Source organism: Cheilinus undulatus, linkage group 14, assembly GCF_018320785.1.
Source record: "Cheilinus undulatus linkage group 14, ASM1832078v1, whole genome shotgun sequence".
In the NCBI taxonomy this organism is placed as follows: Eukaryota; Metazoa; Chordata; class Actinopteri; order Labriformes; family Labridae; genus Cheilinus; species Cheilinus undulatus.
Genome location: NC_054878.1, coordinates 43463428 through 43533775, shown reverse-complemented (window position 1 = coordinate 43533775; position 70348 = coordinate 43463428). Strand labels below are relative to the sequence as shown.

The 70348-nt window shown below is 39.6% G+C and overlaps 5 protein-coding genes across 8 annotated transcripts; 2 read left to right on the top strand and 3 right to left on the bottom strand.

Moving 5' to 3' along the window:
- The first annotated feature begins 12149 nt into the window (after nucleotides 1-12149).
- On the top strand, nucleotides 12150-22119 carry LOC121521661. Its single transcript, XM_041805788.1, has 7 exons — nucleotides 12150-12275; nucleotides 12432-12740; nucleotides 15035-15325; nucleotides 15834-16007; nucleotides 18112-18137; nucleotides 18272-18343; nucleotides 21275-22119. The coding sequence occupies exons 1-7, from the start codon at nucleotides 12230-12232 to the stop codon at nucleotides 21377-21379; spliced, it is 1023 nt and encodes a 340-aa protein (XP_041661722.1). The 5' UTR covers nucleotides 12150-12229; the 3' UTR covers nucleotides 21380-22119.
- Nucleotides 22120-26903: 4784 nt separating this feature from the next.
- On the bottom strand, nucleotides 26904-36456 carry LOC121521387 (cytochrome P450 2K1-like). Its single transcript, XM_041805339.1, has 9 exons — nucleotides 36250-36456; nucleotides 34494-34656; nucleotides 32903-33052; nucleotides 32663-32823; nucleotides 30159-30338; nucleotides 28816-28957; nucleotides 28353-28537; nucleotides 27175-27316; nucleotides 26904-27091 (listed from the first exon to the last, which is right to left on the bottom strand). The coding sequence occupies exons 1-9, from the start codon at nucleotides 36454-36456 to the stop codon at nucleotides 26904-26906; spliced, it is 1518 nt and encodes a 505-aa protein (XP_041661273.1).
- A 2790-nt stretch (nucleotides 36457-39246) lies between these two features.
- Nucleotides 39247-43811, bottom strand: LOC121521407 (cytochrome P450 2K1-like). 2 transcript variants are annotated; one of them, XM_041805368.1, is made up of 9 exons: nucleotides 43605-43811; nucleotides 43184-43346; nucleotides 42928-43080; nucleotides 42694-42851; nucleotides 42443-42622; nucleotides 39997-40138; nucleotides 39732-39916; nucleotides 39520-39661; nucleotides 39247-39434 (listed from the first exon to the last, which is right to left on the bottom strand). In XM_041805368.1, exons 1-9 carry the CDS (start codon nucleotides 43809-43811, stop codon nucleotides 39247-39249), a joined length of 1518 nt encoding a protein of 505 aa, XP_041661302.1. The 2 variants fall into 2 exon arrangements, with proteins under 2 accessions (XP_041661302.1, XP_041661303.1); XM_041805369.1 differs by having other exon boundaries at nucleotides 42694-42854; nucleotides 42931-43080.
- A 3009-nt stretch (nucleotides 43812-46820) lies between these two features.
- LOC121521408 (cytochrome P450 2K1-like) lies at nucleotides 46821-53503 on the bottom strand. Its single transcript, XM_041805371.1, has 9 exons — nucleotides 53297-53503; nucleotides 52857-53019; nucleotides 48597-48746; nucleotides 48356-48516; nucleotides 48082-48261; nucleotides 47615-47756; nucleotides 47352-47536; nucleotides 47092-47233; nucleotides 46821-47008 (listed from the first exon to the last, which is right to left on the bottom strand). Exons 1-9 carry the CDS (start codon nucleotides 53501-53503, stop codon nucleotides 46821-46823), a joined length of 1518 nt encoding a protein of 505 aa, XP_041661305.1.
- A 2439-nt stretch (nucleotides 53504-55942) lies between these two features.
- Nucleotides 55943-67736, top strand: LOC121521409. 3 transcript variants are annotated; one of them, XM_041805373.1, is made up of 9 exons: nucleotides 55944-56026; nucleotides 59166-59474; nucleotides 59562-59819; nucleotides 59952-60047; nucleotides 60956-61045; nucleotides 61128-61156; nucleotides 63154-63216; nucleotides 66639-66811; nucleotides 67249-67736. In XM_041805373.1, the coding sequence occupies exons 1-8, from the start codon at nucleotides 55966-55968 to the stop codon at nucleotides 66768-66770; spliced, it is 1038 nt and encodes a 345-aa protein (XP_041661307.1). In that variant the 5' UTR covers nucleotides 55944-55965; the 3' UTR covers nucleotides 66771-66811; nucleotides 67249-67736. The 3 variants fall into 3 exon arrangements, with proteins under 3 accessions (XP_041661308.1, XP_041661307.1, XP_041661306.1); XM_041805374.1 differs by having other exon boundaries at nucleotides 55943-56026; nucleotides 59169-59474; nucleotides 66639-67736; XM_041805372.1 differs by having other exon boundaries at nucleotides 66639-67736.
- The last annotated feature ends 2612 nt before the right edge of the window (nucleotides 67737-70348 follow it).

Below are 70348 nucleotides of genomic sequence, written 5' to 3'. Positions count from 1 at the left end.
TAGCATTCTGGTTGACAGTTATCTGTCAATCGCGCCAATCAGCTTTCATCCTAAATATAATCCAAATAATCGTGGAACAAAAAATTCACCCCCTGTACAGTGGGAGCACAATAAGACACTAGCTAATGAGACACGTTTGGTGTTTTGAACCAGGCTCTAAACCAGTTTATTTCTAGTGTCAAAACCGGCTGTTTAACATGTGTCCAGACAGGACTTCCGGTGTTCCTGCAGCCACCCTCAAGTGGACACTAACGGTATAACAATTTTTTACACTTCTGCATCGGCTTCATTTTTCAGGACCAGAGGCTGGCGCTTGTTTGTGGTGTTGGTGTTTTTCTGGGTCTGTAGGAGTACATGTGAAGTCTGCGTACATAAAAGGAAATTAAGTAATGTAAGTCTGATTATGTGGGACTTGCGATAAGCCGGGGAGGAAACGCTGATTCTCAAGTTATTTTCATACTAATTCAACCACAGAGAAGAAGCTGCTCCACTTGTGTGACTTTCATGAGTATAAAGAGTCAGAAGACGTTTCAGTGCCGACAGAGAATGAACACAGAATGGCTCTACTGGAAGTCATCTTTGTTGTTGGACTCCTGTTTGAAGGTAAAGCTGATTTCTATTTCAAACAGGTGTCATAATTTAGGCTACCTACCTAAATATTACTGCTGCATATACAGTCGTCTTGCTTAGCAGACCTTGTTGATTGGCTTTAATGACCCGATGAACCTCTAAAAGTTAGGCAGCAGTTTTGTTCACTTTTTTCTCCACAGATCTACTTTCATGTTTGCTTCTTGTCATTTCAGTGGGTAACTGTCAGGAAGAGATTGATCTCTACTCCCAACCTGGTAAAGATGTCACCCTGCCCTGTGGCAGTCAGAATCAACCTCGACAATGCTCCGACGTTTTCTGGCTTTATAACAGAGATTTAACAGGGAGTCCTTATGAGGCAGAGAAAGGAGAGATTAATTGGAGGTCACCCAGAGCTGATCGGATGAGTTTGGGCATCAACTGTTCTTTGGCCATTAAAAATGTCACTGCTGAGGATATTGGTCGCTTCACATGTCGACAGGAAGGTCAACAAGATTTCAGCGTGCACCTAAGTCTTCTTAGCAGTAAGTCTTTATCTTTAATTTCTCAGATTTGTGCTTTGTCTCTGTTAGTACCCGTCCTTTGAACCTGCTGGTTTCACTGGTGATTGGGGAAGATCTTAATGGCGGAGACCCTTTCTGTTTGCAAGCAGAGATGTAACAGCAAGAGGGGCAAGTAAAATTGACAGCCGTGACATATTTCCTCAGTGATCAGTAATCATCCCCATCCCCATGTTGCACATCAAAGGGTTAATAAAGCTGAAAAATCTCATCAAAACACTGCAAAATTGCAATCTTAGCTAATTCATTTGTTTGATATAACACCATAATCCCTTAGTATTACAAGGTAAACATCTAATTTTAAAATATGTAAAAGCCTTAGTTGTGATCATCAAAAGGATTTGCCAATGCAGAAAACGTTACTTACTAGTCTATAAATGAGATGTACAAACTAAAGGTTCCCTGTTTCATGATACATATCCAGCAATTCAGGACTTATTGTCAGCCTTCAATAGCTTTAAATAAGGTATTTAGTTGAACTTCTGAGTGAAAGTGTCTTTTTGAGTATAATGAGATGATACTGAAAAAAAATTAGAAAAATTAACAAACAAGATTTCAGTTCTTCCCATGTCATTGCAGTTTAAAGTTCACTGAGATTGAAAAAAAATTCACTCCTGCCATGTTTAAATGTTGGTAAAGCATGGCTTGCATTTATTTTTCTGCACTGATATGTTTATAATACACAAAGCGATGTTTCTTCTGAGATGATGACTCTCTTTTACCGAAGTTTTATTGAATCTCTTTTAACCTTTTGTCGTGTTGCATGGTTTGGAAACCTGAACTTGTCCAATAAGAATCGTCTTGGTAGTCTTGTAAAACCTGCTGGAAAAATCTCAGGAAGTCAGCAGGCCGGGGTAATGTCTATGTATAACAGACAGGTCCTGAGGAAGGCTAATGCTATTCTGGATTGTCCTAATCATCCACTTCAGAGTGAGTTTGAGCTTTTGCCCTCGGGCTGTTGTTTTAGGGCTCCTATGAAGAGGACTAAAAGACTTCAGGTCTCATTTATCCCATCACAATTTATTTACATGATGGCAATTAGCCCTTGGGTTGCTCCTGTTCTTCTTGCTCTATTATTGCTCATTTGTCTTAATTGATTTAAAGTAGCCATGTTTAGGATGAATTGTGACGTGTCGGGATATCGAATCGAAACATGAGACGAGTCAAGATGCACAGATCTATCAACACCCCAACACAGATCTTAGATAGAACAAGGCTGAGTACCACTGGTATAGTTAGTATCTTGAAGATAAATAGAAGCTTTTCTTTATGGAAAGTCACCAAGTTTTCATCAGAATGCATTTTATTAACTGAGCTGGCTTGTTTTCTTTCAGTCTCTCCAGGACCGGCAGACTTTGATCCAAAGAGGGGCGATGAACTGAGCTTGGAGTGCTCTTTGATGAGATACAGAGGTCTCCACTCCTGTAGATCGAACCCTCTCCGCTGGGTGGATGAGACAGGAGCTGTGATGACTGAAGGTGTTGAAAAGAGCTCCAACCATTCAGAGTGTTTGTCTTATCTGAAAGTGAAGCGTCAAAGTGGAAACAACAGGACGTTCACCTGCCAGGTCCTTAACAACAACAAGGTGGAGATACAGGCCGACTACACACCTTCCTTCAGAGACAACAGAGGTGGGATTATTATTCATGCATTCATAAAATAAATGTGGTTTCCCGTTTTTAAAGGAACCCTGAATTTTCAGACATGTTGACTTTTAGATTAACATTAGTGTATATAAACACTAGTGCTGTCAGCAGGGCTTGACATGAACTTTTTTGGTCACCAGCCATGGTGGATAGTGGTTTTGCAAACTTACTAGCCACTCAGTATTTCCACTAGCCATTTTGGTATTTGGAAACTCAGAGCTATATGCCAAATTTGGTACAAAGTGTACGATATGACACACATGCTCTACTTTCCCTCTTTAATATGATCAATATCAGCTCTCCTTTAAATACATTTTGCTTGTTAAGATGTTATTGATTGAAATAGCTTTTGATTTCAGTAAGTATGACCTCCTAATGCTGTAAATTTTCAGTTCTAAACAACCTAAAAAAATCTTTTAAAATGCTGTTTTGCATAATAATGTGGAACCGTGCATTTGAGGTTTTGATTTTTAAAAAATAATGGTTATCGTTATGAAGTTTGTTCAAAAACATTTGACTTATGCTCTAACGGCTGATAACTGTCATTTGCATCAATATTTAGGAAAATAAGAGAAAAATGTTGTTTTCATAATAATGTGGAAAGCGGTGTAAAGCACCTCTGCCTGTACACAGCACACTACAGAGATATGTCGTAGTTCACTGTTAGAGACAGTCATCTAAGAGTCAAGACTCTTTGATTTTTATTTTCTTCAATGCATATTAAGTTTACGCTAATATTAAAATACTGTTAAATGGCTGTTTATTAGGAAAAAACTACAGCAGATAATAACAACATCTCTAATTTTCACTCTGACAAATCACCATAGGATGTTGAGTGTCAAACTTCTCCTGTCCTCTGCTCTATTCTCTTTTAAACTGTATGGTGGAAATGTCTTCATATGCTTGTCTAACTTAATTAAAAAATCTGTTTAAATAATAGATGACTTACATTTGGTGCATGAAGCTCACGTTTGGAGAACATTAAACAACTGGACTGTCTGTTGTCTAATAATAGAAGCAACAAAAATCCCTGTTTAGTTGAATTCTGTTTCCTAAGTGAACATTTACAGACTTTTATCCTTCTGCCTCTGTTTCTCTCTGCCTCAGTGAACTGATTTAAAGTTTCAGAGTTTCTGTCGTCTTTTATATCCGTTAATTAGCGATATATGGCAAATCATTATACATTCGTATCAAAGGTTTTAATAACCTTTAAATTGTCCTCACATTTGCAGAGGTTTTATCATTTTGATCGTCCAATAAAGAAAGAATAAAGATGGAGTATTAATCAAACAATGTTCAGACACACTGAACACCCTGGCCTGCACAAGCGACAGAGATGCACAGCTGGAGCGCACACACACAAACGGTGCTGATGCACTGATCCTCCATGGACAGAGAAAAGCTTTAAAGCAGAAGGCGAAAGTTCAGGTCTGAGTTTATCCTCCAACATTCTGAAACATTTTCCCTTAACAGAAAGAAGCCTTCAGTCTACATTACCAACATATCAGTGTGAGTGTGTATTAGTATATGTGTGTGAATGTCGCGTTTATGTTTGTCATGCAGCAACAAAGCCCTTGGGGCTGCATAAAAATGCACAAATCAATGAAGAGACCAGCCCTTCAAGTTATTTTATAGGGAAATTTGAGCCTTTATGTGCCGAATGGCCTCTCTGTAACCAGCCTAAATCATAAGGGCTAACAGATAAGCACGGTCAGAGTGAAGCATTAGTTGTGACACTGATAAACTCAACCCGACATCGTGGCTAGTTAGAGTCACACTGCTACCCACCACGGTCGAAATCCACCCACATTTGGCTAGTTGGCGGGTGTAAATGTCAAGCCCTGGCTATCAGGCACTTAAAAAATAATTAGAAACTGCATTTTGTATTTACTTGGGTTATCTTTGTGAGATTTTAAAACTGGTTTGATGATGCAAAACATTTAAGTGTGATAAATATGCAAAAACATCAAGAATCAGAAAGGGGGCAAATACTTTTTCACAGCACTGTAGATTAAAATAATCAGCCTGAACGAGAGGAGAATGGTTTGAGCATGAGCAGGAAATTTAAGCGAGCAGCTAAAGTTTAAATCTCAGCACAAGGAGGCAGTTTAGAGCACAAAGGCAGGTTTGAATGGAAAGTTTGAAGACCATCTGAGTAAGTCATGCTCTTCAGATGTTACAATGAGCTCTTGGGTTTTCCAACAAAAAGACTCTTAAGGCCGCTCTCAAAAGTGTCAAGGGGTAAAAAAGCTCTATGGTGCTTGATCTATGATATATTTGAACCAAAACACAGAGCAGACATTTCATTTAGACCTCAGGGGACTGAACTCAAAAGGAAAGAGGGTATGATCTTTGACCTCTAATACTTCCAGAACCAGAAACAAGTTATTCAACAACCATAAAATACATTTATATACAAAGAATTTAAATATAGTCTGCAGTGTTGTTCAGTAGAATGAGCAGATGATCTATCATCATTTTCTCTAAACTAACTTTGAAATCACACTAATAATATTTCTCCTTTGTGGCTCGGTATTTTAAAAAATGATCCTGAGCCTCATGGTGACCAGAATGCTCGGGTTTATAATTCTGTCTTCACTGACACATATCCTGATACGTTCAGTTACAGTTATTCATTTATTCATGTGTTTTTTTCTTTAAGCTTCAACAGACTCCACAGGCTGGTCTCCTCTGAGCTCCATCATGCTCGCTCTGCGTATTTCAGCTCTTGTCTTGATGATCGTGAGCTCTGTTTTGGTCTTCACCCTCAGAGGTGAGGATATAAACACCATCAATGTGGCAGAGATAGTTCAGACTGATCAGACATAGAACATTAATGCTGCTTTTTTGTTATTGTACTTCCAGGGATCATCAAACCATCGAGTAAAGTGAGTTTAAAACATAAGAATATGATCAGAAAAATGTAATGTGAAATTCCCTCTGTCTTCTGAGATGATGGCCTCTGCAGAGTTTGACACATTTACTTGTTGTTTTGAATCTCATTGGTTGTGTTGAATTTCACAGGTGCATGAAGATGTCACTGAAGTCGACTATGAAAATGAAAGATATCATACTGCTGCTTCTATGGAGCTTCAACAACTTCCAGACCAAGATTAGCTCAGGAGAAAGTCAAATATCAGCAGAGATCAGTGTAAACCATCAGTAAACCCCTGTGTTAGAGGAGGTGGCCTGGACCAGTGGTTGTGGGGATGTGGGTATTATCATTATTGTTATTATTATTATTTGTAGTAGTAGTATTTTATTAATTTTTTTATTAAGAAAAATTATTTCCTCAATATAGCAATTGAAATCAAATTTGCTGTATGAGCCAAATCCCGCATCATCACCCAGACACTGTCCCAGTTCTCCCCAATATCCCCAACAGACCTGGCCACCATCACTGCTGGAATGAAAAACTCAACTCACGTCCTGGACCCCATCCCATCCAACCTGATCAAAGACTGTCTCCCAGCCATCTCCCCTCTCATTACCACCATCATCAACTCCTCCCTCAGTTCCCCAATCCCTCAAACTGGCAGCCATTACCCCCATCCTCAAAAAGCCTGGACTCAACCCAGACAACCTGTGCAACTTCCAGCCCATCTCCAACCTCCCCTTTCTGTCTAAAATTCTGAAATGAGTCTTCGCATCTCAACTGACATCCCACCACTCCTGTAACAACCTTTCTGAACCCTTTCAATCTGGCTTCCGTCCCCAACACAGCACCAAAACAGCTCTCCTCAAAGTCACCAATGACCTCCTCCTCTCCTCAGACTCTGGCCACATGATTATCCTCATCCTCCTGGACCTTACAGCTGGATTTGACAATATCAACCACTCCATCCTGCTCTCTCTCTTGAAACATTCATTTAACATCACCGGTACCGCACTATCCTGGATCCGATCATACTTCATGGACAGACAACAATTCATTCACATCAACAACTGCTCCTCCTCCACTGCCCCCCTGACACAAGGTGTCCCCCAAGGTTCGGTGCTTGGACCCCTCCTATTCATCATCTACTTGCTCCCCCTCGGTCATATCATCCACCACCATGGACTCAGTTTTCACTGCTGACATCCAGCTGTACATCTCCACCACCTCCATCACCTCAGACACAAACTCCACACTAACCAACTGCCTCTGAAATAAATACCTGGATGAACAACAATTTCTTTTCTCTAAATTACAATAAATCTGAACTTATGATCACTGGCCCCAAATCCATAACTTCAGCCTCCAGTTAGACTCTTTCACCCTATCCCCCTCCCCTCACACCTGCAACCTTGGTATCATTTTTGACAGTTACCTCTCCTTTCATCAGCGTCACCCAGCTCACTAAAACTGCCTCCTTCCACCTAAAAAACAGCCCGCATCCGTCCACTACTCTCCTTCCCTGCAGCTGAAACTCTTATCCATGCTTTCATCACATATAGACTAGATTCCTGCAACAGCATCCTCTATGGCACATCCTCAACAGTCCTCAATAAACTCCAGTACATCCAGAACTCTGCAGCACGTCTCCTGACCCACACCCGCTCTCCCATCACCCCCGTCCTCCAAAACCTCCACTGGCTCCCTGTCCCCTTCCGCATCCAATTCAAAATCCTCCTCCTCACCCATAAAGCCCTAAACCAACAGGCCCATCGTAAACTTACTGACCTCTTACACCATCACACTCCCTCCCGTAACCTCCACTCTTCAAACCTCAATCTCCTCTCTCCACCAATAAGAACCAAGCACCGAACCTGGGGGGACAAAGCCTTCTCCATAGCCGCCCCCTCCCTCTGGAACTCACTCCCTAAACATATCCAAGACTGTGCGGACTCATCCACGTTCAAACCCCTGCTCAAAACTCACCTTTTTAAACTAACTTTTAATGTTTGATTCTGTTGTCTTGTCTTTTTCTGCCTGATAATCTGTTTGTTGTCTGTTTAGCTGTTTTGGGGTCTTTTGATTTCTTTGGTATGTAATGTCTTTTAACTTTTGTACAGTGTCTTTGAGTTTTGAAAATCGCTATATAAATAAAAATGTATTATTATTACTATCATCATCATCAAAATCATTATTATTGTTTTTATCATTATTATTATTATTATTATTATTACCTCCGCCAAGGAGGTTGTGTTATCGGCAGGGTTTGTTAGTTAGTTAGTTTTTTTGTTTGTTAGCAACATAACTCGAAAAGTTATGGACGGATTTTGATGAAATTTTCAGGAAATGTCAGAAATGGCATGAGGAAGAACTGATTCGAGTTTGGGACTGATCTGGATCCAGGAATTTTTAAAAGGATTCTTTACTAATGGGAGATAGGGCAAATAGCAGAGGTCTGCACTCTCCAAGTGCTTTTCTAGTTACTATTATTTTAACCGGGTCAATAAGAGACAGGAACACACAAAATATTTTTTTGTGTGGGTCTTTATTCCCCGACTGTACTTACAGTAAGCATAAGAAACAGCATACATTTTTTCTATAACTGAGAACAGAAGGATTTCACAGTATTCACTGTATGGAACAGTTTTTTTGCATTTCTGTTTCAAATAAATTCTTGAAGTTTGTAATCTGAATTCTTGACTTACAATGGTGTAACTTTATCTGGCCAGATTCACATGAAAAGTACCATGAAACTGTTGTGAAATACTAGTATCAAAAATAAACAAAAGTAAATAATAGTAAATAGACAATAGTAAACAACGGTAAATAGACAACAGTAGTTAATAGACAACAGTAGATAATACACAATAGTAGATAACTGCTGCCACTCTTGTTTTAAATGACATTATTTCAGGCCTGGATAACTAAAAACACTGTGCAGCTTTATTTATTGACCTTTCCAAAGCCTTTAACAATCATGCAGTGCTTTTAAGTAAGCTTGATACTATTGGCTCCGATAAGAATGCTTACTGTTGGTTCAAGAGCTATCTCATGGTTAGACAGCAGTGTGTAGCACTTGGAAATGCAAAATCAGATTTTATTATTCTTACAAATGGTATTCCACATGGTTCTGTTCTTGGTCCAGTGCTTTTTACTATTTATATAAATGATATTGTGTCAACGGTTTCAAATTGTAAAATTCGTCTTTATGCAGATGACACAGTTTTGTATTGCACTGCTGATAATGTTCAGTCTGCTGTGGGTTCTCTTCAGAGCTGCTTTAATGGTTTGGAGGTTGCTCTGACCAATCACATTAGTGCATAGAAAACCAAATTTATGCTCTTTTCTAGAGCTAAAAACATCGATTTTGGGAGTGTCATTATGACTACTCATAGTGGCACCAATATTGAAAGAGTGTCAGAATATAAATATCTTGGCATTTGGATTGACGAGAAGACTACTTCAAAAAAATATGTTTCTAATTTGGTAGGTAAACTTTGTCAAAAAATTGGCTTTTTCTATAGAAACAAAACTCTGGTTGAGGCAACTTTTCTATCAGTGTTGGATTATAGGAATATTTTGTATAGGCATACCTCGGCTGCAACTTTAAAACCCCTGGATGCAGTTTTCCACTCTGCACTTAGGTTTATCACAGGAGATGCCTATAACACTCACCACCGCATCCTTTACAGTAAAGTTGGGTGGTCGTCGCTCTCAGAGAGATGTGACCTGCACACACACGTTTACTTACAAAGCTCTACTTAGCAGCTGGTTTTGACACTGGAAATAAACTGGTTTACAGCCTGGTTTAAAACACCAAACGTGTCTCATTAGTTAGTGTCTTATTGTGCTCCCACTGTACAGGGGGTGAATTTTTTGTTCCATGATTATTTGGATTATATTAAGGATGAAAGCTGATTGGCCTGTCTCATTTGATTGACAGATAGCTCGGCAGGCAGAGGCTCCGTTTCTGTCAACCAGGATGCTAGCTAGCAGGCTGACAGGAAGTCGCAGTTAGTGGGCGGGCCGTTAGGTTGATCCAAAGTTTGGTTGAGACCATGATTTCAATATGGAAGCATCCACGGATTGGCTTCAAGAGCCAAGCAGACGACTGATGTCACACGGGGTTTGTCCAATTCTTTCTACAGTCTATGGTCGAGCCCTGCTTGGCTTTTAAAGGGACAGTGCAACCTCGATGAGGAGCAGCAGCTCTTACAGTGATAATGACTAGAATCTAACATTTAGATTATTGTAACAGTACTTTGAACAGTCTCTAGTTCACCCAGCTACATTATTTAGATTATTATTGTTGTTATTGGTATTAATTATTAATGTTGTTATTATCAGAATTATTATTACAATTAAAACAATTTAATTGTTTTCAGTACACATTGTCATAAATATATCCATCCATATGGGGGTTTCTAGCTTTGCGCTCCCTGGAAAGTCAAAGCAAAACCTTCTCTACCAAGTAAAACTGTAAATACAAATAAAATGGTTAAAGTATGATGAAAGTGTTGCTGACTAAAAAAGGAAGTTAATCAGTCCCTTAAATAATCTATCTATCTATCTATCTATCTATCTATCTATCTATCTATCTATCTGATGCTTTATTTAACATTTCTCTGCTACAACTGGTCGACACCACATGCAACAGTTGTGAGCAACTGGAAGTGGATACTAAGGCTGGGAAATAAATCGCAAATTAGCTCAAATTATTTTGGCCTGCTGCACTTTTCAAATCGCAGACAGTGCAATATTTTTTTATCCTGAAATGTGGAAAAATACCAATTTGATACAATTTTTTTTGTGGCAGAAATTTCATGCGCTACACATTGTGCACATGTACAAGTGTCACCTTTTCAGAATAGTTTACTAAAATCCTGCTTTTCCTATCAGTGTTTATGATTTTCTTAATCAAAATGAGAATAACATAAAGAAAAATTATCCCCTCAGTACAGCAATTGATATCAAATTTGCTACATGAGCCAAATCCCAATGAGATATGTTGTCTAATTTTTGTTGCTTATAATCTAGAATGATTTATTGCTTATTTTTATGGAATAATTCATAAGATGAAAACCCTAAAAATTAATTGCATATTAGATTGCTATCACAATATTGGGGGAAAAAAAACTGCAATTCAATTACTATCCAATCGTTCAGCTCTAGTAGACACTAGTAGAGTCACACTGACTCTGAGTCCAGTAGGATTACTGTGATTTCTTTGTCCACATGGTTCTTCTGCTTCTCCCAGCGTCTTCTGCAGCTTCACCATCCTGTTGTTATGACAGTGCAGTTACACTTAGAGACCTTTGGGGTCCAGCAGAGGACACCAAACTGAATATGGATGATGATGTGAGAAGGCTTTATGGTTCTGAGTGTCAAACTGAAAAAAAAAAAAAAAATAGCTTATCAGAAAGTGTTTTAAAGTGAACAGAACATGCTGCTTTATGTGAAAATATTTCACTCTTATTTAGAATTTTTACCAAACAAATAGCTCATGTGGTGAATATCCCAAGCAAGGTTTCTGTGTTTGCCATTCAGAAATCGATTTTTGATTCTTGGACAGTTTTTTGTCTTATTGCAGTCTTCTTGTTTTAGTTGGAATGTGTCTGACTGTTGGAGGCTGTTTGACCTTCCAGGCCACCGTATACAATAGCTTGTGATCCCCTAAGATCCCTAGACTGTCAGCTGGCTGGAGTGGCTGAGGCAATGAAGGAGCAGGTGGAAAACACTTTTCATTTATTTAAGGGCACCATGTTAACACCATCAAAGACAGTTCAACACAGAATATCTCCCTTTTAAACCATCTATAGCGGCCGATCCATCCAAAATTAAAGCCGCTGCAGGCTAAACACGGGAGTCAAAGTGATGACAGGCACTCGCTACTTTATCTCACCAAACCCAGCTTATTTACATAACGCTGCATCATACCATTGAACAACTTTACTGAACAAAAACCCAATAATAGGTCAAATTCTAACCTAAAACAACAGAAAATGTCCTCCCTGTGCTCACCACACTCCAACTGCCAGCAGAAGCACACCACATGTGCACAGGTGAAGTAAATTAACTGATCACCGCCGTGCCACTAAAAACCACGCCCACTAATCCGTGCATAAACCAAAACCCACCTACCCCAAAGGCATCTCCAAAACTTACATGTTTGGCTCCTACACCATCCCACTGCTAATCATCCACTGGTATAAACCATCCCCCCAAGCATTCACCAGAATCATCAACTTATATACACAATAGATCTTCACATTAAACCATTGCCAATTTCTTTGTCATTTTTTCAACCGTCAAACTGCTCTTTGTGGCGTTGGTGTTTTTCCTAGTAGGAGTGCATGTGAAGTCTGTGTACGGTAAAGGGAAATGAAGTAATGTAAGTCTGAGTATGTGGGACTTGTGACAAGCTGGCTGGGAGGAAAGGCTGTTTCTCAAGTCATTTTCATACCAATTCAACCACAAAGAGGAAGCTGCTCCACTTGCGTGACTTTCATGAGTATAAAGAGTCAGAAAATGTTTTAGTGCCGACAGAGAATGAACACAGAATGACTCCACTGGAAGTCATCTTTGTTGTTGGACTCCTGTTTGAAGGTAAAGCTGATTTCTTTTCAAAACAGATTCCTCTTTAATGATCTAGTGGACCTCTGAAAGTTAGGCAACAGTTTAGTTCACATTTTAATTAAAACTAATGTTATCTCCACAGATCTGCCTTTATGTTTGCTTTTCTTTTTCTTCTTTTCATCGTAGTGAGCACTTGTCAAAAAGAGATTTACAGCCACTTCCATCAAGATGTCACCTTACACTGTGACAGTCAGTATCAACCTCTACAATGCTCCAGGATTTCATGGCTTTATAACAGAGATTCATCAGAGACTTTAGGTGAGGCAATTAAAGGAACGGTGAAGAAGACGTCACGCCGAGCTAACCGGCTGAGATTGGGCACCGACTGTTCTTTGGTCATTAAAAATTTCTCTGCTGAGGATGTTGGACTCTACACATGTCGACTTGATGATACTACTACTTTTGATGTCCGCATGTATTTAAGTCTTTTTAAAGGTAAGTCCTATCTCTTGTCTTTAAATTTGTATTTGGGCTCTAATAGTTTGTGTGCTCAATGCTTAAATTTTGCAGCGGCCAATTTTCCAATGTGCTCCATGGCATCCTGAATCAGATGCACCGCACGTATATATGCCAGCCGCTTTATTAGGTACACCTTGCTAGTACCAGGCTGGACCCCCTTTAGAATGATTAGAATGATTTATGGCTTCAAATTGTGGAAAAACACACACGATGACAACAATAATCACATTTTAAATTGTAATCACAATATTGGGGGGAAAAATTTGCAATTAAATTACTTTTGCGAAATTGTTCAGCCCTAGTTTCAGTACTTTCTGTGTTTTTTCAGCTTTCTTTTCATTGAGATTTGAAAAAGTCTTATTCCAGCCATGTTTAAATGTTAGTAAAGCATGGCTTGCATGGAGTTATTTATTTTTCTGCACAGATATGTTTATATGTAATGTGCTTGCAAAGAAATCTACATTTTAAAATAAGGATTACAAATACATAAAAATGTAAATGAGACCTAAAATGGGGCCTTGAGGGATGCCTGGGGACTTTGTCTAAGGTCATTTTTACACCTGATAGTCCAGGAGGCTCGATCCGTTTTGGAACAGAAATTGCAACATTGCTGCACCTTCTTTTGGTTTGGTTCGCATTCACATTGCTCTTGGTCAGGTTTGCATTCACACTGCCCTTGGTCAAATGGACTAAACCGTCTGAACACCAACAACCTCTGCCCATTAGAGGGGCTGTGGTTACAAACAAACAGCAAACAAGAAGAAAAGACGGCATAGAAGAAGATGAAACCGGAAATCCATCTCCTTCCGCTGGTCTTTTCTTCCACATAAACAAAAAAAAAAAAAAAAAAAAAAAACAGAATTTACGCTGTCTTGGGGCTTCTGCTTTGCATTGAGGCATTACCAGCAGCCAATGAGGCGGTGAGCTGTCCAGCATGTCGTTCTTTACATGAGACAAATAAATCAGCACCAATTATGATGTGTTGCTATGGCTACACGGACGCCAAGCAAGGTACCGACATAAATTTGAATGTTTCCATAGCTCACAGACTCTCTGGTGGAGGAAAAGACCACATGGGGTGAAAAAGTCTGACAGTTTGGCTCAGCCTCCCACTGCTCTCCACTTGACTTATAAAATCATTTAAAAACACTCACACATTCAATTATCTCTGAAAATTTGTAGAATTTACTTAGAATTTCTAAATAGTGCTATAAAACTTGGGGAATGTAGTTCACTGCAGTAGAAAAAAAAGAAAGAAAGAAAGAAAGAAAAGCCTTCATGCCATATTTTGATGGATGTTATTTGCAAATAGAAACTGCATTTTAAAGAAAATAAAGTAACAAAAAAAATTTAAACAAATTTTCTGAGATCAAAGCAAGAAAAGATGCAAAAACCTGAATTAAACTAACTCACTGACTAACTTTTTAAGCAGAAATGTTTGTAGCCCTAAATCGATGAGCTCCATCTTGTAGAAGTCCTCAGGTCGTCTGGAAGCTTCTCTCTTGCAGCTGGACCTGCTGTAAATATGCTTTGGTAGTCTGTTTTAATTGATGCGGTTTTATGGTAGTAGTAGTCACATGTGACGCTGCTCAACCAATCAGCTCCTTCCTTAAAGCTGCATTAGCCTGAGTCAGTATAAAAATCCTTTGAGTGAATAAAAGAATATGAAAGGAGGAAACTTAGTCTTATTTTCAGCTCAGTTTGAAATCCTAACAGGACGATATGAAGTTCATCCACTCATTAAATAAGACGAGAGAGAGTGAAACAAAAACAGAGATAAAGGTTTTTAATTTAAATACGTAACACTTTATTTAAATGTGGTTGGAAACAAGTTAACCTATAAATAACTGAAAAAAGGAGAAAAAAGCAGCTAAACCTTTATTTATAGTTTCAAATATTAAGCCTATTTCAGTATGCCTTATTTAAAAGCTTTTCATGTAAACCTTCTACTTAAAATAAGATCATTAATTTAATGTATTTTATATTGTTGATGTTATTTAATGTATTTTGGGTAAATTCTATAAGAAGAAAAAAAGAAAAAGTCACATTGACTTAGGGACTTGATCAGACTGTTTGTCTTCTATGATTTAAAGCAGCCATGTTTTGGATGAATCCTGATGCATCAGGATATCAAATTGACAATTATAGATGCACACATCTATCAACACCTGCACAGAGCACAACACAAAAGAAGCTTTTCTTTTTGGAAAGTCACCAAGTTTTCATCAGAATGAACGTTTTATTAACTGAGCTCGTTTGTTTTCTTTCAGTCTCTCCAGAACCAGCAGACTTTGATCCAAAGAGGGACGATGAACTGAGCTTGGAGTGCTCTTTGATGAGATACAGAGATCTCCACTCCTGTCCATCGAGCCCTCTCCACTGGGTAGATGAGACAGGAGCTACAATAACTGAAGGTGTTGAAAGGAATTCTAGAGGTACAGACTGTTTGTCTTATCTGAAAGTGAAGCGTCAAAGTGGAAACAACAAGAAATTCACCTGCCAGGTCCTTAACAAGGAGAACATTGTGGAGATAGAGGCTGACTACACACCTTTTTTGAAAGGTATGGTCACATCAAGGCCAGCTCAGACAACACTGTTTTTTTTTTTTTTTTACAATGGCACCGTGTCTAACTATGCAATGTCTTGCCACACTACAAGAGTGATCCTGACCACTAGTCGTATGTTGATGTCACCATTGTCTCAGACTGTGTGTGAGTTCACAGGGAAGTGGGTCATAGAGAGTGAATCAGACTTCTGCTACCCCCAAACCGCTCTATGGGACACTTGTCATCTTTTGCCCTGAAAAGAAGAAGAAAAAACACAAAACAAAGCTGTGACGATGCTGTTGGGCCAAAATCTGGCTGAATTTGTGTAGTCTGAGCAGACCTTAAGATCACTGGAAGTATAATAAAGAGGCTAGAATCTAAACATGGCTTAAACACGTTAACTTAAATATTCTATAAATATACTGCTATCAAATTACAAGTCTTTAGATCAGTTATTTTACTTGTAAAACAAATGGATTGCACGTTATTAAATTTAAATCACTGAAATCATTCTCTTCTACAGATCCCATACCAGATCCCACACAAGATCCTGGTGTTGGTCCTGGTCCTAGTTCTAATTCCAGTCCTGATCTTAAGCTAATCTTCATCATCGTTGGTGTCTTGGTTGGGGTGGTGTTACTTCTCATCATCATGGCTGTTGTTCTCATCAAACACAAAAAGAGAGACAAAGTTGCAGGTCAGTGACACTTCATTATACACAATTTCTGCTCATGTGGTTTGGACTTGGACTTGGATACACTGTTAGAGAATACTCTATGATTTGTTTGCTCTAAGATGCTGCGATGAGGTTTATGTTACTCCATGTCAAAGTTTGCTATAGTGCACATGCTATACTGATGTATTTTGTTGTGCTGGGAAGAACTACGCTGTATTGTGATATGTGTTAATGCAGTATGCCTTGATATACTTTGTCATAATTGCTCTTTCATGATACCTTAGGCCATAAAAGGCTATGTCATGATACCTGATGCTGCAGAAGACTCCTATGTTGAAATATGTTCTGCCATGAAGGCCACTGTGCCGTGATATTCCCTGTCATAACAAACTTTGTAATGATGTGCTTTATGACAATATGTTATGCCATGACAGGGAAATCCTATTGCAATATGATTCACTATGCTAAAGCTCACAATCTCATTGTTCACTTTGTCATGATTTGCTGTCCCATGATTCTTTATGTCATTATTGGCTATGTCAGAATGACTGTGTCATGATTCTCTTTGCCAGGGTTCTCTATGCTATAATTTGCCTTGCCATCATTGACGTTGCCTTGATTTGCAATGCCATGACTGGCTTTAGCATGATTCACAGTTGCTTGATTGGCCATGCTATGATTGGCTACCCATAATTTGCCATTCCACGATTGGCTATGTTATAATTGGTAAGGCAAGGATTCGCCATGTCATAATTAGCTATGCCGAGATTTGTCATACCGTGATTGGTTATGCCATTATTCTTCATGTCATGATTGGTTATCCCATGATTAGCTTTGCCATGTATGGTCATGCCATAATTTGCCATCTCATGATATCATTTGTTGTGATTCTCAATTCACGCTCGAATAACAGAGCAGCTTACCCGTGACTTCTTAGCAAAAGACTAATTTCAGATTTGGCCAGCTGTGTGATACACAATATTAGCAAAAGTATTCGCTCACCTGCCTTGACTCGCATATAAACTTAAGTGACATCCCATTCTTAATCCATAGGGTTTATTATGACATCAGTCCACCCTTTGCAGCTATAACACCTTTAACTCTTCTGGGAAGGCTTTCCACAAGGTTTAGGAGTGTGTCTATGGGAATTTTTGACCATTCTTCCAGAAGCACATTTGTGAGGTCACACACTGATGTTGGATGAGAAGGCCTGGCTCTCAGTCTCCGCTCTAATTCATCCCAAAGGTGTTCTATCAGGTTGAGGTCAGGACTCTGTGAAGTTGATCCACACCAAACTCTCTCATCCATGTCTTTATGGACCTTGCTTTGTGCACTGGTGCACAGTCATGTTGGAACAGGAAGGGGCCATCCCCAAACTGTTCCCACAAAGTTGGGAACATGGAATTGTCCGAAATCTTAGAGTTCCTTTCACTGGAACTAAGGGGCCAAGCCCAGCTCCTGAAAAACAAGCCCACACCATAATCCAACCTCCACCAAACTTTACACTTGGCACAATGCAGTCAGACAAGTACCGTTCTCCTGGCAACCGCCAAACCCAGACTGGTCCATCAGATTGCCAGCATCCGCTGACCTCGCTCCATCATTTTACATGGCCTACCACTTGGTGGCTGAGTTGCTGTCGTTCCCAATCACTTTACTTTGTTATAATACCACTGACAGTTGACTGTGGAATATTTCGGAAAGAGGAAATTTCACCACTGGACTTTTTGAACAGGTGGCATCCTATCACAGTACCACCCTGGAATTCACTGAGCTCCTGAGAGCGAGCCATTCTTTCACAAATGTTTGTAGAAACAGTCTGATTTTATACACCTTTGGCCATGGAAGTGATTGGAACACCTGATTTCAATTATTTGGATTAGTGAGTGAATACTTTTGGCAATATAGTGTATCACGTTTTAAGACCATATTATCAAATCTAAGTATGACAACATCAGAGCAGGAGTTCTGTGCGAGTACAAAGGTAACTCAGATGTTACTGGTTGATACTTGTTTTAGTTAAAGGGGAATCATTACAAAAAATTCAAAAACAAATGTTTTCACTGAAACTGGTACAAATTTAAACATAATGTGTAAAGAATTATACATTTTTCTTTTTTTTTAGATGTTCCAAAACCAACCCAACAACCTGTGAGTGAAATACATTTTTTTACACAATCTTTCATCTCAAACTTGTTCTTGTGTTTACCCAACACAAAATACAGAGGCAATAATGTGTTTCAGTGTGTGTTTACATTGTAAACCTTTGTTTTCTTTTCCCTCAGGATGATCCAGAGAGTAATCTGACCTACGTCACTGTAAATCACAGTAAACAACAGGCGTTTTCAAATATAAGGGTAAGTACCTGTATTTATGTTTTATCACATCTACCATGACCTAGAACTTTCTTTACCATGCCTTTACCTAAAAATGTTTTTTTATCAGTTGATTTGTGAATCAAATGAAGTCAAAGAGATGTGTGTTTGTGTTTTATGATGTTTACTGTTAGAATAACTCTTTCAGTGAGTGCAACATGACTACGTCAGTGTGGTGTGAAACCATGTCTTAGGAGTCTGCTTCAAAGTGCTTGCTCTGTCAAATACACTCTCTTACACTGGTATATTGACTATATGGACAAGTATTTGGCCACATCTGTTGATTATTGATTTTAAGCAAAAAATCAAGTATTTAGCCATGAGGTGGTACTAAATTGGTCGTTCTGGAGCAAATTTCATTCCTGCTGGATAATTTAATGGCAGCTCTAAGTGATATTATTAGAAAGTGGAGGCATTTAGGAAACACCACAACTAAGCCACAAAGTAGAAGACTGCAAAATCACAGATCCAGGGACTGCTAAGGCTCATGGTTCATAAAAGCCGCCAAAGCTCTGTTGATTCCAGTGGGAGATTCATAGATGGGTTTCCATAGCCGAGCAGCTGCATGCAAGTCTCACATCACCAAGTCCAATGCCTAGCATCAGATTGAACAGTGTAAACTGCATTGACTGCATTGTGCCAACTGTGAAGTTTGGTGGGGGAGGGATAACAGTATGGGGCTGCTTTTTACAGCACTTATCACCAGTCAACGATAATCTTAGTCCTTCAGCATACCAAGACATTTTGGACAATGCTATGCTTCCAACTTTGTGGCAACAGTTTGGGGACATCCCTTTCTATTCCATCATGACTCTGCCCCAGTGCACCAAGAAGGACTATAAAGACATGGTTTTATAAGTTCTGTGGGGAAGAACTTGACTGGCCTGCACAAAACCGTGACCTCAACCCCATCCTGCACCTTTGAGATGAATTTGTATGGAGATTGCAAGTCAGGCGTTCTTGTCTAACATCAGTACCTGACTTCATAAACACTCTGCAGAATGAATGCTAGCTGCAGAAAGGACAACAAGTCCACATGAAGTACATGTATTTGAATGCTGCCATTGGTAGATAGCCAAATACTTTAGTATCTAAAAATATGCAGGAGTGCATGTACAAAATGACATGACCCTCTAAGGTTAACAAGGGCTACGTTCACACTGCAGTTAAAAGTGAGCTGAATCTGATTATTTTGCTTACATGTATCTCGTGTCTGATTTTTTTCTCTAAGTGTGAACAGCGCAAGTCACATTGAATCTGAACTTTTCAAATCAGATTCAGGCCACTTTCATATCCGGTTCTAAGATACTGATCTTTTGGAAGTTGACTCCAGTGTCTGAGAAAAGATTAGCATTGAGCATTTAGGCCTACAGTGTGAGCGTAGCCTAGGAGGCTAAGGCCCTGCCCACATGGAGATGAAAGCGATATATTGCCATTTCGTTTTGGAAGAGTTTTCCGTAAAGACGGGATCGTTTCAGGAAATATTCGTGTAAGCATGAAACCACTGGAAACGACTGAAAACGCTGTAGTGCATATGCCACGCCTGTACGTGGCGCTGTGTTGCTGCCATGGAAATGCACCAAAAGAGAAGAAGAACATTACAGAAAACTGACACAAACTTTCTTCTAGTTACCCTTCTGGTTGTTTTCCACGTTGGATTTAAGAACATCTGGTGTATGCATTTCGCGATGGTGGGAAAGGAGCATCAGATTTTGCTGTAAAAGCCATAACAAGCTCAGTAGCTTCTGCAGCACAAACACAACCCTGTAATCTGCTATTATTGTTTTGGCTGAAACCGCGCAGGTGCCTTAAGGGAGCTACGCTGTGTGTGACGTAAACGTTTCAGGAAAGATGCCGTCCACACGGAGACGAAACGGTATTCGTTTACGGATTTATGCACTCTGGGACCCGTTTTCAAAAAGTATCGTTTACAGTCACCCAAAACGCCGTTTCCGTGTGGATGAAATGCCGATACAACAGAAAACTTTTTCGTATACTCCTGAATTCATCTCTGTATGGACGGGACCCAAGATATTTTCTGTTCTTGTTTGTTTGTTTGTTATGCTTTTGCTTTGTGAATTGTACCTTTCTAAACTGACTTCCTGTTTAAATATGAACCTGCTCTCACATTGACATAAAATAAGGAACATCTCGTTGACTGAAAGTTACAACATTAGCTTAATCAAAAAAAGCTTACTACATATAGAACAGAAAATGAAAATAGCTCAAGAGTGAGAAAGCAAAGTGCTTAATGACTTTAGACTTTTCCACTGAGCTGTCTGTGGTTTTTTTATTGTCTCTGTGCTGGGGACAGTGGGGGGTTTTAGGCATCATGTTTTCAGGTCATTCATCCATAAATACATACAGTATGTACAATTGTGTATGTACAATTGTGCAATATCTAATGGGCACTTTAAGGGATTTTTGTAAAACTTTGCACCAGTGTCCGCTCTGCATCAAAGATCTAATGACAGTTGCATACCTTCAGAGGCACGCAGACTGGCATTCAATAGTTTAAAAGAGAAATGAGACATTAGAGGGAGCAGTGGTGTCCTATTTTAATCACTGTAAGAATAAAAAGCACTTTACCAAGTATTCATCAGCTGTGCAGAACTGCAGCATGACCATGGTGCATCAAACAGGACGACCTAGCAAACTGTTCATGTGACTGAAAAAATGCATGCATTTTGGACTTCAAATCCATCAAGATTTACACGACAGCCCTCATGAATGCCAATGATTATTCGACTGGAAATTAAAACTTGACTAAAAATCTTTCACAACTCCTACTTCCTGAATTCTTTCATTCTTTCATTATCAAGTTTTCATAAACTGTCAAAAAGAATTTACAGTGAAGCCTGTAGCTGTGTTTTTAGTTAATAATATGAGTGATTCTTCATCCTTTGTCCACAGGGTGTAAATGAAGATGCGGTGACTTATTCTACAGTCAAGTCTGCAGTTAAGATGGGGAAAGACGATGATCCCAGCAGTCTCTACAGCACCATCAGCAAAAATTAAATACAGAAGAGGAAATGACACATCCAACCATGGGTGAATGCGTGTGTGCTAGTACTCAAATGACATGCTGAGAATTTATGTCTATTTTTAGTTAGACTTGCTTCGCTGCTCTTAAGTCATGTGACACACTCAAAGATGTGACACAGGAATAAGATTTATACCATCAAAGGTAAAAACTGCTATTATACAGACAATGACCCTGTGCAGGGCCATGAATTCTCTGTCAGTGGTTATTGCTCAAAAAGTGATAGAGATCAGTTTAAAATGTTAAAAAACAGCCTTTAGGTGCTGAATCATTATCAAACATGAACTCTCTTAGTGACCTAGAAAACTGAGAAGTATCAAGGTGTGCCTGTGGATAACAACAAAACTAATGTGACATGTATTTGACCCCTTTCCCAGCCCTTGTTTTCCTACTGTATGTGCATTAATGTTTCACTGAGGGGAGATATTACATTACATACATGTGACTCCAACCTAAACATTAGAAATGAAAGCTGTACCAGCAGGATTTGTCTGTATAGAGAAAATGTTATTTAAGACTGAGTTAGCAAATCATTTTTGTGTTTATATATACTGTGAAATTTCCATGCCCTGCTACAGTAGTGATGAAAGTAGTGATGAATCAACCTTGTGCAGGAGTCATAAGGCCTGATGTCAGGCACGATGATGATAAAAATACAGGGGGAAGACGGTTAATGTGCAGTACTGTAGCTCTAGCAGAGACAGATTTATTGTGTAGAAACTTAAGAAATAAATCATTGTAAACTAAGAGTCTGTGCAAGTTATTATGGTGTGAAATAACCGGCTTTCAGAAGGATGCAGAGTGGTCTCTGTCGTCTTGTTGCGAGAGAGTAATAATATAATATTATTGATACTATTATCAATATAAAAGAAGAAGACATGCACTGTTTACCAGCATTTATTCACTCCTGCAGAAGACAATAAAAGGGGAAATTTCCCCCTGGTTTCTGCACCTCTGCAAAGTTGCATGGAGCTTAATTCACTTTAAAAAATACACATAAAGAAAGAAACGTAGGTAAGGTTTTCCTGCTGATGTGCAGATATTATTTTTCATTACACAGGAAAATCTGGGGAGTAATTTTTCCAGAGTAAACAATATTTTACTCAAAAGTAGTAAAATGTACTCTTTCTTTTGTGTGTATTTATTACCAGCCGCTGCCAGAGTTGGAGTAAAAACACAGAGTAAATTCTGCCGGAGTAAAACTTTAACCACATCCACTTAAGTTCCAGTTAAGCTGGCGTCACTCATGGCCAGTCACGGCTGCAGCTCGTTAGCTGCCCCAGCTGCAGATAATCCTTTGCAATCAAGACTTCCTCACCTGTTGATGAACTTTCAGACACCTGTGTACTACAGCTTTTACTCAGGTAACCTGGCTCCTCTTCAACCTTTGATAATCTAGTGATTTTAGGTGAGTTTTTGCCTTGTCTAACTCCATTTTGTCCTCTTTTTTTGCAGTGTCTCCATCTCACAGCCAGTGATTCTGCCAGCCACAGCCAGGACATTTGCACTGTTGTCAACAAAACTTCTTTAACCTTACTGCCTCATCTCCTGCTCTGCTCCTGGGCCCTTGTCAAATGTTCATCACTATTGTTTCTATAATATAAGAACACTATGTCCAATATGTACCCTCTTTTGTTGTCATGCCCTTTATAGGTGGAAAGGCAGAATTATCTATTAAGAGGAAAGAGGAAGATCAATCTATTTAGAGTAAGATACAGTTCAACATAAGCATTACCAAATTGTAAATGGAGGAGAAATTGTACTATAAGGAGTGGAGAACATTACTGAAAATAATGAAAAACAGCTCTGAAAGGACTAAATATCAATTTATATTGAGGAAAAAAGCTCTATAATGAGTAAACTAAGGTCTGTATTACTCAGTAGAGAGTACAGTTACCGTAGAGTTGTTTTTATTTTGGTCATCATGGAGCACATAATCATCATTTAGAGTTAAATAAAAACACTTTTAGGGTAAAAAACAACTCTGAAAACATTACTCTGCCAGCAGAGAAAATTTTACTCCAAACTGACAGGGACTAAATGTTATATTTTTTGGAGTAAAATTTTTATTAAATTTGAGTAGAATTTACTAAGGTAAAATTACTGTGTACAGGCAATTTAGGCCTTTTTGCCTTTAATATGTTGAAATTATTAGATAAATAAGATTGCTTAGTGGTCAGATGAATGTGTTTCATAGAGAAATGAGGTTTCAGAAGCGTTGAGATCCATCCTGTAACTTGTGTTTGGATTATAAAGAAATAACAAAAGAGACAGTTTCATGTTCCTCTCTGTTGAGTCACAGCTCTTTCATTATATTTCCTGTTGCGCTCATCAGTGTAAGAAGTGTTTAAACATCCTCTTTTACAAACCCAATAAGACTCAAGACAAGCTAAAAACAAATGCATGTGGGAAAATCATGTTTACTTGGTTTTCTGCTGTTATATTAAACACTTCTACATGTGTTTGATGCTCTGTAACTGATGTTTATTCAGACCTTTCAGAGCAGCCACTGTGACTGATTTTACTCTTTGCCTGTGGAACATTTTGAATGTTTATGATCTATGGATAAGTCCAACAAATGCTGGATTACAGCGTGTCTATGGAGTTATATCTGTGCCTCAGTTCTGAGTGAATGATGGGAAACTTTTAGTAAAATATAAAATATACTGTGCGAGCACAAGAATCGTATTTGAGGAAAAATTAACCGTGCTTTATGCTCTCTTCTTCGGTGTGCTGGCAGACTGCTGCACACTCCAACTGTCTCTTCCTCTCTCGAACTCTGCCCCTCATGTCCACGCTCAGCTTCCCCTTCACGCTCTCTCAAGTTGTGCACAGTGCAACAAATGTGCCACAAAGTCAACCAATCAGAGAGCTCGGGGGGGGGGCGTCAAACTCTGGCTGCTTCAGCTTCAATTAGACTGCAGCATCCCAGAAGTATGTCCTTATTGCTAACCTTTTTTTTTCTTTTTAACAACTTTAAAAGAAATAATATGATGCACAATACATTAACACAAACACAGCGAAATTCACATTCTTTCATAATTTCTAATATATGGGAAGAATTGTAGTAAACAAATATAGAGTTAAAAAGGTCATCATGATAAAATTGTGTTTTGTTTTCTTCTTCAAATGAAAGTAAAAGAAAAATTCAGTCAAATAAATTAAATAAGTCATCTATAATACAAAGGGGTAGAGTTTTGTATGACTTTTATAGCTGTATTAAATCATAGTTTTGTTGCTGACTACATCACGTCTTCATATCACATCCACAAAGCAAAAAGCAGTCATTCAAAAACCTAATTTATACCTTTAAAATGGCAAAACTGAAGATTACAACCATTGGTGATTCTAATATTTAGAGAGCCGCTTAAACGACTTTTTTGCTCTTTATTCGGTGTGTTTATTTGCTCTGGTCCTGAATTCTTTATGATTGCATTAATGACCATGTCTGTGATTGTTATATTTCAATAAAGGATTTGGGAGAAAAAAAAATCAGCATTTGTTCTGAGCAAGACCAGAGCATGAACTGCTTATATATGCTCAGAGACATGCTGATGTTTTAGACTGATGTTGCAAGCTAATTCGAGTCGAAGCAGCCAATCAGAGTGTGACGCCCCCAGCTCTCTGATTGGTTGACTTTGTAGCACATATGTTGCACTGTGCACAACTTGATAGATCATGCAGGGGAAGTTCAGCATTAACATGAAGGGCTGATTTTCAGAGAGGGAGAGACGGTTGGAGTGAGCGTGCAGCAGTCTGTCAGCGAGTTCATGACAGAATGTGGTGTAAAACTGAGCACTGAAGAGATTCTTGTTTGCTCAACCTGAAGTATTTCTTTGCTCAAGTTTAATTTTCCTCAAATATGATAAGTGTGCTTGCACAATATATTTTTCTGCACTCACAATTTCCCAGTGCTCGCTCAGACCTGAGGCACAAATATAACTCCATGTGTGTCCTTATAGAACATAATGAGAGCAAGCACGAGTGATAAATTCAGCTATATTTTACTTATTCCTATCACAGTATTACAAACCAGCCATGGGAGAAGCAGTGTGAAGTGACACATGATATTTGCACCACTGCCCTGTTCTCTTTCACATGCATTTAAATGGCTGAGGATAGCTTCCTCTGTGCACACACTATTAGACATTTCAATGTCAATAGACTGGATTAAGTGATTAACATTTGTAGTGATGTTAGAGAGGAGGAGCCTAAAACTTTATCATGGTGGATGATCCTTAACACCCCCAGCAGCACCACCTGCTGGACAGACAGCAGAGCATTTCCTACAGCAGACTGGTGCAGCTCCACTGTCACAAGGACAGGTAGTAACTGATCTATCCTTTTCTCCATATTTGTCAGTTTTTCTGAGATATCACACCATTTACAAGAGGAGCCTGAAATTTACAGGGCAGAGAATTACATTTTTTATAGATGCAATGCAATGCCAGGTGATGTCCCATGCTTCTACTGCAAGAAAAGAAGCCCTTCTACTGTCAAAAATCAACACTGTTTTTAATTGTTTTATTGATAAAATGACAACAAAATAGGACAACATGATGCTCTTATCAATGGAGCTTTGTATAAAGTACAAAGTGTTTCTGACATATAAAATAAGAAAATAATTAAAAAAAACATTATATATAATCAAGGGTCAGAAATGTCAAACTGTCTGGACAGAATCCGGTCTTTGGACCAAGGTTGTTTCTGACATAGAAAATAAGAAAGAAACAAAAAACAACAACAACAAAAAACTCCCTGGTTGCTTGGAACTTAGGTAGGGATCTAGCATTGGTCAGAAACGTGAAACTGTCTGGGACAGAATCCGGTCTTTGACCAAGGTTGTTTCTGACATAGAAAATGAGAAACAAACAAATAAAAAAACAAAACAAAATAAAAAAAAAGTTGGTTGCTTGGAGTTCAGATAGGGATCTGGTATTGGCCAGAAATGTTAAACTGTCTGGGACAGAATCCGGTCCCCGGACCAAGGTTGTTTCTGGCATCCGGGATCATCCAGAAACGTGAAACTGTCTGGGACAGAATCCGGTCTTTGACCAATGTTGTTTCTGGCATATATATATAGAGGGATTGGCCAGAAACGTGAAACTGTCTAGGACAGAATCACGTCCCCGGACCAAGGTTGTTTCTGGCATCCGGGATAGGTCAGAAACTTGAAACTTTCTGGGACAGAATCCGGTCTCTGGACCAAGGTTGGTTCTGGCATATATATATATATATATATATATATATATATATATAATAAAGTAAATAAATGAAAAATAAACAGAGAGGAACCTGGGTTTTGATCTTTTGCAGGTCTTATTTGCTTTAAAATGATTCCATCGTGTTTCTTTTTCCCGTTGTCATTGTGTTTTAATGTACTGCGTGAAGCCCGTGGCATTGTCTTGTTGCTGAAATGTGCTATATACAAATAAACTTGCCTTTCCTAAAGTATTTATTCACAGTTTTGGAGCAGTAGAAGCGTTTCCATCCTTCTCCTCACATACAGGACACAGCACACAGTTTATGAGGAACAGGGCTGAGGGTGAATCCCACACGAGGAGTCAGATCCAGATCCTCCTCTGAGACTCCGGGAGGAGGAGTGAAGCGAAAGTGCTGCAGGAGGGTGGTGAAGAAGATGAAGAGCTCCATCCGGGCCAGGCCCTCCCCCACACAAACCCTCCGGCCTGCAGGAGGGAATGAAGGAAAGATGTAGGTCGACTGTAGGTTAAATAAACGGTGACAGGAAGTGACGGCTCGGCAAACAAACCTGCAGAAAAAGGCATGAAGGCGTCTGGCTTGACAAACTTTCCATCTCTGTCCAGGAAGTGGGCGGGGTTAAAAGTATGAGGGGTCGCCCACTCGCTCTCATCATACAGGACGGATGTCAACAGAGGGTACACCGTGGTTCCCTTTAGACAGGACAACAGTCATTAGGCCATATTTTAAAGGGATAGTTCAGCTTTTTGAAGGGAAGTGGTCATCAATGATATTATTAAACTAACAATTTACAATATAAAGGTGCATCTCAATTTTTTTTTCCTGTCATCAAAAGCTGGAGCCTATCCCAGCTGTCACTGGGCGAGAGGCGGGGTACACCCTGGACTGGTCGCCAGCCAATCACACAAGCCCAACCTAACCCTGTAGAGAATCTCTGAGGAAATGTCAAGAGGAAGATGAGAGACTCAACAATCCAGACATCTGAAGGCTGCTATCAGAGCAACCTGGGCTTCATAACACCACAGCAGTGCCACGGACTGATCGCCACCATGCTACATCACATAGATGCAGTAATGTGTGTAAAAGGAGCCCCGAACAAGTACTGAGTAAATAAATGAGCACGATTTGGCAGCAGGTCAACATTTCTACATCATAAATCCTTTTCTGGACTGATGATTTGTGATGTTCTAATATTTTGAGATAGTGGATTTTTGATTTATGTGATCTGTAAGCTGTAATCATCAACATCTAAACAAAAAGATCTTTAAATATGTATGAGATGAATCTAGAATAAATGGAAATTTCACTTCTTGAATGAAATCAGTGGAATAAGAAAAGAGTGTTTTCATGATATTCCATTTTTTTAAAGATGCCCCTAATATCCCTATCCCATATTTGAAGCATACTTTTATGAGATCTCTATCTAATCAACGAGATCGATAGGTTACTCAACAAACTGTTGAATACAATCAGATAAATTATAAAATCTGATACAAATGTGATACAAAAAAAAGAAATATGTGAAATTTTTTGCATTTTTTCTTTTGGGGATTTTGGTAAAAAAAATTGAATAAACATTTCAGATCCACAAAAGGGAATTTTCTGGCTAATATTTAAGTTATCAGGCTTTAACAGGATATAACTCAACTGTCAGGCAGGAAAAATTCAAGTTAAGATGTTTTAGACTCCAACAGCTGATCAGTGCACTGTAGGTGGAGGAATCAGAACCTTCTTAATGAAGAAACCCTGGAAGAGAACATCCCTGGTGGTTTTGTGGGGGAGTGACATGGGGACGACGTTGCCCACTCTCTGCGTCTCATGAATGACGGCGTCTGTGAAGGGAAGATTCTTCCTGTCATCGAGCTGCACCCGACGGCTTCCTACCACCCTGCTCAGCTCCTCCTGGACCTGGTCTACAAAAACACAAATGATTGCAGCAAAAACAGTCCAAACTAAGCTTTCATCATGTCAATTTCTTTAAAAACAGCTTTATTGATGTGACTTTGTGACATTTAGTGGCATTTTTGCTGACATAGTGAACAAAAAAAAACAATGACTTCCTCGTGAATGGAGCCTTCATCGGGCACAGATCAAAACAATAAAAAGTATTTTCACTGAAGCTGCCCAAGTCAGCTACTCCAAGACTCTATTTAAATTTATTTTAAATGATTAGACATTGTTCAAAGCCTACCCTGTATTTCTGGATACTTGGCCATCAGCAGAAGTCCCCATCTCAGTGTAGTTGCTGTGGTATCAGTGCCAGCAGCAAACAGACTGAGGACTGTCATCAGAAGATTGTCATCATGGTAGTGACTGTTAGAAATCCCTGATTCCTGCATGTTAAGATGAATGAGAACAATTATTACATAAAAATGACCCAAAACAGTCACATAAGACACTGTCTACAGGGCCTATTGAAGGTATTTACCCACTTGGAGTTTTTTAGTCTTTTATTGATTTTATAAATCAATCATGGTCGATGTAATTCGGCTTTTTTGGACCAACAAAATGAGATTGTTCTCCAGGACATGCATTCATTTTACCCTCTACCTTTGCAAGCCTTCCAGGGCCAGCTACCAAGACGCATCCCCACAGCATGATGTTGCCACCACCATGCTTCACAGTGGGGATGGTGTATTTGTGGTGATGTCAGCGTCTTCTCTGATGGCCAAACAGCTCCATTTTTGTTCATTCTGACCAAAGAACTTTCTTCCTCTTGACCATGTAGTTTCCCACATGCCTTCTTGTGAACTCTAGTCCAGATTGAATCTGAGTTTTCTTCAACAGTGTCTTTCTCTTTGCCACTCTCCCATAAAGCTCTGACTGGTGAAGAACCCGGCCAACAGTTGTTGTCTGCAGAGTCTCTCCCATCTCTGCTGCTGATGCTTGGAACTCCTTCAGAGTAGTCATAGGTGTCTTGGTGGCCTCTCTCACTAGTCTCCTTCTTGCACGCTCACTCAGTTTGTGAAGACGGCCTGATCTAGACAGATTTACACATGTGCCATATTCCTTCATTTCTTGATGTTTTTAACTGAACTCCGGAGGATGTTCAGAGTCTTGAAGTGTTTTTTATCTCCACGGTGTAATGGTAGCTATGAATATTGATGAACTAGTGACTGGACCTTTCAGACCCAGGTGTCTTTACACAACATTTACTGAGACACATTCACTGCACTCAGCATGGAGACCACAGACACGAGGACAGATTTAACCATTTTCTAATAAACTTAGCAATAATACAGCAGCAGTTTGATCAGAATTGGATGACAAGAATCTTATACCTATTAAGCCAGCCTTAACCCTGATTTAACAACATGGAAGTATATCATAAGGTTTAAAAAATAAAGAGAGTGCTTCTCTTGTTACGGTTTAAACCTCCTTGTCAGAGAAGAAAATGAAAATGTTTGTCAGCCTGAAAGCCCCATTTTGACTGCTGTAGATACAAAGAGGGATATGAACAGCACCTATACAAAATCACATTTATCAGATCATCTCATAGGACAGGTCTGAAGTTGGTTCATAAATCGTCCATACCTCAAGGCTTTGCTTCCTGACCAGAAAGGCATCCACAAATCCTCTGCACATCTGTGGATTGAGGGTTTCTTTCAGGTGCTTGAAGAGCTCCAAGTTTTGGTTTAAAACCCAGTCTGTGTTTTTCTGGAACTCTCTGTTGTTAGCAAACCATTTACCGACCCATGGGAACAGGTTATACAGCTGGAGACAAACAGACACATGACACAAGTGTATCTGTGTTCACTTTCTATGCTGTATGTGCAAAGATCATATATCCTTTTTCAGTAAAAACCCTAAATTCCAAAATTGTTGGAACATTGTTTAAAATGTGAACAATTATTTGCAAATTTGTTCAAGCCTAAATTATGATGTTTGTAAGTATAGGATTTGATGCCTTTAGAAAGTTCTAAAAAGTTAGAACTGGAGAAGGAAAAGATTGAGAAAGCCAGGGAATGTCCAGAAAACAGATGGATCATTCCACAGGTAGGACGGTTGCTTGGTAACAGGTGGTACTGTGATTGTGTTTGACAGGGGCCCACTTGAAAGACTCAGGCATGATTTTATACTAGAATGCATGGGCTCAGAAATACTCCCAGAAATCACTGTCTGTCACAGCTGGCCCTGCCATTTTAAATTGATTTTAATGGTCTTGGTCTTGTCTCGTTCTCAGTCTTGACTCGGTCCCGGCCCGTAAAAGTCTTTGCCTTGACTCAGTCTCGACCCCTAAAAGATTTGGTCTTGTCTTGGTCTCGGCTTATCTCAGTCTTGACTCGATCTCGTCCCCTAAAAGTCTTGGTCTTGTCTCTGTCTCAGTCTTGATTCATTCTCAGTTTAGGCTGAGTCAAGAACTAAATGTCTCGGTCTTGTCTTGGTCTAGGCTTGACTTGGTCTCGGTCTTGACTCCACTCGACCCCTAAAAGTCTTGTTTTGGTCTTGTCTTGACTCAGTCTCGACCCCTATAAGTCTTGGTCCTGTCTCAGTCTCTGTCTTGACCCCGTCTCAACCCATTAACATCTTGGTCTTGTCTCAGTCTTGGACCTGACTCAGTCTTGACCCCTAAAAGTCTTGGTCTTGTCTCAGTCTCTGTCTTGACTCAGTCTAGACCTCTACAAGTCTTGGTCTTGTCTTGTTGTCAGTCTTGACTCGGTCCCTACCCGTAAAAGTCTTTGTCTTGCCTCTGTCTCAGTCTTGACTCATTCCAGTCGAGACTGAGTCAAGAACTAAATGTCATGGTCTTGTCTTGGTCTAGGCTTGTCTTGGTCTCGGTCTTGACTCCACTCGACCCCTAAAAGTCTTGTTTTGGTCTTGTCTTGACTCAGTCTCGACCCCTATAAGTCTTGGTCTTGTCTCAGTCTCTGTCTTGACTCTGTCTCAACCCCTTAACATCTTTGACTTGTCTCAGTCTTGGACCTGACTCAGTCTTGACCCCTAAAAGTCTTGGTCTTGTCTTGGTCTTGATGTGTCTTGGTCTCCGACTTGACTCAGTCTCGACCCCTAAAGTCTTGGTCTTGTCTCTTTCTCGGTCTTGACCTGGTCTTGAACGCTAAAAGTCTTAGTTTATTCTTGGTCTCGGCTTGTCTCAGTCTCTGTCTTGACCCCTGAAAGTCTTGTGCTTGTCCTTGTCTTGGTCTTGACCTGGTCTTGAACCCTAAAAGTCTTAGTTTTTTCTTGGTCTCAGCTTGTCTCAGTCTCTGTCTTGACCCCTTAAAGTCTTGGTCATGTAGTTGTCTCAGTCTTGACCTGGTCTTGAACCCCTAAAAGTCTTGGTTTTGTCTTGGTCTTGATGTGTCTTGGTCTTGGACTTGACTCAGCCTTGACCCCTAAAGTCTTGGTCTTGTCTGTGTCTCTGTCTTGACAGGGTCTTGAACCCTAAAAGTCTTGGTTTTGTCTTGGTCTTGGCTTGTCTCAGTCTCGGTCTTGAACCCTTAAAGTCTTGGTCTTTTCTTGGTCTCAGAGCACTCTGGTCTTGGGTAGGTCTTGGTCTTGGATAGTGTGGTCTTGGGTACAACACTTACTCTATACATGCTCTGCTAGATAGTCTTGAAGATGTTAAATCCTGGATGGAGCTATATTTCTAAACAAAAAGAAAATGGAAATCTTCTTCGTGGGTCAGTCTGAGCTCCAGGTTATGTCAGAGTTCACAGACCTCTAGGTTCCTCCAGTTGCCCCTCTGTCAACAATCTTGGAGTTATCTTTGAAAGTTCCTATAAATTTTATAAACAGATATTATCAGTGGTAAAGACAAGTTTCATCTAGCTGCAAAGTATTTCCCTTTGAATGAGTTTGGTCCATTGTAGCCCCCTGTATGTCAGTACTGATCAGTCCTTGCTTCGTTGTTTATAGCTGCATGTCTTCTGAAGAGACGGTGTGATCACGTCACACCAGTCTCCCTCCACTGGCTTCCTGTCAGCTTCAGGATCCAGTACATCGTTGCTGCTCAAACCCATTGTTTGACAAGCTGTTTCACTTTCTGTTTTAACTGAAAACAAAAAAAGCTTAAAGCTGAAGAAAACTATCAATGGTACCTGTAACGATGGAGAGCCTCCAAGTTGAATCCTTTTGTTGGACTGATCCACCAATGATGTGAACTCTGGGTCGTCATATTCAAACCTGCTGCCGTAAACGATGGAGCAGATGATATTAGACACCGCATAGTTCACTGGTTGGGTTGTGTCAAAGGCTTCTCCTGTAATGGCATCAAAAAAAGGATAATTCAACCTTTTAGAAGTCATGCTGCTTGTTGTGGTCAACATGATCTCACTGACCTTTGAACTTATTCAGCACTTGGATGAGATGGTCACATTCCTCAGTGATTTTGTCCTCACAGGCTCTCTTGCCCATCCCGAAGTCTCTCAGGTTCATCAAAGAAAATCGTCTCATCTCTTTCCATGACTCCCCATTTGCCCATAAAACACCTGCTCAAAGAAAATTTAAATGATGTATTTCTTTAAATGTGTGCTGGTACATGTCCCTCCAACAGTACTGGAACAGTGAGACCAGTTTCTTTATTTCCGCTGTTTGACTGAAAACATTTGGGTTTGATGTCAAAAGATGAATATGAAACAAGACATCAACATTTCAGCTATTATTTCCAGGTATTTGCATCTGGATCTGATACACAAGATGGCATTTTCTGTAAGAGAACACTGATTTTTCATGTGAGCAAACGTGCTGGAGCAGATAGACTTAAAACAGATTAAAGTGAATAAGACTGAATATTTAGTTGCACTTTAGCATTCTTCCTCTGTGATACTGCTCCAGGCTTTCCCTGCTCTTTCAGTTGTTTGTTCTGGGTGGTTACTCCCTTCAGGCTCCTCTTTAGCTGGTAAAATGCATGCTCTATAGCAGTGGTCCTCAACTTTTCAGCCCCCCACCCCCAAAATAAAGGTGCCAGAGACCAGAGTCCCCACTGTACCTGGGGACAGTTGAACACAACCATGGACAATCAAGAATAGTCATGTGCAGACAAGGCTGCCTGTAAGGGGGGATAAAGGGGAGAGCTTTCTGGGGTACAGCCAAGCTGTGGGCCACCAAAGTTTTTGCAAAAATAGGTTAAAAATGGCAAAAATTGGTAGAAAAGGTGGTGAAATTGGATTTTAAACATAGCAGACATTGGTTAGGAGTGGCAAAAATAAGACAAAACAGGAAAAAATGGGTTTAAGTGGCAAAAATTATCAGAAAAGGTAGTAAAAAGATACTGTAAGTGGCAGAAATGGCTTTGAAAGTGTCAAAAATGGGTGGAAATTTGATGAAATGGGAATTAAAAGTGGTTTAAAGTAACCAAAACAGATTAACTGAGGCAGAAAGATAGGCAGAAGTTGGCAGAATGGGCACAACAGTGAAATGTGGTTAAAATGGGTGTAAAAAATGGAGTTAATAGTGGCAGTAATGGGTTAACAGAGGCAACCATGGGTGTAAAGTTAAGGATTGGATTAGTAGTTAATACACAGAAAAAAAGTGTGCCAAGTGACTGAGTACACCAGTGGTTTCTTTCTTCTTCAGGACATTCCTAATGGTTGTACTGGCTATGGCCAATGTTTGTGCAGCGGCTTTGATTGATTTTCCATCTTCTCTCAGCTTCACAGTGGCTTGTCTTCCACCCATAGTCAGCTCTCTGGTTGTCATGGTTACACCTCTAACTATAAATGCAGTCTGCACAGAAAAACCCCAAATCTGAAACTGAGCGTGGACATTCAGCGCTATTTATTGTTTGTCTTGTATTCATCTTTTGATGCTAAGCCCAAAGACAGCGAAAAAAATAAAGGAACTGGCCTCACTGTTCCAATACTATTGGAGGTGAGTGTATATGAAGGACAACAGCATTCTATATTCTAAATGTGTTGTTTTTTTACTCACCATGGCCTTTGTTGGTTTCTTGTGTTATCCTCAGTGGATCTCTGTCTCCAAACTCGTCTGCATAGTGAACTAGTGCCTCCTTCACTGTCTTGTATCCTGCCAGAACCACCACTTTCTTGGGCCCAAGATACACAGTGAATACCGAGCCATGTTTTTTGGAAAGCTAAAAACAGGAGGAAGTTCTTTTGAAACAGACTGTCTGAACATGATATAGTCAGAACATCAGTCAAAAAACTCAAATTCAGGTGGAGGTAATATCAAAATTAAATGTTTCAGATCACCAAACAAATTTAAACATTAGACAAAGATAACCTGAGTGAATAAGAAATGTAGTTTTACCAGATGATTTCATTTATTAAGGGAAATAAAGCCATCCAAAGCTACCTGGTCCTATGAGGAGAAGTCACTGCCCCTTAAACCTAACAACTGGTTGTTCCACCCATGGCGATAAGAACTGCAAGCAAGCATTTGTGATAACTGTCAATGCGTCTTTCATATATTTGGGGAGTAATTCTGCTTTGCAGAATTGTTTTAATTCAGCCAAATTGGACAACTTATTAGCATGAACAGCCTGTTTAAGGTCTTGTTGGCCACTCCAAAACATTCATTTTTCAAGCCAATCAGAGCTGGACTTGCTGGTGTGTTTGGGATCATTGTCCTGCTGCATCTAAGTGCTCTGGAGATTGAGGTCATGAACTGATGGCTGGACATTCTCCTTCAGGATTTTCTGGTAGAGAGCAGATTTCATTGTTCCATTAATTATGCCAAGTGGTCCAAGTTCTGAAGCAGCAAAGCAGCCCAAGACCATCACACTACCACCGCTATGTTTGACTGTTGGCATGATGTTCTTCTGATGAAATGCTGTGTTAGTTTCACTCCAGATGGAACAGGACACACACCTTTCAAAAAGTTCAACTTTTGTCTCGTAAGAATGTTTTCCTAAAAGTCCTTGTGTTCATCAGGATGTTTTTTTGTCAAATGTAAGACAAGTCTCTGTGTTCTTTTTGGCCAGCAGTGGTTTCGGTCTTGGAACTCTCCCATGATGCCATTTTTTGCCAGTGTCTTTCTTATTGTACAATCATGAACTCTGATTTTAACTGAATCCGTAAGGCCTGCAGGTCTTTAGATGTTCTGGGTTCTTCTGGGACCTCCTGGATGAGTCTTCCATGCGCACTTGGAGTCATTTTGGTAGGTTGGCCTCTCCTAAGAAGGTCCACACCTGTTCCAAGTTTTCTGCATTGGTGGGTAATGGGTCATACTATGATTCACTGGAGTCCCAAAGCCTTAAAATGTCTTTGTAACCTTTTCCAGTCTAACAAATGTCAGTGATGATTTAACTAGGGGGGCTATCATATTGTCACACAGAGCCAGATAGGTTATGGCTTTTATCACTGTCTAATATAAAAATGTGTTTGATGATTTAAACATTTAAGTGTGAAAAATATGCAAAAAAAAAAAAAAAAAAATCAGAAATCAGAAAAGCCAAGTACTTTTCCACACCACTGTACTTAAAGCTCTCTAACACAGTAGTTCTCAGCTGGTCCAGCGTCAGGATTTACCACCAACTCCTTTGCAACTGACATTTCTTCGTGTCACTATTCCATACATTTTTTAATCAGCACATGTTTGTGACCTGCTGAAAACAGGTCCCTGACCCACTTTTAGGTCCTGACTCTCCAGTTGAGAACTTCTTCTCTAATGCACAGTGCTGATTTTAGCAGACAATGAACACCTACAAAGAAAAATACTGCCTCACCTTCACTAATGTGTTGTACGGTCGTTTGAGGTCTATCTGCAGCAGGTTACCCAGCAGAGGAAGGGGTCTTGGCCCTGGCGGCTCCTTCCTGTAGGCCTGGGAGCTGAATCCGGAGAAGAGGACCATGCAGACCATTCGCAGGACCACCAGAGCGCCCAACAGGGAGACTGAAGTGGAGAGCTGAGGGAATATATCAAGGATCCCCATGACTTTGTAGGAAAATGTGTTGCTTGAACGCTCACAAACACTCTTCCTGAGCATGAAAGCCTTCTCTGTAGAGATAGTGTGAGGAGGAGGAGTGACCCAAATTCATAAACAGTAAACATTTACAGTTCTCTGTTTAACTTTGAGGAACAGCTTGAGGTTCACTTATGCTCCCTTTACATACAAAAGTAGGTCCATGTGTTTTAAACGATGCAACCATCACTGCCCACATACTGACGCCGGTCTGTGTTATTGGCATGGACGATAAGAAATCAGTCCACTAGAGGTCACTGTCTCACACGGAACTCCAACACTCCTGCTAGTGGCTTGCTAGTTTCTCACACAGAGGTTTTAGTCTGGGGAAATTTTTTCTTGCTACTGGTATGAAACCATCATTCAGAGTTAGGAGACAGCTCCAAAGTGTTTACTCTGTGAAATGCAGTGTTAAACACTGTTAGATATTAAGAAATATGCAGGAGTGCATGTACAAAATGATTCACTGACAACTCATGATCCCTGGCTAATGTGACGGCATTTACACCGCATTCCATAAAGAACTGAAAATGGTCATTCATTGAATTTGCAGCATTAGGAGGTCATATTTACTGAAATCAAAGCTATTTCAATCAAAAACATCTTAACAGGCCAGGTTCCATGTTAACATAGGAGCCCTTCTTTGATATCACCTTCACAATTCTTGCATCCATTGAACTTGTGAGTTTTTGGAGAGTTTCTGCTTGAATTTCTTTGCAGGATGTCAGAATATCCTCCCAGAGCCACAGTTTTGATGTGAACTGCCTCCCACCCTCATAGATCTTTAGCTTGAGGATGCTCCAAAGGTTCTTAACAGGGTTGAGGTCAGGGGAGGATGGGGGCCACACCATGAGTTTCTCTCCTTTTATGCCCATAGCAGCCAATGACACAGAGGGATTCTTTGCAGCATGAGATGGTTCATTGTCATGCTTGAAGATGATTTTCCTATGGAAGGCACGGTTTGTCTTTTTGTACCATGAAAGAAAGTGGTCAGTCCAAAACCCTATATACTATGCTGAGGTCATTTTCACACCTTCAGGGACCCTAAAGGGGCCTACCAGCTCCCTCCCCATGATTTCGGCCCAAAACATGACTCCGCCCCCTCCTTGCCGATGTTACAGCCTTGTTGGGACATGGTGGCCATCCACCAACCATCCACTACTCCTCCATCTGGACCATCCAGGGTTGCACGGCACTCATCAGTAAACAAGACTGAAAATGAGTCTTCATGTATTTCTGGGCTCACTGCAACCGTTTCTGCTTGTGAGCATTGGTTAGGGGTGGCTGAATAGTAGGTTTATGCACGACTGCAAGCCTCTGGAGGATCCTACACCCTGAGGTTGGTGGGATTCCAGAGGCACCAGCAGCTTCAAATACCTGTTTGCCTTTATCTACACAAACCCATCTGTGCTCTGAATCAGCCACAAATTTCTTCACAGTACGATGATTACGTTTACATTTTCCTAAAATATCTAATGTTCTCATACCTTGCCCGAGGCATTACACTGTTTGATGCTTTTCAGCAGCAGAGATCCTTTTTTCTTTCCCATATTGCTGAAACCTGTGGCCTGCTTAATAATGTGGAACATCCTTCTTCAGTAGTTTTCCTTTAATTGGGCTCACCTGGCAAACTAATGATCACAGGTGTCTGAGATTGATTTCAGTGATCCAAAGAGCCCTGAGACTTAATAGCATCCATGAGTTTAACTGAAAAACAGAATTTGAATGTTTATGACACTAAAATCAAATTTGCATAATAATTTGGAATGCGGTTTTGACTTTTCAGGAGTTTACGTTTAGTTGATTTCTCTGTGGTAACCCTGTCAGATACAAACACTACACTTCCTTTTCAGATGGCAACCTGCTTTTATTTTGAAGGAAAATAAGAAACTTTTGGTAGGCGACAACATAGACAAGATGGAGCAAAGTTCAGATTAAAAAGTAAATCAAAGAAGCTTGAGGGAGCAGTAAAAGAAAAATCAGAGGAAGCAGGTGACTCTTTTTAACCTTGTAGAACCCAGCATAGCACCGGCGCTATGATTGGCATATTCATTTTTGATTGGCAGTAGATTTGAAACTGGATAAGATAGATCGATCATTCTTTTTGCATATAAAATCTAGGGAGTTACACTAACATTTCACACATTCACCATGTTTCGGAGCGCTTTTTCGTTGTAGCGATGTAGTAGTGATGGAGTCACCTGGTCACACCAAACAGTTTTACAGCTGGCACAAAGCTTTCAAACTAATCACAGCATCAGATGAAGAGTCCAACTACTCATCTGGCTCGTTATTTATTTATTTTTTTTTACAGGTTACAAACTTGACTATATCTCATAAATCAAGTTATGTACAGACTCCAAATAAATTTTGTGTGGTTCCACAGAGTATCGTGCGACTTTTTTACATTTACATATATGAGGGATACAGCTGTGCAATTCTGTATTTTGAAATATATGTGAAAAAAACAAAAACGATTTTCTTTTTTTCTTTTAAGGTTTATTGCACTTTTAAGCAATTTATTGTAGTAGTTAAGACATAAGTCAATACTTATTATTATAACTTTGGATATAAGGGTTATATTGATGTAAAGCAAATAAAAATACTCCCAAAAATTGCACTACAGTCTGTAAAAATGTAAGAATATGTCCTGGAGGACTTGCACAATGGTAGGTTTTACTGTTTAATGTGCTATTTGCAGCCTTAAATCTCACACCAAAGTAGGCCCTAGTGGATCCACCTCTCAGTCCGTCCATTTCTTTACATACGGGGAACAGCACACAGAGTGTGAGTCGGGGGATCACAGAGAAGCAGCAGCTTTGGAGTCAGATCTATTTCATCCTCTGAGACTCCAGCAGGAGGAGTGAAGTGAAAGCGTTGCAGGAGCGTAGAGAAGAAGATGAAGAGCTCCATCCTGGCCAGACTCTCTCCGAGGCAAGCTCTACGACCTGCAAAAAAAAAAATGTTTAAAGGCTCAGCCTATTCTGAAAATACATTAAACCTGGATGAGAGATGACAGCTGAGCAAACAGACCTGCAGAAAAAGGCATGAAGGCATCTGGTTTTACAAACTTTCCATCTTTGTTGAGGAAGTGGGCGGGGTTGAAGGTGTGAGGTGTCTCCCACTCGTTCTCATCGTACAGGACGGTTGTCAACAGAGGGTAGACTGCGGTCCCCTGAGGACAACAAACCCATAAATACACGTTCCACAATCATTACATGAGTATGAAGGGTGCATAAGCTGACCTTCTTAATGAAGTGACCCTGGAAGGTAACGTCTCTGCTTGCTCTATGAGGAATGGCTACAGGTGCGATGTTAGCCAGTCTCTGTGTCTCATGGATGACAGCGTTGGTGAAAGGAAGATTCTTCCTGTCGTCTAGTCGTACTTGACGACTCCCTAGAACTTTACTGAGCTCCTCTTGGACCTGGTCTGGCAGATAAGAAGGCAGTTTTTATAAAAGCACATTGTGTGAGCTGGACAGAAAAATGTGGACATCCTCAGCTCCTTACCTTGTATTTTTGGATACTTGACCATGAACAGAAGAGCCCATCTCAGTGTCGTTGCAGTCGTGTCAGTCCCAGCAGAAAATAGATTCATCACCATCATCGCAAGGTTTTCATCATGGAAATGACTGTTGGTAATCCCAGACTCCTAAATGATAAGACTAAATTATTTCCAACATGATTTTTTCTTAAATCCCCAACAACAGCAGTGAAGCTGAACTTTTTATGAAGCAGCAGTTTGCCATTTTGCCATGTGCCAGTGTGATCAGTCTGAGAACTCACAAAACAGCATTGACTATCAGGGTGGTGTCACACTATGTACCAATTTTTTGGGAATTGTGGTTTGGTCTTTAGCAGTCCACATGTTTCCTCTTTATCTTATCATCTAAATGTGCTCAGCTGTATTACGGATAAAAATTAATAACAAAAAGAATGCATTTACACATAATACAAGAAAATTTCCAAAAAAGTTGGGACACAATGTCAAATGTTAAAAAAACCCAGAGTGCTTTGATTTTCAAATCTCATTAACTCGTATTCTATCAGATGTTGAAACTGATACATTTTACCATTTCATTAAGACTATTAATATTGATGTCAGCAATATGTCTTAAAAAAATAGGGACGGGCAACAGAAGGCTAGAAAAGTAAGTTGTACAATTGAAAAACAGTTGAGGGAGCATTTTGCAACTAAATAGATTAATTGGCAACAGGTCAGTAACATGACTGGGTATAAGAGGAGCATTTTAGAGAGGCAGAGTCTCTCAGAAGTAAAGAAGGACAGAGGTTCACCAGTCTGCAAAAACTGCCTAAAAATTATGGTTCGATATCAGAAAAATGCTCCTTGATATAAAATTGCAAAAGACTTGTAAAACATTCAGAAAATCTAGAGAAATCTTTGCCGAAGGTGCTCGTGATATTCTGGCCATCAGGGCCACTGAATTGAAAATGACATGATTCTGTACTGGAAACACTTCCGGAAATCATTGTCTGCCATCCATAAGTGACAGTTAAAGCTGGATCATGCACAGAAGTAGCCACACGTGAACAGGATCCAGAAAAGTTGCCATCTGCTCTGGACCAAAGCTCATTTAAAATGGACAAAGGCAAAATGAAAAACTGTTCTGTGGTCAGATGAATCAAATTTGAATTTGTTTTTGGAAACCAGGAATGTAAACTAAGATTATGGGAAATCGGGTTCTTAGAGATCTAGATCTTTTCACTCAGCTCTTTTGGTTTCCGAATGACTCTTTAATTAGGTACCAGTTTAACTTCATTTAACCTACCAAATTTAGCAATATCATCATATGTGATTGATGTTTGTGCTGGTATTTCACTCCAATTATACTCATTAATTATTAAAGAAAACATCATGGAAATATTTTTCACAATTGAATGTCCCCCCCAAAAACCTTGCTGGTCACATGAATTCTGCACACTGCCTGGGCTGTATAATACCCCTGATATAAAACATTAACTTTACACCTTCATAACCTTGCAAAACAGAGGGATTCACCAGTTTCTGTGTCTCACTGGTGAATCCATCTTGCAAAGCTCCCATCTGAGCCGTTTGGGCCCTGTTAGAAAGTGACAGGACCAATCAGTAACGAGGGGCAGTACTTTCAGGAACGGCGGAGTCGTGATGTAACAACAAGAGGCCAATGCAATTATGGTGGAAGAGCTTAGTGTAGATTCTACTAAAGCGCCAGTTTTACTAGAACTTGACGACATTTCTTCTTTAAAAGAAGAACAAAGAACAGCAGTGAGTTGTTTTCATTTCAAAAATGACAAAAGTCATGAACTGACACGTCTACAGTCACCATGGTTTGTGTTATGCAGCTCTCTATTGAGTTTACTGGTCTGTAGCAGCGCACCCCGGTTTGGGGCTATGACGTCACATGTTTTGTTGCTCCGATTGGCCCGTTAAGATGTGACAAACAGAACGTTCATTCAATCACCCTCCGAGTTTTTTTTTCAAAGGCTCTGCCCTTTCCCAAACACCGTCTATGGAAGGTTAACCAGTTGGATGTGTGAAACAAATCCATCAGGTGTGTCAGGTTAACACCATCAAGCATGAGTCCTATGTGGCGTGCCTGTGGTAGAGTGGTGATGAGAAAAGATCATCCCTACTAATCAATCACATAACACACAGAGACACACAAATATAGAAGAATAATATTAGTAATGGTAAAAATGATGGATCCTATCATTTACGTACAAGAGCCGGCTCTTTGAACCGGCTCGTTCATGAACGGCCCATCTCTGGTGGTATGGGGTTATATTAGTGTCTATGGCGTGGGCAGCTAACACATCTAGAAAGGAACTATCAATGATGAAAAGTATGTAGAGATTAGTGTGTGCCAGCTGTGGACACAGACCTTTAAACCATGAAACCATGAAATGGATTCAAGCGCTCAATCGGCTCTATAAGCAAATAGATGAGTTCTCTGACCTCCAGCTTCAGCTTTCTGACCAGAAAGGCATCCACAAAACCTCTGCACCTCTCTGGATTGAGGGTCTCTTTCAACTGACTGAAGAGGTTTATGTTCTGCTTCCTGGTTGCATCGCCCAATTTAAGGAAGTCCTTCCTGTTAGAGATCCATTTGCAGGTCCAGGGAAACAGGTTGTAGATCTGACGAGGCAAAGTACTCATTAAGATACTATATGTTTTAAATACTCATAAAAACATCTCCCATACTGTACCTTCACTGACAGGGAACCCAGGAGAGGACCCTGTTTGTGAATGCGCTCTAGCAGAGTAGTAAACACTGGACTGTCATAATCAAATCTGCTGCCGTAGACCATGGAGCAGATGATGTTAGAGACCGGATAGCTCAGCGGTTCAGTCGTATCAAAAGCTTCTCCTGCAGCAAGAAAAGAAACGATAATCCTGTTTCTACTGTTGTGTGACATTGATGCTTAAATTAAGATTATCACTACCTTTAAATTTTAAAAACAGCTCAGTGAGATGTTCACATTCCTCAATGATCTTGTCCTCTGATGCCCTCTTTCCCATGCCGAAGTCTTTCAGGTTCATTAAGGCGAAACGCCTCATCTCTCTCCAAGAATTGCCGTTTGACCATAGAATACCTTCGCAGAAGTAGTTCAAAAATATTTCTAATATGCAACAAGAGGGTAAAAAGTAATGTGCAAAAGACAAAATCAAATCAGAATAAGTTTGATTTGTACTTACCATGTCCCTGATTTAAATCGTGCATGATCTCTAATGGATCTCTATCTCCAAACTCATCAGCATGATTCACAAGTGCCTCCTTCACTGTCTTGCATCCTGCCAGCACCACCACTTTCTTCAGACCCAAGTAGACCGTGAAGACCGAGCCATATTCCTTAGACAGCTGGGGATTATATCAGAGGTGCTACTCTGTCACATACAATGTCTAAAACTGTTACACATGAAGCAATCTGCAGGAGAGCATGTTCAAAATGACTCATTGACGTCTGATAGCTATTATGACAGCTTTTAATGCTTTTGCTGTGTAATCTGTATTGTCTTAATATAACAGTGCTTTACTTCCTGTTTGCATCAAAGCCTGCTTTTATTTTGAAGAAAATAAATAACTTCTCCTCCAGCAACACTCATCAGCTCAGCTCACCTCTGCTAATGTGTTGTAGGGTATCTTGCTGTCGAGCTGGAGCAGATTCCCAAGAACTGGAAGTGGTTTTGGTCCTGGAGGCTCCTTCCTGTCTTCCTTGGGGTGAAAACTGGAGGAGGAGATGAAATAGACGAGCAGCAGGATCAGCAGAGCCACAAATAGAAAGACGGAGCTGGAGGACTGGAGGATTGGCTCTGGAATCTCCATGGATCCAGAAGAAAACGAGTCCTCTCTGCTCCCTTTGGCTCTGTGAGTGTTTGTAAAGTGATTCACTGGCAGCAGCCAGGAGGAATCAGTCAGTTCTTTTGTTAGAAAAATTAATGCTGGAGGAGAAACAAATACAGTTACATAACTCACTAAAAAAAGATTTTAAAGATAGACTTAAAGAATACCTTAGAGTACCCTGTCTTCACGGAGTTTAGAAAGGGACGCAGACTAACACCCAGACAGGATGAACTTTCTGTGTTTATCTGCTAAGTTGTTGTCGTGATGTTAAAGCCCAACAGCCCCAAGCTTGGTCTGACGTCATATACATCCCTGCAGCTGTTTACAGAAACTGGGACTGAACTTCATGACACCACAACATATGCAAAGTCTCTGAAAGAGGGTGACAACACTATGTAGAAAATACTGGACGCTGCCTGAGTGACGGCGGCCATGAGGTTACTGAAAGGAGGCTCCTGAGGCCAATGTGGGGCAACTGCCATATTAAAAACGCTGTCTCATACCTTAGATCTGGCAAAGAGTTGAAGCTGAGGAGAGCTGAGGACAGCTACATCAGGTCGACTCACAGTCACACCAAGAATACTTTAAATAGCACTTTAAATGATTTGAGTTTAAAGAAATGGCTAAATTAAGTCGTGACAAGGGGTGAAAGGGGGCAAAATGGGTTAAGAGGGTATTGATTGATATTGAAAAATGCCAAAAGTGGCAAAAATGAGTTAGAAAAATACAAAAAAGGCAGAAATGGTTAGAAAAATAGTTTTCATTTCATAAAGATGAAGTAGTGCAGAACAAAAAGATACCAAACATGAGCATGGTAGACATTTTCTGAGTGGTTCAGACTGCAAAAAGAAAATTATTAACAAAATGGCAAATTAGCCGTGGACCTCCAAGGGTTAAAGGGCAGATCAACTAAAGAATAGCGCTGCTTTTTTTATTTACTCGAAAAACAAGGGCAAAAAATGGCTGGAAAATTTGTGAAAGGGTTAAAAGGTGACAAAAAAGGTTTAAAATTGCTGAAAAAGGCAGAACGTGGTAAAAATGGGAGCCAAATGGCTAAATCAAGTAGTGAAAAGGGGTGAAAGTTGGCAAAATGGGTTAAAGTGGTATAAATTGATTTTTAAAAAGCTAAAAAGTGGCAAAAATGAGTTGTGACAACACAAAAAAGGCAAAAATTTGTCAAAAAATTGTGAAAAGCTGTTAAAAAGTGGCAAAATAGATGCAAAAATGGCTGGATAAAGTCATGAACAGGGTTGAAAAATTAGTAAAATTGTGGCAAAAATGGGTTAAAGTTGTAGAAATGAATTAAAATTGACAATAAATCAAAGAAAAAGTGGCAAAAATGGGATAAAATTGGAAAAAGGGTTGGAAGCAAAATTTTGAAAAGGGGCCAAAATTTAGAAAATTTGTGACAATGGGCAGAATGTGGGAAAACGCATTAAAAGTGGCAAAAAATTAGTTGCAAGAATTTGGTGGATAAAGAGGTGAAAACGAGTCGAAAATGGTAAAAAAATAAATAAATAAATGGCCAAAAGGTAGCAAATTGGGTTAAATGATGCAACAATTGAAAAAAAATGGCAAAATGGGTTACAAATAGGCAATAAAGAACAAAAATGGGTGGAAATGATGCAAAGGAATTAAGGAAGGCAAAAAATTTGTGTAAAATTGCAAAAATGGGCAAAGATAATGAAACTATGCACTTTATTCAACTAAGTTTACATTTATCGTGTTACGTTTTTCCACATTGTGAGTTTTGAATTGTCTTTTTATGTGTTACCTGCAGAAGCTCTAAGCATGTAGATTAGCAGTTTTGCTCACTCTGGCATTTTTACATTTGTTTTTATACTTACAGGTGCTTCTCAAAAGATTAGAATACAATTCTAAATATATTTGTTACAGTTCTACAGTTAAAAAAGTTAAACATTTATATGTTCTAGATTTATCTCATACAACATGAATATTACAAGGCTTTTTTTTGTTGTAATCTTGATGATTACAGCTTACAGCTAGTGAAAATCTAAAATCCACAATCTCAAAATATTAGAATATTGTTGAAAAGTCAAATTTTATGTCAGTTATTTCTCTCACTCTGGCTCAGTTCACACAACCACAATCATGGGGAAGACTGCAGATGACAGCCGAAACATGTCAAGGTAAAAACATCTACAATAGGTTGTCTGAAAAAAGAAACCCAAGTTAATACAAGTGTGATGTTTCTGTGTGGAGCCAATCCTGACCCAGACAGCATTATCACACTCACATGGGCTAAGATGAACAAGAACTGGACTGTTGGTCCAAAGTCCTGTTTACAGATGAGAGTCGATTTAACATTTTATTTGTAAATCAAGATCCCAGAGTCTTGAGGGGGATCTGAGATCCCAGAATCCTTCAGAGCTTAAAGTCAAGTGTTTCCAGTCTTAGATTACAGTCAGTAATGGTTTGAGGTGCCATGTCATCTGCTGCTGGTGGTCTACTGGTCTTTATCAAGTCCAGAGTCAACCCTGTCAGCTGTCTACCAGGAGATTTTAGAGATCTTCATGCTTCCATCTGCTGAGAAGCTCAAATGAGATTTTGAGTGCCTTTTCACCCCCTCACAGTGATGCCAGAACTACCAGAAACTGGTTTACTGACTGTGGTGTTCCTGTTTGATTCTGACCTGACCCCATAAAGAATCTCTGGGAAAGATAAGAGACACCAGACTCAACAATCCTGATGAGCTGAAGGCTGCTATCATAGTGACCTGGGTTTCATAACATCCCAGCAGTGCCATGGACTGATCGCCTCTGAGCCATGTCACATTGATGCAGTAATTAGTGAGTGTATAAAGAAGCATGATTTTACAAATGGTCAACGTTTCCCTATCATATATTCTGTTTTTTTTTTTCAAACAGCCACTTGATTGGTTCTGAGTGGTTGTAATTACAGTCAACTAAGTTCTCCTTCTGTTGATCACGGCCTTACTTAGGATTATAATATTTTCAATCCCTCATGCCCTCACATCCGAGGCACAGCGCACAGTTTATGAGTCGGTGGCTCGAGGAAAAGAAGCAGTTGTGGATTCACGTCCATCTCATCCTCTGAGACTCCAGGAGGAGGGGTGAAACGGAAGTGTTGGAGGAGTGTAGCGAAGAAGATGAAGAGCTCCATCCTGGCCAGACTCTCTCCGAGGCAAACTCTGCGACCTGTGAAAAACAACAAAGGTCTCAGTTAGTTTGATGGTAATGAACTTTAATAAAGTGGGAAAGTGATGCTAGTGCTAACAAACCTGCAGAAAAAGGCATGAAGGCATCTTGCTTGACAAACTTTCCGTCTTTGTCCAGGAAATGGGCGGGGTTAAAGGTGTGAGGCGTTGCCCACTCGCTCTCATCAAACAGGACTGATGACAACAGAGGGTACACCGTGGTTCCCTGAGGACAGGAGGAAATGAAAAGTTCTTCCTGCAGAACATCCATGAAATGACTAATAATACACAAATACAAGAACTATTACACAAACAAGCACTAGATTAGATACTCTAAGTCAGACCTTCTTAATGAAGTGGCCCTGGAAGGTGACATCCTGGAGTGTTTTATGAGGAATAGCTATGGGGGCAATGTTAGCCACTCTCTGAGTCTCATGGATGACCGCGTTGGTGAAAGGAAGATTCTTCCTGTCTTCAAGCTGCACCTGTTGACTTCCAATAACTTTACCCAGCTCCTCTTGGACCTGGTCTGGGAGGGAAAGCTTGCCGTCATACTGATGGAATATTCTGCACATCTGTGTTGTTCTGGATATCTTAAACTTCTTACCCTGTATTTCTGGATACCTCGCCATGAACAGAAGAGCCCATCTCAGTGTTATTGCAGTTGTATCAGTCCCCGCAGAAAATAGATTGGAAACCGTCATTAACAGGTTTTCATCATGGAAGTGACTGCTGGTAATCCCAGATTCCTGCAGGTAAAGACTAATGAGAGGTAATCCTTAACACTAGACAGAACCACTTAAGAGTAGCACTAAGTTTTGCACACAAAATGCATCAAAACTCAATATTATCTTCAGTTACACCTGCATTACTGTGAACGTCCTGTAACTTTTAGCCAGGATGCTAGCTCCTATGCCTCTGATGAAATACTCATGCACTGATATCACCAACCAATCACAGCTGGGGAAGGCCCGTTCTATTCTACGGGTAGGCCTCGTCATGTAGAAGAAAATCAAATTCTAACAAGACAGTTGTTTCCAAATACTCATGATATGAAAAGTGGAATTCTCTAACCTCCAGATTTTGTTGTCGGACCAGAAAGGCGTCCACCAAACCTCTGCACCTCTCTGGACTGAGGGTCTCTTTTAAATGACTGAACAGCTTTATGTTCTGTTTCCTGGTGGCATCGCCCAAACTGTGAAACTCCTTCCTGTCAGAAATCCATCTGAAGAGCCATGGAAAGATGTTATACACCTGCAAGAGATAGAAATGTATCATTTTTATTTAAAAATCAATTTTCTCTTAATCCTGTAAAAGCTGTGCTAGAAAACAACATGTGAAGCTGTACCTTCATCAAAGGGGAGCCCATGATCGGGCCCAGTCTGTGTATGCGATTTAACAGGGATTTAAACTCGGGACTGTCATATTCAAACCTGCTGCCATAAACCATGGAGCAGATAATGTTAGCGATAGGACGGTACATGGGCTTAGACGTATCAAAAGCTTCACCTGCAACAAGAGAAAAAAATAATGACACTTTCCTCTGAATTAAATCTACAATAGATGCTGAGAGTTAAACAGACATTCACCTTTGAACTTCAAAAACAGCTCGATGAGATGCTCACATTCCTCTGCTATCTTGTCCTCACAGGCTCTCTTACCCATGCCAAAGTCTTTCAGGTTTGCCAAGGCGAAACGCCTCATCTCTCTCCAAGAATCTCCACTTGACCACAGAATACCTTAAATAGAGAGAAAAACAAATTAGGGCCAAACGTTCAAGGTTAAAGGTCATTCATAGCGTCTCTATTATCTAGAAAGGTAAAAATGTGCAGATAAGGGTTCCAGCATTACAGAGATAAAAACAACAAACAGCAATGCAGACTCAAAGGTCAAGCCATGTCCAGACAAAGTATAATCAAAACTAAAACTGATTTTTAAAATAACTTTCAGGCATTCTTCCAAGTCTAGTGCATCATTTTGTGTCAGATTAGTTGGGACGAGCTACAGCTGCAGGTAAAAAAGTCTTCTTGTGCTCATTATCATAGGATCGTTTACCCCAGTTAGATTTCAGAATACCATAAAAACTGAACTTTAGAACGCGTTCATGTCCATGACTGTTATATTTTAACTTGTCACATATATAGACACCTTTAGTTAAATATATACGACCTGTCCTTAAAGGACTCTTTCAGTCTGAAGGCTGCTTTACTGTCAAGATTAATGAGTGAAAAACTCATTAACCTCACCTTTCTTAAACTTGGTGTTTTAAAGACACCAGCGATCAGTCTTAAAGCTACTGCAACAGCCATGACAGCAATGAGAGATCAGAATAATTCTGTTGATATCAAACACTTAACACCAGCTTAGGGAGAAATGCACCAAATACCACTCCAAAGTGGACGGTTTTGCTGAAAAAAAAAAAGCAGAATGCAATGATTTGTAAAGCTTATAAACCCATTTTATTCACATTAGAACAAAAGCAACATGTCCCTACTTTTCTGAGATGTGTTGCTGCCATCAACTTCAAAATGAGCTAATATTTTAAATGAAACGGTAAAATGTTTCAGTTTCCACATCTGATATGTTGTTCATGTTCTGAATGAAATTTATTTGACAATCGTTGCATTCTGTTGTCATTATTATTTTACAAAGTGGAATTCAGGTTGTACCTCTGATATTAATAAACACAAGTATGAACCTGAAGTCCAGTCTAATTATCTAGACCAGTGGTTCTCAACCTTGGGGTCGCACAGAGAGGTGGTCTCTAGATTCCCTAAAAAACAAACTAAGAATGTTTTTAGATTACACTGTTGCCACTTTACATCAATTTTAACCCATTTTCATCAATTTTCCTCTTACTTTTACCTCATTTTTGCAGTTCCACCGCTTTTGTCTGCCTTTTTGCCACTTCTAAACCAATTCTTGCCACATAAGCCTAATGTTGCCTTTGTTGACCCATTATTGCCACTATTAACCCCTTTTTACCACTTTTTACAGCCAATTTTCCCCATTTTACCTACATTTCTGAAATGCCCACTTTTGCTAGTTTAACCAATTTCTGCCAATATGTGCCTGTTTCTCTTTCTTTGATAACAAAATTTTGCCAGTTTATGTCAATTTTCCTTTCCATTTCACCAAATTTCTGCACATTTTTTTGCCATTTCAAAGCCATTTCAGTCATTTTTTAACTTCCTTTCACCACTATTTATGCACTATTTTTGCCACAGATTTTTTTTTCAATTTTTATGTGATTGTCGCCACTTCGAACCCATTTCTGCCACTTTTAAAATCCAATCTCAGCACTTTTTCCGCAGTTTTTGCCATTATTAATCTGTTTTAGCCATTTTAACCCATTTTAATTCTATTTTTTTAACAAAAGGGATTAACATTTTTAAGAAGGCTATTTACTTCACAAATTATCCAAAAAAAAAAAAAAAAAAAAAAAAAAAAAAATATATATATATATATATATATATTTATATATATTATAAGAGGGGTTATTTTATCAGATTAAATACAAAACTTGGTTATCACATCTTAACTTTATAATGGATCATGATTTTGCTGACCTCCATGGTCCCCCAGTTTGGCCGGGCCCCAGAAAGCCCTCCCATTTATCCCCCCTTATGGACAGCCTTGTCTGCACATGACTATTCTTGAATGCGCATGGACGTGTTCAACCACCTTCAGGTACAGTGGGGTTCCCCGGTCTCTGGCACCTTTATTTTGGGGGTCGCTGGCTGAAAAGGTTGAAAACCCCTGATCTGGACTGTATTAGAGCAGTAGCAGTGGTTCCCACAGTGGGGGGATGCGAGACACTGATAGGGGGCGAAGAGAATTCTACTATGATTTAAAGTGGTACGTTGTATCCATGACTGTATAAAATATTGATAAAATGAGTTCAATTCAAAAGTAACATGTAGTTAATCCCCTCATAACTGGACACCTCAAAGGGCATTAACCCGCTTATACCATGGTCACTTGCCAATGAAAATAATTTAAAAAACGACTTATTTATAATTTCAAACATTTTGTGATCAAAATAGAAAGTTGTAGTAAAACAACAACTTCTTTCCCCTAGCAACGCCTGAGGGCTTGACTAATAACTGGAATAGCCATTCCAATCCCATAACGTTCTTCAACGTTAAGTGAGGGTTGATGCCGGTCCTCAGGCTGGCGGCGCTGTACTCCCTGCTCCGAAAATATGACTGTCTCAGGTTGCTATAGTTACTCCTAACAAAGTAACGGCTAAACGCTGCTGAGCATTAATTTGGAACAGTGAAAAGATTTTTTGACCGGGACTACTTGAGAAGTTCGAAAGGTGTCCGTATATCAGAAGTTAACTGACACCAATGGAATTTCTAGAGCCAATCAGAATCTTGTGTTCACCAAGACCATAGTATAAGACAAGTTCAAATATAACAGTGATGTCATGAACCCGTTCTAAAGTTAATTTTTTATGGTTGGTGGGATTCTGAAATCTTACGGGGTTAGTTTTGATTTTAAGGCTGTTTGTTTGGGACAATGAGATGTAAAACTGCATTGTTCGAGTTCTGGAGGAAACAGAAAGTTGCCACTGCTGATTGGTCAGATAGTGTGACATCACTTTCAGTGACTTTGACTGATTACTGAGTGGCTGAGAAAAATCTACTGTGTCACAGAGAGTTGGGAAGAGGCCAAGAAGGGAGTGGGCATGTATGGCTCCTAACCCCATAAAGCAGGGGTCATCAAGTATCTTTGCACAAGGGCCAGATTTAGTCCCGACAGAAACTCAGGGTGCCGGACTTTCAAATACACAAAAATTAAATCAATATTTAGGTCTGGTAAACATATTTATATCTTCTTTCAAAATGCAGGACATTTTTAGTCATTATAAGTGAGGTCAGTCCTGGTTATCTATCATGCAGCAGACCACAGGGAGACAGGCCAGAGAAGGAGCCCTCCACAATCATGATTTTGCACTAGTATTAACTCATTTTAACCCATTTTTGCCTCTTGAGCCCATTTTTTTCCATTCTTTAACCCCTTTAAACCACTTCCTGCATGTTTTGCCACTTTTTAACCTCTTTTTCTTTACATTTTTCAACAATAGTTGCACCTTTATCCATTTTTTGCCACTTTTCACCCACTTTTGCTATCCTTTAACCACCTTTTGCAACTCTCCTGCCAATCATTTCCCTTGTGTGCCACTCTTGAACACCTTTTCACTAATTTACCGAGCTATTTTTGCTGTATTTTTGCCACTTTTAACACATTTTTGATACTTTTTGCCTCTTTAACCCAATTTTTGTCATTCTTTAACCAATTTAAACCACTTTTCCTGCATGTTTTATCCCTTTTGTGCCACTCTTATCCATTGTTGACACTTTTCTTCTATTTCTGCCTATTTTAACCCATTTTCATTACTTTTTAAAACAATTTTTGTCATTTTTAACCAGTTGATGATACTTTTTGCCTCTTTCCCTCTTTAACCATTTTTTGCCACATTTTAACCTCTTTTCACCACCTTATCTGTTAATTTTTGCAGCACTTCTGCCAACCTTAACCCTATCTTTAACATCTACTAATTATGACTTTAAATTTCAGTAAAAACAGATCGAATGTTTAGTCATTCTAAAACTATTTCAGTATTATTGTTTGTGGGACGGGTTTAACAGCTGCAGACATTTAAAGCCAAAGGAACCTCCTAAAACTACTACAACTTCTTTTCCTCCTTTTCTGAATTTAATGATCTTTCAGTGGCTGGACAGGAAGCTTTGGGGGGCCTAACATGGCCCCCTGGCGGCCAGTTGATGATCAGTGCCATAAAGCGTTCAGGTCAGAGCCCAGTCGTTTCTGTCTTTTCTTACCGTGTCCCTGATTTCTTTCATTCAGGATAGGTAGTGGATCTCTGCCTCCAAACTCATCAGCATGGTTTACAAGTGCCTCCTTCACTGTTTTATATCCTGCCAGCACCACCACTTTCTTCAGACCCAAGTAGACCGTGAATACCGAGCCATATTCTTTGGAAAACTGGGAAACAGGACATTTGTCTCAAACGTATAAACAGGTATATATACAGAGAAAGGAGAAGAACAGACAGCCTGCTTCAGGCAGCATTTTGTTTGTTCTAATTTTTTTTTTTTTTCAAATATGTCCATTGTCTGACAGCTAGGTCAACATCATGGATCCAGATTAAGATTAGGTGTCACTTTCGCTGTCAGAAAATCAGATCTGAATCACACAGGAGCAACAAAACCATCATTGACCTGCAGTGTAAAATCTACAGTACACCTTGGCTCTGGCTCACCTCTACCAAAGTGTTGTAGGGTATCTTGCGGTCCAGCTGCAGCAGGTTCCCAAGAATTGGAAGTGGTTTTGGTCCTGGAGGCTCCTTCCTGTCGTCCTTTAGGTGGAAACTGAAGGAGGAGATGAGACAGAAGAGCAGCAGGACCAGCAGACCCCCGAACACAGAAACAGAGCTGGAGAACAGGAGAGAACTTTCAAGCAGTCCCATGACAGATGGTTTTCTTCATATGCATCAACAGATAGATTTGCTTGAACCACATCCAGCAGTGGCAGCCTTTGGTTTGGCCCTGGACTGAAGAGAGAGGTCTTTTGAGGCACTAATCAACAATTAACTGTGTTTGTTACTCATTAGAAAAGTTTCCAGTGAAATGGGTTCAAAAGTCACAAGAACAGAAGGCATGGTGGCTTTTAGTTCTTTGAAGTAGAGTACATAAATGAGGAGGAACTAAGCCCATGAGGAGCCTTGTAAACCAGTCAGCCAGTGAATTTACCTGCCATTCAAAGTTTGGACAACATTAAAAGCAGACTGTAAAAACTCAAAGGCCTGTGTAATCAGTGATGAACAGCAATAAATAATGGTGTCATCTGCATAAAAAATGGTATGTGACATTTTACAGGTCATCACACATATTGTTAATACAAATAGAAAATAAACTAGGGCTGCAAGCAGCACTGAAGGGTCCTCACACCCTGGCACATGTCCGAGTGTGCCGCAACCGCCTGTGTGTGACAACAGTGGGGTGTAAGCAAACCCTTGCTGCTGGCAGAGTGACAAAGGTGGATGCTGGTGTGTAGACGTGACCAGGGAAGGATTTATTATCATGTAAAATTTTAAAAAGGACAAACATTTTATCTTAAAGGTGCTACTGGGGTGTTACAGTCGGGGGCGCTACAGCAAAACCATGAAATTAACAAAGTAATCTGTAGAGAGGCAGACCCTGATCATATAAGTGAAATTTAAAGGCAATCAGATGTTTCATATGAGAGTTACACCCACTTCCTGTCTGATGGTGAAGGATCAAAATGGCCACCATGGCCACTGCGGTATCTGTTAAGGCCCATTCATGCTCAATGTTAAATACGGATATGGACAGAGCCTTCTATCCGTGCTCCGCGTTCATTGCGTCCGTATGTCTGCATGTTTTGATAAAGCTTACCGGCTCCCCCCCCCCCCCCCCCCCGTGGATGCATTGGTTAACATCTATGCCAACGTAAAGCAAGTATGTGAGCAGTGACGGTAACATCGTTTGAAAAGGACATATATATTTTCGTATGTAAAGGGAGTACAAATGGGCCGTTAATGAAACATGTCAATGTTTAAACAGATATTGAAGACTTGGAAATAGCAAAATGGGAAAAGTGGCAAAAAATAAAAATGCCAATAGGGGCAAAATGCTAATAGCAAAAGGCAGGATAAAAGTGTCAAAAATGGGCAACATTGCGTTAAAAGTGGCAAAAAAGGTGAAAATTGGCACAAACAAGGGGTTAAAGTGGCAATAGAAATAAGTTAAAGGTGGAAAAAAAATTGTCAAAGTGGTTAAAAAAAGTGAAAATAGGAATAAAATGGGAAAACTTGGTCAAAAGTAACATATAAATGATTTACAGGTGGCAAAAATGGACAATAAGTGGCAAAAACGTGGCATAAAGTCAGTAGCAAAATGGGGGAAAAAGCTGCATTTAATGGTAAAAGGCAGCTTTAATGGCCAAGAAATGACAAAAAAAAGGGGGCAAAACATTGCTAATAGCAGAAAGCAGGATGAAAGTGTCAAAAATCTGCAAACAGTGGTATTACAGTGTCAAAAATGGGTGAAGTTGCAAAAAGAAGTTGAAAAAATGGGCAAAAAGCAGTAAAAATGGAAGAAAAGGGGCATAAAAATACAAATGGGGCAATGGAAATCCACAGACAAAAATAAAGGTTGACAATTAAGTTTGACCATTAAAGCCTACTACAAAGGAAAAAAACTGATTAAAGTTTCCCTTTTTTAAGGTTTTCTGGGGAATAATATTTCAGAATAAGACACAAAAGAGCCACATGGAGCTCAAACCGCACATGTTGAGCTAGACTATGACAGAAATAAGATTTCCTATGAATACCGCTTCCACAAAATAACTAAATCAAAAATACACCCAAGGCCTCCCTCTTCTTAAACCTCTAAAGCTTCACTGTCTGGTGAGTTTAAGCCTCACTGGAGCGTGAAACCACCACACAGTAGTTCTGGTTCCTGTGTTAATATGTTTTCACTCTGTGTTCATTCATGACAAAGACCCACACTTTTACAATCAACAGAAAACAGAAACTATGGCTGAAACAGGGAAATGGAAGTGGGTTCTGGTTTCAGTTGATTTAGTTATTGAGACTTTTACCCTTAAAGCCAAAATCACACATTTAGTCTTTTTTTGTCCTCTCTTTCACTGGTGGTAACCTCAGAGAGTGATTCCTGAATGACCGCAATGTAAGAGGAAAAAGTCTACTGCAGTCTGTTCAGGAATAAAGGACTTTTCTTCCTTTTTTAAGAAAAAGAAAAAAATCTCATCAACGTTACAGTTAGCTCCTGAGGGAAGAAAAAGAGAACACAGAGACAATGAGGAAGTGACACTTATGTGTTCTTACAGGAAGGAACGTTTGTCAGTTATGTGCCCTGCAAAGACAAAAGGAGACAAAGCGACACGATGGCTGATTTCAGAGAGAATAAGATGATTTTCTTTCTGGTAGCGATACTTCAGCTTACAGGTAAGAACAACCTACAGAAATGTGCTTTCCTTCACATTTAGACACATTTTAGACCCAAATATGGGACAGAAACACAAAGAAAAGACGACTTCTTGGTCTGGGCATCAACATTTCTCTTCCTTGTGAAGGGGGAGTAAAAATTCAGATTAGAGATCTGAGATTACTAAAAGTTAGTGGAAACCCATTAGCCTAAACAATTTTAGTTTTTTCCCCCATAAATGTGAGAAATATCTAGTAATGAAAACAATATATTTTAATGGATGAAGGGGACGAAAAATCCTTAGTTTACATATGTTTAACCCTCTGAGCCATCTGCATTTTTTTAACCATTGTGTCTCACCTGGACTTTTAGTCTTAAAAAGCTTGTAAAACAGCAACCCTGTGGTTTATGGTCATGCTCTAAAGCGCCAACACAAGCTGATAACTTCAGCACTGCAGAGTAGGAGCAGTTCATTGATGTCACCTCAGATTCAACAATGTCATTGAGAGCCTTGGCTACGCGCTTTCCTTTTGCAGCATCCTACCTGTGTGAGAAAGTTGATTTTTTCTGCTGATGCTGCAATTAAGACAAAAATAAATCAAAGCTGGACACTGAAAATGGCCTGAGGTTGTCACTCAAAGCTGCATCCAAGACTCAAGAAGATCTGTAGCACCAAAAAAAGAAGTTGGTGAAATTATGCAGGACTTATAAATCTCAAAGATGCTTGTTACGTTTGTATTTTCAGTGTACTGTTCATCATCAGAGACTCAACATTTTTAGGTGTTATGTTGTGGTAAAGTCTTAAAAAAGGAATTTGTGAGCAAAAGTTGTGAATGCCAGTGTGTTTGTCATACACTTACGTGTTTTTACATCTGCCAAAGAGGGGACAGACAACAAAAATTTGTGAATCACTGATTTAAAGGGAGGTTTCTGTGCCAAAAAGGGAGAGAGAGAGCAAGCAAGAGATAAGGAAGTAGCAAGCACGGTTCTGAATCATCAATCATGATGCTGCTTCCTCAGATTAGAAGTATTGCCCTGGCAAGTCTTGCACTTAATGCCACAAATGTTGCAGCATAATCTGCATGTATTTTAAAAGGTGGAGCTGTACCTCTGACCTCCTCCTTTCAGACATGTTTGCTTTGTTGGTTGAACAAGCTGCTACCGATGTCATTACGCTGTCATGTGTGCAACGCTGCGTTTGTGCCCAGCATGAAAAATTGCCTACTGTACCACTCTCTCACAGTCATGAGGATGCGTTTAGGTACCAAAATATGGTACTATTTGATTTAAAGTGAATCAGTACTCGGTAAGACTGGTGGACTTCTGTCAGTACCTATAAAAGTTCTGAAAACGGTACCCATCCTTGTGTATTACATACCACAGACATTAATTGCACAAACTTTTTAATTTTTTGTACAAACTTGTTCTTCCTTCTCTTTGGAACCTAAATAAGACTTATAATCGTTCTGTGACAAAACGTCTCCAAAATATTCACATTTTAACAAAAAAAGTCCTTGGGCTTTTGGGAATCCAAGTCATTATTCAAAGTAGTTTCTGTCTGCAGAGACACAGGGTGACACGTCACAGCCTCTCTGTGTCTTTTTCTCTCCATAATTCAGGCTCTCTCCTCCGGTTTCACAGTGTTTGCACATGCGCTATTTAGCAAAGCATGACGTGACGATGGAACAGCCTGCCATTGGTCGTCACAGCCCAGTCACAATGCATTCTGGAAAACAAATAAGCAAAATGGTGGGCAGCATTAGCTGCAAGCTGCAGGAACAATCAGTAAATGGATTATAAATAGATAATAAGACGTCTAATATTGGAGTTACTGGTGTAGATTTAATTTTTTAAGACCTCAGAAAGTCAGCCAAGTTCCAGGCTTGCTAGAAAACGTTCTGTAAGAGCTACGGTGGTGTGGATAGCATCATTAGAAAAGCACAATCGAGGGCTTTCAGAGAAAAAACAGTATGAGGCTACGATGTACGGTTCAAAAATTTTTAACCTTGAAAAGCATGTCTTCTCTTGTTGTATACATAAATGGGTTAACATTAAAAAAAAAACATTTATGACTGCTTAAAATAAAAAAATAGCTTTTTCTTGTAATTTGTTAAAATTCAGAATTTTAGCTTTGAAATTATTGTAATAAATACTGTCTCACAAAACGTGGAGGGAAGAATGCAGGCAGCACAGAATTATGTCTCATTAAATCTTATGATGAAATGATGAAAAATGTTTCATATAAAAACTGAAAAAAATCTTGGGAACTGAAAGACAGGTATAAATATAATTCTGTAGCAATACTACTACTGTAGAAGAAGCAGGACAAGACTCTCCAGGAGATCTGAACAAACAAGAAATTGTTTTAGTTCAGATTTACAAGTTTTAACTTAAATTTGCTCCCAAACAAATCTAATATTTGCCAAAGACTTTTCAAATATGAGAAGGTTAAAAAGTTGCTACCAGCGATATTAACTCAATACAAAAAGAAACGAAATCTGTATTTGGTAGTTTATTTCTTTGTTGTCACAACGCTTCTTGGCATTAAACATTATGATTATGATGCCACATTTGTAAGGAACCTACATCTGTGGGATGAGCAGCAGAGCTGAGTATATGGGTTGCACCCTCGAAAAAGTTTCAAATTTTCTCTGCCAGTACCAAACTGCTTGATCTGCCATTGAATCTGTTTGGTAGATTGAATGACTGAAGTCTGAAGAAATAAGACATACTGGAAATTTAAAAATGTATCCATTTAACAAACAGGGGCCTCAGTAGCGTGTGGAAGAACCATACACAGCCACAACAGCCTGGCTGTTGAGCCTTTTGGCCACCCAGTCTTTGACAAAGTGGAGAACCTTCACTGATTTTGAATGACTGAGCATTTCAGGAGTCTTTCCTTTGTACCCAATTATGGTACTATCACCTGTCCCCAGAAAACGTATTTATCTGTGGAATGTTCTGGGTTTTCAACTCTTTTGGAACATGTTTGATTTAAGGATGTGTGTATAGTTAATTAAATCAAAAATTATGTTTACCATGTTGGATATTAAAAATCTTGTCTTTGCTGTGTATTCTGTATGGGGTTTGTAAAGATGCACAGGAGCAGAAAACACATTTTATAGTTCATGCTTTTCTGTTCATGTCTCTTTTAAACAGCAGGGACTGGAGAATATTCATCCCTTGTCATCAGAGATGGAGTCAACGTCACTTTACCTTCAGGACACGTGGTGGATGATGGGAGCAGATGTGGTAGTATTAACTGGATCTGGAGAAATACACAAAACCCAGTAGATCTGGTCAGAGGAGGGCGGATTCTCCCAAATCCTCAATACTCAGGCAGACTGAGTCTCACAGCAAACTGTTCTCTGGTTCTAAAGACGGTCACAGAGGCAGATGTTGGTGTTTACTACTGTCAACTGATCAGTTCAGGACAAGAAAATCAGGTGGAACTCTCCATCATTCAATGTGGGTTTTTGTTTATCTTCAGATCAAACTGTTCTTTTAGACAATGAAACAACAGAATGATATTTACATGTTTTTGTTTTTTATCAGTGACTAAACATGAAGATGGTGATGAGGTGGTGCTCGTCTGCTCTGTGTCATCGATTGATTGGTGTCGACACAAAGTGAGGTGGATTTATGACGGCACCGATGAAAGACAAACTGAGACATCACAGACTGATGTGTGTAAGGAATCGGTGCGGATTCCTGCAGGGAAGCTTCATTTACCAAAGTGTGAAGTGACGGATGGTTATAGTAGTGTAAAACATCTATTTGGAGTCAACTCTCAGCCCTCCCTCAATAAAGCAGGTGAGATTATAATTACATTACCTTGAATAGTTTGTATATTCACTGTGCACATTTGTGTTTGGTTTAAAGTTTTATAATGAAAAAGTATCAAGGCTGTCTTACAACAATTTTTTCATTTTCCACTGTTTCTAGGTATGGATGCAACAGGAACATCAACAACAGCACCAAAATCAACAACCAGGAAAGGCCAAATTACAAGAAGCAACTCAAAAAAGTCTGCAATGGACGGTAATTCTAACCTGACAAATCAGATACAGTTTCAAATAAGCATAGCATGAAGGATATTTAACATTCATCCATATGTAGAACTGGGGGATGACTGTGGCCACCCTGGACGTAAGCCTGGCCACTCCAGTCATGTATGATCTTAGGGGATTTTTGTCTTGGACAGAAGTGGAACCATTTGTTTACAGCTGGGGAGCGTATTGTAGGTGCACACACCTCCTTCAGCTGTCTACTCCTGATACTCCATGAGTAACTCCAGAGCTTTGATAGGTGAAACCAAGCCAAACTATCATAACTAGTCAGGATTATATTTTTAAGTCCATGCTTGAATTAACATTATACAATCTGACAGGGTTTTTATATTAGTATACTTAATCATTTTAATAGCTCTGTTGCTAAGTCTGCATATCTAAGCTTTTTCCTTTCACAAGCTTCCTCCACAGAATCCTCCCATGGAAGCGTCAGCATGTTAGCCACATGTTCTCTGACTGGTAGACCATAGCACCATGTCAGACAGGATGGGTCCCCGTCAACCCAACATTTTCAGTTCTGGGGTGATGGTAGGGCATCATGGGTAGCCCCTAACAGGAATTTGACACAACTACCCTCCATACTCCATAGGTCCATCCTCGTCTCTACACCCTCCTAGTTCATCCGCTGTCCCTCCTTTGACCTTATTAGATCTCTAAACCGTTTTCCTCAATTTAAGTTATAAAATGTTTCTTAGTCCAAAGCACCTTAAAGCCTAGCTTCCTTGCCAGCTCCCTCAGCGATCTGTCCTTAGAGGTACATTGCAGACTGAAACCTCTAGTTGGTGATATAGCTGCTGTTACCAAGTACCTCATACAACAAAGCTTGAAAAATATCAAAATGACAGTGACATGTTTTCAACGTTTTTATCTTGTCTCCAGGATGGTGGTTGTACCTCATAGCTGCTGTAGGTGCAGTGATATTTATATTAATAATCATTGGGCTGTTCATCTGGTGGAAGAAGAAGAAAGGTAAGAAAGTCTCATCGGCAGAAGTTTTTAAAAATCTGGATTCCTGTTGTTGAAACTAAACTTGACTTTTTGTCTTTCTTAGGCAAGAAAACAAAGACGGGCAACAACACTGTGAGTTTAACAACAAGTCAAATCTGTAGTTTTGCCTTTATAGGTTGTTTGCAGTCATGTGATCTTGATTTGGAGCAAATCTCAGATGTGGGGCAGGAAGTGAAGAACACTGATTATAATGAATGGGAGCAGAGGACAGTCGGTGCCTGCATGGACCTGTATGCATACTGCTAATTATTCTGAGAAATAAAATCATTCAGTGTCAAGCCAGGACAATTTTAGTTTCATTCAGTTTGTTACTTTTAGTTATCATCATCATCATCATTAGAATGATATGACCGCAAAGAACCCACTTCTGAGCTGAGCCAGATGATCCAGATCTCTTAAAAAAGAGGAGGATTTCCCATCACAGTGAGCAAGGCTGGTCAGAAATCAGTTTGGAAAACACAAGCAAGATCAGGGTTTAATATGCAAAGCTGTGACAAACTGTACTGATTTAAACTGTATAACCTGGTGGAAACTGATCTTACACCATCGCTCACCCAGGCTTTAGAAGAAAGCTTCTATTCCACGTCTGCTGCCGTTTCGGTCTGTGTATTTTCTGGCAGATCCATTTCCTGATTGAAACCAGACTCAAAAATCAGGAGAAACTCTCGTTATTCTGTTTTATGTTTTTGACCAAATATGGAAAAAAAAACTAAAGAACAAGCCATTTTTCCATTTTTTAATTTATTTTTCAGATTTTCTTTTTTTTTTTTTGGTTGCAAAAACGGAAAAAACAAATTACATTTTTTTAAATTTTTTTAAAAAAGGGGTCCAATTTTTGTTTTTTCAATTCCATTATTTTGTTTTCTTCATTTAATGAATTACTTGCAGAAAAGGAAATCATGTGACCAATGGGAAAAGTGAACATATCAAAATAAAAGCCTCCATGTCAAAACAAGAGGAAATGGAAAAACAGCTTTTTTTTGTTTGTTTGTTTTTTTCAATCTTTGGACAAAAATGAAAAAAAAATGGAATAATGAGTTTCTCCCCATTTTTTGAGTCTGGTTTTAACCAGGAAATGGTTCTGCCAGAAAGCACACTGACCCATTTCTCTGTGAGATTTTTAAACCTTTTTTTTTTTTTTTTGCCTTAATGTGTCACTATCTCAAGGACTCTGAAGTTGCTCAATTTTTTAAAATCAAAATTCAAATAGTTGTAAGGCCATAAACTGCACACCACTTTGGCATCTGGGCAGCACTTTTTATGCAGAAATCCCTCCTTCCCCCCCATCTGGAGCTCCTCACTGTGACATCAATTGCACAGAGCTTTCAGATAGTAAGGAATGCATGTTCATAAGTGGGTGCTGGATCCAAATGTGCAAGGACAAAGATGCAAAAAGGTCTGCACACCAAGCTCCCATTAAATAATTTATGTTGCAACAAGAGGCATTTTGAGCGAACATGTTCTTCAAGTAAAGTCAGAGGAAGAGCGTGATGACTAAAACTTCACGTTTTTGCTAGATGAATATCTTAGCAGGAACTTCCTGTGTGAGCATTTTTTTTTTTTTTTGCTTCTTTACTGAAAAGACAGCTGAAAGAGTAAATGCTGTGAGATGAGAGTGAAGTATCACAGGTATCAAAGTGCCTTGGTCTGACTAAACCCACAGCGACTGTGATAAAAACCACATCTGTCTAATCTCAGAGAAACACCTGGACCTCACTTAGCATATGTTAACCACTCACAGCCACAGCCTTTCCTTTCTTACACTAAAAACTGTGACACTCATTCTGTGTTCATTCTGTGTTCAGGGGCAGAGCTCAAACCTCACACTGAACCGTCAGTCCACTCCAGAAACCAGTCTAGACATGGAGAGATCACACATGAACGCTTCTGCTTTACTATTTTTGGAGTTTCTGCCCTCAAATGTTGCATGAGTTGAAACTGTTTTTTATAACTTCATCTTACAAGAAAAGGGAAGGAAGCTTGTTCAGATGCATCAGAGAAGAAATATGAGGCAGGAAGTGAGGCCTGTGAGTCTGATAAAACCCCATGATGTTGTCTTCACTCCACAGGAGGATCCTGAAGTTTCATATGCATCTGTGAGCTACACCAAGAGGACAAGTAGTAAAGCCCAGGTAAGCATAAATAATGGGTGGTGTGGTGTCTAAGCTTCATAAACAAAGCAGTGAGTCGGGCAGGTTAGCTTCTTTAAAACCAGAAGTGACCATATTTGGAGGAGAGGGTGGAGCCAGAGAGGTTTGACATTGAGCAAACACTGACTAAAACATCAGTGAGTCACTGAGTTGGTTCGAGTTTGTCATGATAGCTGGCCTCTGCTGGTTCTTTATCAGACTGAAGAATCAAAAGATCGTTTCACACGTTCACTGCTGAGGATTTAGGGGCTTTCTCTCAGGGCAGGGTGTCTCAGGAAGTGGGACATGCAGTACAAACAGCAGGAAGGGCAGCACGGTCCAAAGCTCTGAAGACAGCTGTGCAGCTCTAAATCAGGGGTGTCAAACTCAAGGCCCAGGGCCAAATCTGGCCTATGGTACAGTTATACCGGGCCTGTCAGATCATATCATATTTTCATTATAACTGGCCCACTGGTTTGAGGTCTGCAGATTCCCTCCAGTTTAAAATTTTTTAACAATATCCTTGTTCTGTCATAGAAATAAGAAAAAATTAAAATAATAAGATAAGAAGTCAGGAATGTGGGAAAATAAATTTCTGTTTTCATTTCATATTCCTGATTTTGCATCTCAGGGTTATCACGCAAAGTTATGGTTTTGACATTTAATTTCATATTTTGACCTTTTCAATTCACATTTTTTAAATTTTCATCTTATTTTTACCTTTTGAGATCTCCATTTTAAAATTGTAAGTAATATTTTGACTTTTAAACTCAAGATTTTAATTTTTTTTCTCACGTTTTAACCTTTTTTTTTTTTTAATCTTCTTACCTTGACTTTTATCTCATATTTTGGCCTTTTGGTATCCTCAGTTTTAAATTTCAAGTAATATTTTGACCTGTAAAACTCAAAATCAAAATGTTTTTCTCAACTTTTGACATTTTTAACCAATAATTTTGAATTGTATCTCATATTTTGCCCTTTAAAACTCATGATTTGAAATTTTTATCCCGTGTTTTCACCATCAAAAATCATGATTTATGAATCATGATTTTTTCCCATGAAATCTCAAAATCCTTTATCATCAGTGCGAAGGTTTTTTCCCCCATAATTCATTGCTGGTGAAAATGAGATTGACAGTTTAGGGTTAAATGTTGACCATTTTCAGACCTCAGGTTGGACCCAAATTCAGAACTGGGCCCCTGCTGTGATTGAGTTTTATTGAAAAAATACCTCAACCCATAAAAATCCTGATTGCAAAAGAGCTGGTACATAGTGTAAAATGGTAATAACAGCAGAATATAGTGATTTACAAATCCCTTTCCACCTATTGTCAACTGAACACAGCATAAAGACAAGACAAACTCATTAACTTTATTGATTTTTTAGAAATATACGCAAGTTCAGAATTTCATGCCTGTTGCGTGTTCCAAAAAAGTTGGTACAGGGGTGAAAAGACCAGCTAAGTTGTGGAATGCTCCTAAAAACCACCTGGGAAATTCCACTGTTAGGTAGGTTAATTAATAACAGGTGACAGGAGCATGACTGGGTATAAAAGGAGCACTCCGGAAAGGTTTGGTCATTTGGGGCAACTGCGGCTCAGCAGGTAGAGTTGGGTGTCCCACAATTGAAAGGTTGTGGGTTCCAGTCACATGTTTGATATGTCCCAGGGCAAGACACTTAACCCCATTTTGCTCCCAGTGCCTCGTCAGTGGAGTTTAAATGGCAGACCTTCCCAAGCAGCCTGTGCCATTGGTGTGTGAATATGGAGTGAAAGGGTATGACTGGGTAGGTGTGACCTGCAGTGTAAAAGCGCTGTAAGTACTCAGATGACAAGAAAAGTTCTACACAAGCTCGAATCCATCTACCAAAATCAATTTTGGTGCAAGGTTGTCCATTTTGTGAAAGACTGTGAGGGTAAATGAAAAATCAGCATCATTCTGTGATGGATATTACTATGTGGACTCCAGAGCACTTTAGAAAGCCATTATCAGTTAACATAGTGCATCGCTGCATCTACAAATGTAAGTTAGGACTCAACTAAGCAAAGGCAAAGCCTTCACTGTTGACTGGGGGAGAGAACTGCCTCCCTTGATGCCCTGGCTCTCAGAAAAGCACTATGAAAATGCTATTTTGGAAGCCCCCTATGGTGAATAAACCATGATAAAGTGCTCTCCAGGGTGTCCTGTCTGTTTCCCTTTTATTCTGCAACACTTGTAGGAATCCCTTCAAGTAGACATAGCAAGTGCCTGATAAAGTGCCCCATAGGATTCTCTTCCAATAGCCATGTAATCCAAATACCTTCTATGCCACATTGCCAATGATAACTGCTTCAGTAGAGCAATAGCAATAAATGCTAGATAGCTCAGAATTCCTCGTCTGCTTTATTACAGAGGTGGAATCATATAATAATATTTTTTAATCTTAACACAGGATTCTATTTTACTAAAACTATTGCCCCACAGCATTAACAAGCAACCTATTAATCATTTTCACCCTTGCCCCTCAAACCACTATTTATAGTCCACCACTATAAACTATATCAGCAACATCTAAAGGCCCTTCCTCTGCACTTAAACTCATCTCAGATAGACTGATCTAGAGTGGAAAAGTGTACTGTGGTCTGACAAGTCTACATTTTAAATTGCTTTTGAATATAATGATCATGGAGTTATCCAGGCTAAAGAGGAAACGCACCATCCTGATTGTTATCAACATTAAGTTCAAAAGCCAGCTTCTGTGATGGTGTGGGGGTGTTTCAGTGACCATGGCATTGGTCACTAACACATCTGTGCAGGCAGCGTTATCACTGAGAGGTACATACAGGCTTTGGAGCAGCACGTGTTTCCATCCAGACGACGTCTCTTTCAGGGAGGTTCCTGCTTAGCTCAGTGAGACAACGCCATGCCACATTCATAAATGAGTTACAACAGCATGGCTTCACAGTAAAAGAGGGCAGGGCCGGGACTGGTGGACTCTGCATCCCATTGAAAATGCATGGAGCATGAAGAAGTGTAGAGAATGCTAAAAGCACCCCAGCACAGGTGAGAAACTTATGATGTACATCCAGCAAGAATGGGAAAAAATCCAATTGAAATACTTCAGCTGTTGGTATCTTCAGTCCCCAGAAGCTCACAGTGTTGTTAGAAGAAAAAATGATGAAACACAGTGGTAAACATGACCCTGTCCCAACTTTTTTGGAACTTCTTGCAGTCATTAGATTCTGAATATGTGTGTATTTCCAAAAAAAACCTATGTTTTTATTAACTCACTTGTTTTTTCTTTGGTATTCCATTGAAAGACTGAAAAGGATTTGCAAATGTCTGCATTCTGTATTTATTCGCATTTCCACAATGTCCCAACTTTTCTGAAATTTGACTTTGTATGTAACCCCCCTGTATGTGCTGTGTTCCTTTCTGTCTTTACAGGTACAAGTTAAAACTGATAAAGATGAGGGTGATACAGTGACATACAGCACTTTGAAAGTGTCCTCCTCTTCTGCCGGACCCCCTGCTGACCACGCCACCATCTACGCCACTGTCAACAAACCATGGAAGTAAACCACAGCACCAACGCTCTGGAGAGGCACTGCTGCTTTGGAGTGAGGACCAAAATCTTCAGTAGACTTTGACAGCTTGCTAATACAAATTAATTCATCTGTTAGACCTCTGTGTCAACTTACATTAGATAAGGATACCATCTTCTTTATTCAGACTCAGCCAAGCTGGCCTCACTCCTAAAGACTTCATCAACAACCAATGGGAGCCAGTGTTGTACATGAGCATGTTAAATCAATTCATTTTTCAAAACATGAATGTGATTATAGTGCAGTCTGAAACACTTGGTGGTATTGTGTCTCCTTCAAGCTTGGGTCCTCTACCAGAGGCCTGGGAGCCTGAGGGTCCTGTGTACTTCAGGACAGAGATCTCAGGTCTCTGTCTACTGGAGCCATCGACCCAGCTTGGGGGTTACAGCACTCATTGCCCCGGTTACTGTGCTGCCTTCACACCCCATATCTCTCTCTCTGTCTTCCTCCAGCCATTGGTATTTCTCGAGCTGGTGTTCCATCACCAACTTGTTAGTCTGGATCTGGAAGTCCCACAGGATCTTTGCTCGCTTGTTCTCAACCACCTTAGGAGGCATCTTCCATCTTGACCCTGGGACCCCCACTCCAGACTCAGCACAAATGTTCCTGTACACTATGCCAGCTACCGGGTTATGCCGTACCGTGTATTCCTGAAACTAAACTGATTTATACTGGAACTCGTGTTAAAATTTAGACTATCTTTGACCCTTAGATATAATTAGGCACAATCTTTGCATTCTGTTTAGAGTTCTTGAATCAGTTTGTGTTCTGTTGATGCAACTGGTGTGAAGCTGTACAAAGATGCGGATTTTCACTCATTTCGCAAAATCATTACATTGACCTATTTGGTATTGTGCATAAGAACAATACTTACATCCCTTGGGGACAAAACTTGCCCATTTAAACCCATTATAATTGCTTATTTTGATTGCAAATTTTCAATACCATGTATCACTGTTACTGAAACGGATATATGTGTATATATATATATATATATATATATATATATATATCCGTTTCTTTTCTTTTTTTTCAAAGATTTATTTGGGCTTTTTCATGCCTTTATTAGAGAGAGGTCAGTGGATAGAGTCGGAAACAGGGAAGAGAGTGGGGAGAGACATGCAGGAAATAGTGCCACGGGCCGGATTTGAACCCGGGTCGCCTGCGTACATGGTGCGCAGCTTAACCACTGGTTACCAGCACGCCCCCCATATCTGTTTCATTTTTAAAAAGTTTTCCGTAAATACGGGATCGTTTCAGAGAATGTCCGCATAAGCACTGAACCACTGAAAACGACTGAAAAAGCTGTAGTATATATGCCAACCCTGTAAGTGGCACTGGAATGCTGCCACTGAAATGCACCAAAAGAGAGAATAATATTACTGAAAACTGCCACAAACTTTCTCCTAGTTGCCCTTCTGGTTGTTGTCTGCAGTGGATTTTAGAACATCTGGTGTCTGCTGTTCTCGATGGTGGTAAAGGAGCATCAGATTCTGCTTTAAAAGCCATAATAAGCTCGGTAGCTTCTGCAGCACAAACACAATCCTGTAATCCACCATTGTTGTTTTGGTTCGACTGTGCATCCGCCTTAAGTGGGCAATGCTATGTGTGACATAATCATTTCAAGAAAGATATGGTTGGCTGTCCACACAGAGACGAAATAGTAAGTGTTTACAGATTTGTTCACTCTGGGACCCGGTTTCAAAAAGTACCTTTTTACAGCATCCCAAAACGCTGTTTCCGTGTGGACGAAACGCCGATACGACAAAATACTTCTGAGCATACTCCTAAATTCGTCTCCATGTGGACGGAGCCTTAGACTTGCCTTTTTTTTTTTTTTTGTACTACTAACCACCAGATGGCGCCATTACCCTTTTGGGCTAAGCATGTGTCCGTAGGGCACTTAAAAGACACACTTACAGTAGGATTTTTTTATAGCTCTGTGAAATAATGGCATAAAGAAATGCCATGTCTGTGGTATATAAATACATACCACCTTCCAAGCTTATATTTATTGATATAAATATAAATCTCTGAAGCACCACTCCACTGACTTCGTTGGGGATATGCTGCAGTCTATGTTCAGGGCCAGTGCTGCCAAACCACATCTCCAAACAGGAAGTCAATAGTTTAGAGTATCAGGTATTTCAAACAAGTCATGATTAGAACTGGAGGTGATTATAAAAATACAATCAATCAATTAAAAAATCAAAAACAACTTGTGTATAAAACCATTAAAAGTAGGGGTCAAAATGTTTCCTTGGGGTCCATCTTTTGCATAATTTCCACCAACTTCTGGACACTGAACAAAAAACCAAAAAAGCATAAAACTTGATGTTGGTGGTAATTGATGACTTACAACCATCTTTGATATGATAATAACAAAATCCACTTGATATTTCTAAAATGCAAAATAACTCATTCTGCTGAATTGAAATTGAACAAACTGGTATTAAGGGGTTGAAAACACATAAAGTTATGACATTGACCAAAAATTTTTCATGATCAGAGCTGGAAGTGATAACAGAAAAAAAAAAAAAAAAAAATTAACAATATAAATCTTAAATTTTTGCATTTAAAGTAGTTGCAGAGAATTTCCCACAGGTATATATGTGTGTTGTCAGGTAAAGGGATGCCTAAGGGGTAAGGTCAGCAATAAGCTGAGTTAAATGAAGTAAGTTCCTTTTGTTTGTGAATATTTGAATACTTATGTCTTAGATGTGTCTGTGTTTTAAAGAGCAAAGATTTCAAGGCAAGGAGTAAAAGTGATGAGCCAAAACTGTCTGTTTGCTTGTCCTTTTAGAGTAGAGTTAAAAATATGTGCTGAAGTGAACTCAGGGATGGATGTTTGAAAGTGTTCTAATGCTAATGTATTTATATTTGTAGTTTTATTTAGTGTAAGCTCCTATTTTTAACATTGCATAGTTTCAGGTGTTTTGTATGTTCCTATGAAGGGTAAGCTTAAAGGAGGAATGGTGGCCTTTTTAGGGGACTAATAAAAATATCAAACCCAAAGGAGATTAGTAAAAGCAGCTTTTGTTATGAGTCTGTGTTTATTTGTATTTTGAATGCTGTCCTTCTCTTTCTTTCTTGTTGAAGCTTCATTGATCACCTTTGCCATTTGGTACAAACTTGGAAACAAGATTGGAAACTCTACAGTTCATTAGACTAAGTTTCAGAATCGTTCACTTATCTCCAGTGGCCACATAAGAGCTTCAGTGTGTTAATCAGTGGCCTCAACACTGGACTTTCATTTCTGCTTTCATGCTAACAAGTGTGCGATTTCAGACTGTGTATAAATATTTGCCCCCTTACTGATCATCTTTGCAGCATATTTGTCATAAAAAAAGTTTCAGATGAATTGAATAAATTTTAAAGAGAAAATACAAAATGCCATTTTTAAATGATGAATTCATTTATTAAGGGGAAAAAATATCCAAACGTACCTGGCCCAATGTGGAAAAAGTCATTGCACCCCCTGTCTAATCATGAATTAACTCTGATTAACTGCATTTAAAAAAAAAAAAACACCCAGACCTGATCACTGCCAGA

What these genes read in the sequence shown, in the direction of transcription:
- LOC121521408 (XM_041805371.1), bottom strand. Translation starts at nt 53,503, where the DNA reads ATGGGACTGCTTGAAAGTTCTCTCCTGTTCTCCAGCTCTGTTTCTGTG. An exon ending in CCTACAACACTTTGGTAGAG is followed by an intron (nt 53,020 to 53,296) that starts GTGAGCCAGAGC and finishes CCTGTTTCCCAG; the next exon opens with TTTTCCAAAGAATATGGCTC. An exon ending in GCTGTTTTTGAAGTTCAAAG is followed by an intron (nt 48,517 to 48,596) that starts GTGAATGTCTGT and finishes CTCTTGTTGCAG; the next exon opens with GTGAAGCTTTTGATACGTCT.
- LOC121521387 (XM_041805339.1), bottom strand. Translation starts at nt 36,456, where the DNA reads ATGGGGATCCTTGATATATTCCCTCAGCTCTCCACTTCAGTCTCCCTG. An exon ending in GAGGCTCTCCATCGTTACAG is followed by an intron (nt 30,339 to 32,662) that starts GTACCATTGATA and finishes GTTTGTCTCCAG; the next exon opens with CTGTATAACCTGTTCCCATG. An exon ending in AGGGTTTCTTCATTAAGAAG is followed by an intron (nt 27,317 to 28,352) that starts GTTCTGATTCCT and finishes TCCTGTCTAAAG; the next exon opens with GGAACCACGGTGTACCCTCT.
- LOC121521407 (XM_041805368.1), bottom strand. Translation starts at nt 43,811, where the DNA reads ATGGAGATTCCAGAGCCAATCCTCCAGTCCTCCAGCTCCGTCTTTCTA. An exon ending in GTTTTTAAAATTTAAAGGTA is followed by an intron (nt 42,852 to 42,927) that starts GTGATAATCTTA and finishes TTGCTGCAGGAG; the next exon opens with AAGCTTTTGATACGACTGAA. An exon ending in CAAGTATCCAAAAATACAAG is followed by an intron (nt 39,917 to 39,996) that starts GTAAGGAGCTGA and finishes CTTATCTGCCAG; the next exon opens with ACCAGGTCCAAGAGGAGCTC.
- LOC121521661 (XM_041805788.1), top strand. Translation starts at nt 12,230, where the DNA reads ATGACTCCACTGGAAGTCATCTTTGTTGTTGGACTCCTGTTTGAAG. An exon ending in AAAGAGAGACAAAGTTGCAG is followed by an intron (nt 16,008 to 18,111) that starts GTCAGTGACACT and finishes CTTTTTTTTTAG; the next exon opens with ATGTTCCAAAACCAACCCAA. An exon ending in CAAAACCAACCCAACAACCT is followed by an intron (nt 18,138 to 18,271) that starts GTGAGTGAAATA and finishes CTTTTCCCTCAG; the next exon opens with GATGATCCAGAGAGTAATCT.
- LOC121521409 (XM_041805373.1), top strand. Translation starts at nt 55,966, where the DNA reads ATGGCTGATTTCAGAGAGAATAAGATGATTTTCTTTCTGGTAGCGATA. An exon ending in CTGGTGGAAGAAGAAGAAAG is followed by an intron (nt 61,046 to 61,127) that starts GTAAGAAAGTCT and finishes TGTCTTTCTTAG; the next exon opens with GCAAGAAAACAAAGACGGGC. An exon ending in GGACAAGTAGTAAAGCCCAG is followed by an intron (nt 63,217 to 66,638) that starts GTAAGCATAAAT and finishes CTGTCTTTACAG; the next exon opens with GTACAAGTTAAAACTGATAA.